Source organism: Lygodium microphyllum, chromosome 14 (assembly GCF_053477565.2).
Source record: "Lygodium microphyllum isolate KBCC chromosome 14, Lygodium_microphyllum_v1.1.10, whole genome shotgun sequence".
Taxonomy (NCBI): domain Eukaryota; kingdom Viridiplantae; phylum Streptophyta; class Polypodiopsida; order Schizaeales; family Lygodiaceae; genus Lygodium; species Lygodium microphyllum.
Genome location: NC_141148.1, coordinates 18975507 through 19047595, shown reverse-complemented (window position 1 = coordinate 19047595; position 72089 = coordinate 18975507). Strand labels below are relative to the sequence as shown.

At 41.8% G+C, this 72089-nt stretch overlaps 1 protein-coding gene across 2 annotated transcripts; it reads left to right on the top strand.

Moving 5' to 3' along the window:
* Positions 1–18224: 18224 nt before the first annotated feature.
* Positions 18225–65228, top strand: LOC148025381 (uncharacterized). 2 transcript variants are annotated; one of them, XM_087692485.1, is made up of 11 exons: positions 18225–18468; positions 20024–20102; positions 20198–20277; positions 20377–20443; positions 62619–62669; positions 62839–63366; positions 63482–63672; positions 63792–64207; positions 64418–64540; positions 64749–65012; positions 65134–65228. In XM_087692485.1, the coding sequence occupies exons 1-7, from the start codon at positions 18393–18395 to the stop codon at positions 63657–63659; spliced, it is 1059 nt and encodes a 352-aa protein (XP_087548611.1). In that variant the 5' UTR covers positions 18225–18392; the 3' UTR covers positions 63660–63672; positions 63792–64207; positions 64418–64540; positions 64749–65012; positions 65134–65228. The 2 variants fall into 2 exon arrangements, with proteins under 2 accessions (XP_087548611.1, XP_087548609.1); XM_087692483.1 differs by having other exon boundaries at positions 64749–65228.
* The last annotated feature ends 6861 nt before the right edge of the window (positions 65229–72089 follow it).

Here is a 72089-nt window from a genome sequence, read left to right as displayed (position 1 = left end):
GGATGGAAGATGAAGATTAAGTTCATGATGATATAGACTGAAGACTTGACCAACTGTTACTCAAGTGAATTAGGTTCCAAGATGAAAGCTTGGACTCATGAACACAATCTTGAGTTGAGATTGACAATGACCAAGACACTAAATGAGATGGAAAAGCATCATGATATTGTATTCATCATATATTAAAAAGTGGTAGTCAAGTACAATGCTTTATGGTTGCTGGATGGGTAGCAGTTTTCCCTCTCTGTGCATATGGGATTCCTGCAGCCTGCATATCTTTAGCCCAAACTGCCTCATACAAAGAGGCTACATTAGGTGTGATTGCAAATATCTCACAACTATGGGACTTAGAATGAGACTTCTGCGAGTCTCTACCACAATGGTCGTTCCCACTTTTGCCATCGTGGTGACCCCGAACAGTCAAAGCGTGAGAAGTACGAGAAGCATCCACATTATTCTTATTGATCTCCTCTATCATAGGAGTGCACCCTCTATATCAGAAAATTTCAACCCATTCTCAAGCATATTTGCACAATAGCAATATGGAATGTGTCCCAAGACTCAAACAATGTGACCAATAAGAACAAAGGTGGAAGATTGTCCTTAAAGTTAATACTCTGCGATGTTGACAAGTTGCCAATGATAGCATGAAACTCACTTAATTGCTAAGAAACACCGGTACCTTTTTTAATACGAAAGTCCATAAGCTTCTTTAGCCAATACATCTGAGAAGCAGGGCTCTGCTTATCATAGACATTGTAGATTTTCTTCCAAAGATCCCATGCAGACTGCCCATTTGTGACAACATTATAAGAAACCTGCTTGTTGAGATACAGGATAATCGTGGACCTGCAAAGCTCATCTAAGTCATCCCATACATCTTGATCTTGACCTTTAGGCTTAATTCTTTTACATTTGATTAGCCTAATCTGATATTTTTGCACCAAAACCTATCAAATTTCGGTCTTCCAATAGCCATAATTGCTGCCATTCAACTTTTCAATGTTGAAGATGGCATTGTCATTTGAATGACCAACCATACTTCAAGAAGAAGAGGCATAGTACATACCAAACAGGCTATTGTAATACATGCAAACTGTCCCAAAACCACTGCCAAAATAAGTTGAAAACAAGAGGGATGGACCAAATAATGAGTTGTCTACAAACTATGACCAAAATAGCATCAAATGGAGGAGATTGCTCTCATAAACAATACAATAGTCTCCATTTACAGCATGTTAAAAATGAGGTACAACATACTCAAGCTCACTGCAAATAAAATCCAAGGCTCAATGTAACATCCAAGTGTCAAGTAAGTGGCTTCCACAGAAAAAATGCCCGATGAGAAAACAAAGCTCAAATCCTCATGTGAGTGGCATCCAAGCATCCAGGATACATCAAGTACATAGTTGAGAGCATAAGACCCAATAAAAGCTTCAAGCCCTTAAGGTCATGGATCTCTGAAGCATCCAATGAAGTAACTGACAACTGATGTCAAATGTCCTAAGCTCAAATCAAAGCTCAAATGTATTCAATAGCATAACCAACCATAGAGCTTCAATGTCATGCACCAATACATCTGATAGAATGCCCAAATAGCATGAAAGAGCATTAGGCATAAACTATCCCTGTTAAAAGCTTGTTGTCCATGTATGTACAGTAGTAAAATGACAATCAAGACTATGTAAAACTGAGCTCAATTGAAGCCCAAAAGCATTAGGGGAGCACGTCCAAGCATGTGGCATCAACCATAGACATCAATGTATCATCCCAAGTAGCCAAGAAGCATCAACAAGCAATAGGTATGTGCTTTCACAAATAAAATAACCTTCAACTCTACTTATTACAACAATAAAAATTGGCAATAAAACTAAGCTAAATATGGGCTCAAATCAGTCCAAAAGCATTCCACTACATTGACCAAACATTCCCCAAGTGTCCAACATCAAATTAGCATCCCGGGAGCATCACATAAGCCAAGAGCATGATATTTCCCAAATAATTAGCATTTGGCCGTGTTATGATAGCAATGATTTCTATGAGGGAACTAAGCTAAAAGAGTGCTCAAATCAATCCAATAGCATCTCAAACCAATGATATATGATCCCCCAAGTATCTAGTAACAAAACATAGGTATAAGGGCATTATGAGAAGCATACATAAGCTCCAAATATTGAAGATATGGCTGTCCTTGTTTTATGGCAGCATGCTGCCCTGTTTGCACAATTAATAGCTGAAGCTCAATGACTCAAAACGAATGCTCAATGTTAATTGTCAATGCCGGGAGGAGTGATAAACAATGCCAAAGCCTTTGTCTAATGTCACTAAGTGGTTGAGCAAGCATAAGTTCTTGAAAGTGGCCACAACTATAAAAAAAGTGTTTGTATTCCCATCCCTAATATTGAGTTGAATACTCCTTGAAATAAGCCCAATTTAGACTCAAGATTGCCATGAGATAGCCCCAATTGGTCCTGTCAAATACTTACTTTCCAAGATCATCCGCCCTAAACAATATGGCTTTATATAGAAAGAAGGGTTCAAGATGCAATATTGAACCTTGCAACAACCATAGATTGAACATTAGCCAGTGAGTAGAGTTGCCTACTAAACATGGATTTTGAGAAAGCATATGATTGAGTCTTGTGGGACTTCATCATGTTAACTTTGGAAGCAATGGGCTTTAAGAAGAAGTTATCGAGGATGATAGAGACCCTTTTCTCAAATGCTAAAGCCCAAGTGTACATCAATGGAATGCTCTCTAGGCCCTTTGACTTCAAAAGATCCATGAGACATGGCTACTCGATTGCACCTCTACTATTTGCCATTGTGGCAAATCCTTTGTTAGGAATAATAGGCTAGTCTAGAAGAGCTCCCTAAAAGGATTGGCTATGCCAAGTGGGCAGTAGTTTGGTGGGAAAATCTTTGTCAATGACAACTTGAATTTAATTGAAGCAAAGGGGGAATTGGTTGGGAAACTATTGGAGACATTTCAACTACTCTAAGATCTCTTCAAGTGCGTAATTAGCAATCCAAAAACAAATATATTGTATCCAAGGTTTGATGAACATCCAAAATGGGTGACAATATATGAAATGAATTAATCAATAAAAGGGAAGGGGAGTTATTTAGGTACCTTGGGGTTGGGAATTTCCCAAACCAATGCGTCACTTGGCTTACAAATAAGGTCACTCTTTACATGTAGAGATGGAAGGCAGAGACATCCCATGGGGGGTAAGCTAATCATCTTCAACTCCATGTTATTCACTATTGTTATTTTTGTTGCAAGCATATTTACTTTTAGCAAATTTTATTGGTATGATTTGGAGAAAGCTCTCACAATATTTTTGTGGGAAAAGAAGGAAAGGAAGGGATAGCACTCCATCTGATGGGATGTCATAATGACGGATAAGAAGGAAGGGGTTTTAGGACTATAACCACTAAAGAACAAAGCTAACAAATTGATTCTAAAGCTAATGGAGAGGATGACTTCAAACCAGCCTTGGGCACAAATCAACTAACATAAGATCATTAGTAGTCCGATTCAATGTGGCATATGGGCAAACCTACAATGGGAGGATGTTGTCATCATGTAGATGATTAAGATTCACAACAAGAACTTGAAGGTTATCATCAAAATGGTTGGGGTATGGAAACTATAGTAGGTGAAGCAGATTGGTTCCTCAATAAAGATGACGGAGGTAACCTCTCCCTTATCCAATTTATTTGGCTGTGCGAGAAAGCTTATGAAGATGACTTCACTCCTATCCAAGCCAACCCTAGGCTAAGACATGCAACATTATTACATTGCTAACATTATCATTGATATAGATGATAATCATTTCCTTTACTTAGTTGAATGCTTGATTTCTCTCAATTAGCCTTCTCTGCATTTCTTACTATCAAAAGTATATGCACTTATAACTCTACATTGCTACTTGAATCTTGTAAAGGACTTTTGATCAATACAAGATTGATGTATAAGTCTTTTAGTAGTAAAGTTTGGGAGGCTAAGATAATGGATTGGTACCAAAATTTTCATTCTAAGAATCACCTACATTTTGCATTTTCCACAAGATGATGCCATTTTGTATCAAATTAGCCTTTGCAATGAGAACTGATAAGGCTCAACAACAGACGTTGAGTTCATTGAGATTTTATGTTGCTTCTTTTTTGGGTTAGGTCCTTGCATGCGCTTAATGTTTTACTACAAGACAATGTATGTCATGGAAATTCTACATTATATATATATATATATATATATATATATATAAAAGTATTGCAAAGGGTGTGTACTCGTCTCCTCTTTTGCAATGTGTATTTTGCAACGAACAATTCCAAATGTGTTACTTTGCAAAGGGTAGATAATCATATCTTCTCGTGCAATGTGTATTCTAAAATGACTAATTCCAAACACGTTACTTTGCATATATTTGTATGATTGTTCTTTGTTTTTTTTCCCCGTTGCTAGAATTTTGTATGCAAACGGCAACTCCTACATTTAGTTACTATCATGTGTCAAAGACTAGATGAGATTACAATAGAAGTTGTTGCCTCTAGCTTGAGATCCAAAATGCATAGATATCTTACACACATGGTTGAGCACATTGAGGTTACCCATTCATATGTTTGAAGGCTTGTTCATCAATACTATTTACAAGTGATATGTGCAATAAGATTATGTGCCCCATCATCTACTAGCATGGAGTGTCTTGCTCATAGACTTAAGGAGGATTCCTCTTCCATGGCAATGGTGGAGGTATCAAGACCTATATTGCTTGGTTGTGTTACATCAAGTAAATATGGGCATCCACTCATGAACTATTTATTAGACATCGATTGTTATCTTTTTTCTAAATATTAGCACAAATCACTAGTTCTCTAGTAGGATAATCTAAGTGTACTATTTTCATAAGTGCTCAATGTGTTTAAATGAAAGTTACTTCATGACTATCTACATTGTGTCCTATTCAAAGCTAGATTACAATGCATTGAAAATGTATCAACATCAAAAGATGTTATACACAACTTCCAATGAAGAAAGGATCACGAGGGACTTAGTGATAATAAACCCTACACATAAGTTCAATCATCTTTTCAGTGGCAAAAGACATAGATATCCAAAACTCTAATAGCCACTTAAGGTAGTCTATTAAGTAGTCCACAAATCACCTCAAAGATATCATTATCTCCTTAAAAAATTTCAAGCATGATGCCATCTCTCGTATGGTTGTTAAAAGAGTTAGAGAGACCACTTCATTAAAACCCTTTATGTAGCCATCCAAATAGAGTTCCTTATGCTCCATATCCTCTTTCATGATAATATTCTAATCAAATCCTAGAGGTCCTATGACTCACATTCAAACTTCCTCTATACCTCCCAAAAGAAATTGTCACATCTTCACATGGTAATGAAATCACATTGTTTTTGTCACTTCAGACATCCTATTCCAGAGAGTGTAACATTGAGGTATTCCCAAAAAAGGTGAAGCACATTCTCTTCATTTTACCTAGATAGAAAACATAAGGGAGAAATGGACTTGAATTTCACCAAATTGTCTCTTAAAGGCAACTTTTGGGTTTTTAGGAGGAGCCTCTTGTTATTGTACAACTAGCTAGGCAATCTATAGTTGATGTTCTAGTGGCCCGTGATTATGGTGTCATATAGGATGTACACGTCTCACAACCTATTCTGAGGCAGTCTACTAAAGATAGACATCAACTTGATAGATTTGCACCCTCCATGGACTATGTTATGGTGATAGATTTTAGTGAGCCTCTTACTTATGAGGAGGCCATGCACAGAGGTGATAGTCACTCTTGGAAGAGGGTCATGCAATCAAAGTATGACTCATTGTAGAAAAACCATACATGAGGTTTAGTTCCTTTGCCCAATGAAAAATGTACATTGCTGTGCCAGTGGACAAGTTGACAAGAGTATCCTTGGACACCTCAAACCAGCATATAAGGCCAGATTGATTGGTAAGGGTTTTAAGCAAGAGCATAGTATTGACTTTGATTAGGTCTTTTTTCAAGTAGTCAAGATGACTACCCTATGCTTGGCACTGGCCTTTTTCGCTTAGTTAGATCTAGATCTCTATCAAATGGATGTTAAAATTACTTTCTTACATGGGGACTTGCATGATGGGATTTATATGCAATAACCTAAGGGCTTTTAGGAAAAGGGTAGGGAACACCTAGTGTGTAAGTTGAGAAAGAGCCTTTATGGCCTTAAGCAGACACCTAGGGAATGCTATCATAAGTTTGATGCATTTATGTGGTTGCTATCTTACTCCCTCGTTGATATGGATCTGTGTCTATATATGAAGAAGACTCATGATGGTAGCCTTATTATATTGCTACTTTATGTGGATGATATGTTGATTGCTAGGAGAGATCACGATGAGAAAGAGCCTTTATGTCCTTTAGTAGACACTTAGGGAATGCTATCATAAGTTTGATGCATTTATGTGGTTGCTATCTTACTTGTGCATTGATATGGATCTGTATCTCTGTACAAACAAGGCTCATGATGGTAGCCTTATTATCTTGCTACTTTATGCGGATGCGATGTTGATTGTTGGGAGAGTTCATGATGAGTTGGATGCTTTGAAAACTCAGCTCAATAAGAGCTTTCAGAGAAAGGACATGGGGTATGCCTTGCATATTATTGGGATGCGCATCACATGCTATTGCTCTTAGGGGCTCCTTTACTTACCACAAAAGGAGTACACATAGAAGATACTTGAGCATTTCCATATGCAAGATGTTAAACTTATTCGCTATCCTTTACCTTCCCATGTGAAGGTTAGTCAGGTAGATTGTCCCCAGTCAAATGAGCAAAAGGCCGAGATAGCCAATATCCCTTATGCATCTGCAATGGGGGTAGTTTGATGTATGCCATGATAACCACTCACCATGACATAGCATTTGTAGTGGGAGTTGTGGCATGCTATATGCACCTATAGCGAGTGATATTCGAATGCATTGAAGGGTATCATGAGATACTTGAAAGGCACTATAGATATGTGCATTTGCTATGATGGCCAAAATACTACAGCTGTGAGTTACACCAACTCCGAGTATGCAATACGTGCAAATAGTAGGAAGCCACCTCTAGTTATGTCTTCAAATTTGTTGGAGGGGCTATTTATTGGATGCCCAAAGTGTAGAAATGCATGGCCTTATCTCCTGAGGCAAACTATGTTGTAGCCATTGAGGCTTACAAGGAGGTCCCATGGTTAGGGTGTTTAGTGGCCAACCTTGGAATTCTTGTTACTACATTGCATTCAATTTCTATGAGTGCTATTCAATAGGCCTAGAATTGAGTCTTCCATGCAAAGACAAAGCACATTGAGGTGCTCTATCACTTCATCGAGGAGGCGGTAGAGGACAAGTCTATTGAGCTTGCCAAGATATCAACTAACAAGAATCTTGTAGATTTTCTCACTAAAAGTCTCTTAGTTGAATGTTTTGCCTTTCTTAGGAAGATGATGGATGTAAGTTGTACTTTATGCACATTTGTACTTTGTCACCTTTTTTCTTGTTATCTCCTCACTAGAGGTACATACAGTTTTAAGTGGGAGGTTGTTGGAGGATAAAGGCGGATGTGCCTATGCCACCCTATATTTATTTCAAAAATAGTGATCGTACACATGTGCGCTGAAAGTGGTGGGTGCCCATCACTGTCATTTTATTCTTTATTCTTTTGGTGACTATTGAATAAGGGAAGGCCAATCACACATTGTGATTGGAGCTCCCACGTCCCATCTCTCTCTCTCTCTCTCTCTCTCTCTCTCTCTCTCTCTCTCTCTCTCTCTCTCTCTCTCTCTCTCTCTCTCTCTCTCTCTCTCTCTCTCTCTCGTTCCATCCACCATAGCTCACATCTCTCTTGCTTTTACTTTTTCATGCCTCAACTCGGGCTTCTTCCTTCAATTAATCAGCAACCAACTTGCTTTTGTACCAACGCATTGTCTAGTATAAGAGCCTAGTTTATCATTATGTGTCTTATCTTTCTACCATGAACAAAGGCATACTCATGTTCATGAATAGTATTGATTAACAGTAACTTGATCTTCATGGCATGGCCTTAGAGATGACCTAATCAATTAGATTTAGTAGCATTGTAAGCCAATGCCATTGGTCGGGTTCCACTCTATCTATTGACTTAGGAATCAACTTGACAAGACCCTTATTAAGGAAATGAGAAACTTCACCTATAATTGTCATAGGGTTCAAGATCCAACAAATATGTAGTGCACAAACCTTGGAAAATTTGAAAGAGTTCAATGGGAAGTATGTTTTGGCAAGGGGACTTGCTCCTTTCCATACTCATCACCACCTCCTTGAGCTCTTTCATAGTTAAGGGTTTAGGTAGAAGAAGAGCCTTGTCCACTATTATTATTTCATAAGCACATTGAAAAAAGTAGCAATTCCTAATCAATGACCTCAATGGTTCATTTTCTATAATGGTAGACAATAACTTAGAGAATAATTTACCTATCGATTTGTCATCATGATGTAGCCACTCACTATCATCCATTAAAATAGAGATATTCTCTTTCTAATGCTCATCCTATGAAGCTTTATTATAAAAGGTAGAAAGCATCTTCCCTTGTATCTCCCATCTTGATTTCAATTGCATTTTCACATCTTGAATGTGATATTGCTTAATGTTAGGAAGGAAAGACTCAAATTCTTGCAATACCTTGAGTATAACCATTTCATGGCAATTAACATCGACAACAAATATAAAATGTTTTGTACACCTTGCAATTGAAACAATAGCACTTATCCTGCTATTGCATTCATCCAAAATATATTGGAATCCTAGTTGCAATATCTATTTAATTATCCTAATTGAAAAAGAGATCAAGGAGTGTGTTAGAGGCGGAAAATTTTGAATTTCGATCACTTCTCTAGCAAAGCTATAGTTACAAAGGAAAGAGGAACCTTGCAACTAAAATGATTGCACTTCTCCTAGTACTGCATTCATCCCAAACCTCTTGGCAATCCTAGTGACAATATTTATGTAATTATCCTAATTGAAAAAGGGATCATGGTGTGTGCTAGAGGTGGAATTCTAGGCTTGAGCCGCTTCCCTAACAAAGCTATAGTTACAAAGGAACAAGGAATTAGGTTCAAAGGGAAGAGATCCTTGGTCTCTTTAGCTTGCTACAATAATCTTGTTAGCCAAATCCATCTAAAAATTTATTAGAACTTTGGAACGAATATAAATTACTTATGTTGCTATTAAGTCCAAGTCACCAATTGCCAAGAGACATTTATGATCCAAGCAAGTGCCTATCCCTGTGTTTGATTGTCACAACTCTATAGAAACAGAATTTGTATCCTTTTTCATTAATTTGTATATATAATGATTTATTAAATTTATTTCCTTTGCACTAATTAGATATAAAGAAAATTGCATTGGAGCTGGCCACTGATGAGTGGTCACAGGTTATGGTGGACCCACGCGATGGGTTAGAGAAAAGATAGTTCACACTTCCACCTATATGGCCCGATTGGGCGCCTGTGACTAGAACTCACGCATATTAGGGTTAGACTCGCACACAGAAAGGATTGATGCCTTGAAGTGTGGGCTAGATCCACCAGAACAGACAATTACAATCAACAAGATGGCATGATCATGAAATGCTTGTATAATGTGCATGTGTGGGCTGAAAGCTTGAAATGCATATTTCTTTGCACAGGAAAGTCACATGAAGATTCTGATACCGTTTTTGCGATGTACACGGAAAAAGCTTTCATATGACACCCATATTGGGGGGGGGGGTCCCTAAATTTTAGGAGATCCCTAAATTTTAGGAGGTCCCTAAATTTTAGGAGCCTCGAATTAGCCTAAAAATGCTAGTCCTAAAAAATAGGGATATCATTCTAAAAATAGTAAGTTCTGTACTCTGACTGTGCTTACTAAATTTGGTTGTTTCTATTCTTGACAGTATTCAACCCAAAAAGGAAGGCCATAGAGAAGAGACAAGTGTCAACACACTTGTCACACAAGTTTCCAAGTGTCACATCTCATGACATGTGGCTGGACACTTGTCTTGTGCTACTCCACTTTCCCCTTTTGTACTAGCTCTTCCCTCTCCTATAAATAAGAGCTCGTTTTTCTTCATTCAGCATCATTTTTCTTTGCTGTAAACTCATGTACAGGACCCACAGATAGCCAGAAACTGGCCCCATCCATCCCCATCATCATCCCCCACTTCTCCATTATCAAATTCCTCCATATTCCCTCTTCTATCACTGTTGTTTTACAAAATAGTAAGCCTGTAAATTCATTACCGCACCTCCTTCTCGAGCTCTTTCTTCCATTTTAGCAACAAAAAGCAAGCCCTATCCATGTACTGCTGATCAACGATGGAGAAAGGCTGATTTCCCCTCTTTCTTCTCTCATACTATAAAGAAATCAGTTCTTATCATTGCATAATAGATAATGCATGTGTGTTTGTACATCTTTGCATGATCTTGTGAGAGTGAGAATTACTTCTCCTCACTCTCAGGTTGATTGTAACTGAGCTCTTCCCTAAGGGACTTGGGTTGAGCAGAAATACATTCCTTCCGGGGGGGAGGGTTGCCCATCTTCAACCCTCAATCTTGTCTCCATTACTTTTACATTTTCATGGCTGTAATCTTGTGAGTAATTTTCATTTTCAGCTTTAAGTGTTCATTCTCTTTTATATTAAATCTCGAAAACAAGCGAATATCATAATTGTTAAGCATACTACGTTGTTCGGGGCGTTTACATGGATACATCGTAATCATGCTAAGCATATGTGCCATTGACATTTTCTTGCATGGACGCATCATCAAAAATATTATGAGTTCTGATCCCCAACACTCTTTTTCGTCATTGGTCATGCATGAAGCTAGATATAAATTATGCTATGGAGAGACAATCATGTTCCAATTGGTTAGTAAAATAGTATTCTCACATGTGAAAGAGACTTCATGACATTTCTAATACATTGTCCTCTTTGCTAAAATGCTTGGGCGTACATTGAAATAACGTCAACCACTTCATTATCGACGATTAGTGCCCTTATAGCCTCCATATGTCCATAATAACGAGGGCATGCAACTTGATCAAAAGGGGTGTACCTTCCCTCCCATGCATGGAGTCATCACTAAGGTGCTATATCCCACAAACATTTTAGGTGATACATCCTCGACTCCCAATTCAACTTCTTGCAATGTTAAGATATCATGCATGCATTTATTCTCAGACCACAACATGTAGACTTTTAGGTGTCAAAACATACCCCTCTTACATTCCAAGCGATGATTTTGACTTTTCTAAACATTGCTCCCACCTTATGATATCTCCAATAATTTATCCTCCTAAACCAAAACAACAAATATGATATGATCAACAAGGGGCTTTCTCAACATCTTTTAAGAAATACTTTCCACTCATGTTTTTGTGCACCTTGTTTCCAACCCTTGTTGCCATCAGCGGCTAAATTCTCATTCCCACCAAAAGGCTTCAATACTTGTTGTTGTTGTTGTTGCATATCAACCTCCTTTGGCTCTTTATTCCTTGATGACTTACTTGGAACCACCAAGGTCTCCTTTGATCATACAACCTCTTTGCCTTGGTACCTTTTTTCATTTCTTGTAGAGCACCTTTTGAAAACTCATCCTCCTTGTCAAAGATCCAAATCCTTCCTCCACTCAGCTATATTCTTCTCGGGGCAATTGTAAGAGAAAACCCTCAATTCTATAAAGATATGACACGAGTTAAGAAATGCTAAACTTTACACATAGTGATACCCTCAACCCCTTTGGCATCAAATAACTCAAGGGATTTAGGAGTTTGATTTGTTATATCCCGCATTATGCAAGCCCTGTTCTTAACATGCACGAGGCCATTACCTCTTTTTAGAATATATAAGTCTCTTCCCAAGGTCTCAACGATGTTTGGGACCTCTCCCTTCAACTAGTCTTGTTATGATAATTGCTATAAAAATAAGATAATTTTACTCATTTATTTTTGGATTTTTATGTGAGAGTGCGCAGCGAAAGAAGAACACGAACAGGAGGAGAGGAGAGAGAAAGCAGAGAACGAAGGAAGAAAGTCTGCACTGACCGAGATGAATGCTGAATACACTGAAATGGACAGAGTAGTCCCTGCACGCAGCCCGGAGCGTCAGTGAGGGCACCAGGACAGACTGGAAGTAATGGCAGCACCAATGCCAGAGACAGAGATGTCGGAGGCAGTGCTGAACCTGCAGAGCACAATGCTGGAATGACTAGGGGGCTGCTATATATAGCCCCCAGGCCAGAAAACTGGCCGTCCTGCCAAATCTGGCCGACCTGGCCAGATTTGGCCGACCAGCCAGATCTAGCCGACTTTGGCCAGATTTGGCCGACCTGCCCAGAAAATGGGCCGACTGCAGAAAAACAGGCTAGTTTGGGCTGTATGACACCCACAGGCTGCCGACTGACAAGGACAGCCACAAAATGAACTGACAGAGCTCCTCTGTCTCCTGTCAGACTCTGACAGGAGCTCACAACCAGGAGATGACAGACAAGAATGATAAAGAGCAGGCTAACACCCCCTCTCAGATCCTGGGAGAGTTTAAAGACCCAAGAACCGCATGTGATGAAGCAAAGAAGCCTGAGGCAAAGGCTTCGTAAAGAGATCAACTGCATTGGCCGCCGTAGGACAATAGACCACCACCAGCTTCGAATCCACGATCCGCTCTCGAACATAGTGATACTGAGCCTCAATGTGCTTCGTGCGAGCATGAAACATCGGGTTCTTGGCCAGAGCAAGAGCACTCTGGTTATCCATGCGTAGCTCCGTAGGTCCGATCTGGGAAAAGCCAATCTCCGCCAGTAAGCGACGGAGCCAAACTGCCTCCATAGCGGTCGAACATAGGGCCCGATACTCATCCTTTGTAGAAGAAAGTGCCACAGTAGGCTGCTTCTTGCTGCTCCAAGAGACAGCACCGGATCCAAGGGTGAAAGCATAACCTGTAGTGGATCGTCTCGTATCCACATCACCTGCCCAATCAGAATCACTCCATCCAGAAAGGGTAATCCCATCTCCATACATGATCCCGAAGGATCGAGTCCCCTATAAATAGCGAAGAACCTGCAAAGCCACCTGCCAGTGATCTTGGGTAGGAGTCTACATAAAAGAAGACAATAAAGCCACCACAAAAGAGATATCCAGCCGAGTGTGAAGCAGCTAGATAAGAGAGCCGACAAGGCACCTGTAACGGGTGGGATCTGGAAGGGGAACTCCAGCTGTCAAAAGCTTGGACTCGGGGTCCATGGGGCATGAGATAGGCCGACACTCAGCCATATCAAAATCCAAAAGAAGCTCGGAGATGTACCTGTGCTGCAAGATAAAAATGCCATGTGCCATCTGATAGATCTCCAGGCCTAGAAAGAAGTGAAGGATCCCTAGATTTGTCATGTCAAACTCCTGCTGAAGAATGGACCGTGTATGCTCCACCTGCTGAGTGTCGCTCCCTGTAATGATAAGATCATCCACATACAAGATAAGGAACACTGAAAGAGAATCCACAACCCGTAAGTAGAGGTTGGGATCATAAGCGGAGCACGCAAAGCCACTCTGTAGAAAGAAGCAGTCAATCCGTGCTGGTACCAAGCACGAGGAGCCTGCTTCAAGCCATAAAGAGCCTTTCGCAGCCTGTAGACATGATCCTCCTTCCCCTGCACAAGAAAACCAGGAGGCTGTGAACCATAAATCTGCTCCTCAAGAGCGCCATTCAGGAAAGCAGACTTGACGTCCATCTGATAAACAGGCCAACGGTGGTGAGCAGCAAGAGCCAAAAGAACTCGAATGGTGGACATCCTGGCTGTAGGAGCAAAAGTCTCGAAGTAGTCCAAGCCTGCACGCTGTGCAAAACCCTTGGCAACAAGCCTAGCCTTATGCTTGTCCAAGGAGCCATCAGCAAGATACTTGGTCTTAAAGACCCATTTCACACCTATCACCTTCCGTTTCGTGGGACGCGGAACAAGCTCCCACGTATGGTTTCGCTCGATGGAATCGAGCTCGGCCTGCATAGCTTGTCTCCAAATATCCTGTGCAAGAGCCTCCTCCACAGTGGAAGGCTCGGAATCCTGAAGAATCTGTGACATAAGAGCATAGTTCGCACATAGTGAACTATCCCGCTGGGCCTGTGAACGTGTTGATCGACGTGGACCTTTAGAAGAGGCAGGAAAGTGAGTAACACCTGAATCCTGCATGAACCGGCGATACCATAAAGGAATCCTGAGAGACTCCTGCTACTGCTGTGAGGGAGACCAGGGGTTCTTCGGAACCTGCAAAGCACCCAAATTGGAGAGGGACTCCCCCTCACCGAGTGAAGGTAGATCCTCCGCATCAGAAGAAGGCTGTGTATCCCGTGAAGATCCCGAAGTGGTGGTGGAAGAGCTCGTAGAAGACGGAGTCACATCCACCAAAGGGGAAATGGAAGCCGAAGGAGGAGGAATTAAGGGGGGTGCTAAGGGGTATCCTAGAAGGAAGAGAAGGTGGGGGTGTGGGGGGGGGGGGGGGGTCCGGTCGATGACGAAGAAACATATGTAATGGAACCATCAATCGGATCCTCAGAGGCCGAAGCCTGATCAAAGATCACATCCCTGCTCACCTCAACCTTCCTCGTCGTCAGGTCGTAGAGCCGATATCCCTTCGTGGTCGTGCTATAACCAACGAAGATAAGCTTTCTCGACTTAGAGTCGAACTTCGTCTTCCTCTTCTTCTTGTCCACATGAACAAAAGCATCGCACCCAAAGATGCGAAAATGGGACACGGAAGGCTTATTGCCAAAGAAAGCCTCATAAGGAGTCATGTCCTGTAATGCCGAAGTCGAAGAGCGGTTGCGAATATGCACCGCTGTAGCCACCGCCTCACCCCAGAGGAAATGAGGAAGACTCCTATGTTCCAACATAGATTGGGCCATCTCCAACATGGTCCAATTCGCACGCTCCACCACACCATTCTCTGATGGTGTGTTCGGATGGGAATACTCCACCCGAATACCACAATCCCTGCAAAACTGAGAGAAAAGGTGAGAAGTGAACTCGCCACCGTGATCAGCTCGAACGCCACGAACCTTGGAAGTTGTTTGGGTCTCCACAAACACCTGCCACTCACAGAAACGGGAGTACGCCTTACTCTTGTACTCCAAGAAATAAGGCCACACATAACGACTAAAGTCGTCCACAATCAGCATCAAATACCTAGCCTTCCCGAGGGAGGCCGTGCCCATAGGTCCGCAAAGGTCGGTGTGAACCAACTCAAGCGGAGAAGTCGCCCTCCTGGAGGCAACCTGCGGGTGAGGCTACCGATGCTGCTTGCCCCTCAAGCAGCTAGGGCACAAAGTGTGAAGAGGAGGGAAATCTGGAAGTCCCTCCACCATCTTCCTCCTAGCAGCCTGGCGAAGAGAATCGAGGTTCAAATGACCATACCGAGCATGCCAAAGCAGCCCAAGCTCATGGGAAGTCCGCGCAGCCAAAGCTGTGAGCGTATAAAGCCCACCCTCCAGAGTACCTATCCAAAGAGCATCACCTGTAGAAGCATCCTCCACTGTGACTACATCTTGTGTAAAAATGACTCGGGTACCAAGCTGAGTAAGGCCATGCACAAATAATAGGTTAAAACCCAAATCAGGAACATAGAGAACTTGGGTGGAGGAAGACCACCTGTCAGAAAACATAGGTAAAGTCCCCACGCCTCGAACAGGGACTGTAGAATTGTCACCAATGGTGACGGTACCCCCTCTAGAACGTAGATCCTGAAGCCAATCCTGTCGGAAGGTCATATGTGAAGATGCTCCACTGTCGACGAGCCACGGCTTCTCCTGTGTGGTAGAAGCTAGGGTTGTATCCTCCTCAACAAAGACATGCACAAATGCAGATTCTGTTGTGGCTGGGGCCGCCTTCGAGTCCTTCTCCTTAGGCTTCAAATGGGGATACTTCTGCCAACACTTCTCCTCGGGATGAGTGCCCTTCCCACAGTGGGGACACTTGGGCTTCTTCTCCTTCGCATCCTTCTTGTCCTCCTCCTTCTTGTCCTTGGCCTTCTCCTTCTTTTGTTTCTTCTTCTTGCCACCACCTGTGCCGGCCGTAAATGCCTTGGTGGAGCCACTGGCTCCCACCTCTTTGAGTCGCTCGTCATGCTCCAAGACAAGCGGGGAAAGTTCCTCCCATAGGAGTATCTCACGGGTCCTCGAAGTGATGAGGCTGGTGTAGAAGACATCATAACGGGGTGATGGCAGCTGAGTCAACAGAATCATCGCCATATCCTCAGACGACCAAGAGAGGCTAGCTCGCCTCGCATATCCTCCATCTTCGTGATGTGCTCCTTCATGGAAGGAGAACCATCAAGACTGAGCATCCGCAACTTCTTCTCCAAGGAAATATTGTGGGCAAATGTCTTGTGCTGATACAAAGACGCAAGCTTCTTCCACACTTCCGCCGCGGTCTGTAACCTGTGAACATGTACAAGAACGGAATCATGGAGACTCATAAAAAGAAAGGAATGTGCTCGAGAGTTGAGCCCATCCCATAAGGCTGCACGGTCCATAGAGGTGCCATCGGAGCAATCCACGAGGGGACGGTCGATGGGTGAAGAAACAAGCTCCCAAAGGCCAAATGTATCGAGGATGCAAGCCACCTTGCATGACCAAAGGGAGTAGTTGGAACCATCCAACTTATCTTCCTTCGGAAAGGAAGGGAGAATCGGCACCTGAATAGAGGGAATCAAGGAAGGCATCTGCACATCTGAAGCAGTCTTCACTGAAGAAACCTTCGCGGTAGATGGAACCCTCTGAGATGCATGGACTGAAGAAGGACGAGTGCGAGGAGGTTTTTCCCGACGTCAAACCTCACGATAATCCCGTCTCCGCTCAGAGGAATGATGAGAAAGAAGTTCATCTGCTGACTCTTCAAAGCCTGAAAACTGGTAAGACATATTCCAATCTGCAAAATACCAAAGAAAGTTGTGCCGCTGTCAAAATAGGACCAGCAATGTGGTCACCAACCACCAAAACGCAGGCAGAGAGTGCCTACAAACACCTGGATCTGCAAAACGCAAAGATAACTGATGTCGATCACCAGAAGAGAGACCACCAGCACCAGGAGACAGTCTGGAAAGAAGTCGCCAGCAGGGAATGTGCAAAACGCAGCCTGTAGGGAGGTCGCCCAGCAGAAGGAGGGACATCATGGTGGAAAACACATGGTTTTTGCGTTGTTGGATGACGTGGCAGCCTCTGCAGGCAGCGTGGGCAGCAAAATGCAGGCTGAAAGGCCTCCTGTAGAAGTCGCTTGGCAGTTGTTGATAAGATGGCAGCAGTTGTAAGGTATCTCACTCTTGAGGGTATGTCCTCCATGCTCTCAATCAAGCGATGATACCATTTGAGAGTGCGCAGCGAAAGAAGAATACGAACACGGAGGAGAGGAGAGAGAAAGCAGAGAACGAAGGAAGAAAGTCTGGACTGAGTGACTGAGATGAATGCTAAAATACACTGAAATGGACAGAGCAGTCCCTGCACGCAGCCCGGAGTGTCAGTGAGGGCACCAGGACAGACTGGAAGCAATGGCAGCACCAATGCCGGAGACGGAGATGTCAGAGGCAGTGCTGAACCTGCAGAGCACAATGTGGAATGACTGGGGGGCTGCTATATATAGCCCCCAGGCCAGAAAACTGGCCGACTTTGGCCAGATCTGGCCGACCTGGCCAGATTTGGCCGACCAGCCAGATCTGGCCGACTTTGGCCAGATTTGGCCGACCTACCCAGAAAATGGGCCGACTGCAGAAAAACAGGCTAGTTTGGGCTGTATGACACCCACAGGCTGCCGACTGACAAGGACAGCCACAAAATGAACTGTCAGAGCTCCTCTGTCTCCTGTTAGACTCTGATAGGAGCTCACAACCAGGAGATGACAGACTAAGAATGATAAAGAGCAGGCTAACATTTTATTCGTCTCTATTTATTGCATGATAGTGACTTGCTATGTGTGGGCCCACCCGGTGCACTAGTCGAATTATGCTTGGTGCTTTCACAGCCCCGGTCTCCTAAACTTCACTACTTTTCATCCTTACCAATATTGAGCCTCCAATTTGTAGATCTCAAATTGATTTTCACTTGGAAAATCCCTAGGAAGGTTTTCCAAGATACTAGGGGGTCTTAATTTTCTCGACACTTTGATTTATGGCCTTGGTCACGTTGTTCATTTACAGTAAGGTTCACCGGATTGCTGGTTAATAGAACGACAGGTAGAGCTCCTACAAATTGTGGATGCAATAGCATTCGTTTTCCTTATTACAGACGTTAGTGGACGCGGGCGAACACGAGAGAGAGAGAGAGAGAGAGATCGAGACCTGACAAACTATCATGTCACACTTCGGGCGCTCGGGACCTCCTGACATCAAAGACACCTACTCGCTGCTCGTCCTCAACATCACCTTCCGTGAGTACAATTCTCCACCCCTGAAGCCTTCATGGCGGTCTTAGGTTTTTTCGATCGTGTCAGTCGTTTTGCCGCTGAACCACTATCCCTATTCATGAAGTTGCAGAATTACAGCTGCGATCGGGAATCTCTTTAAGAAACTGTATTTAGTTCTGCGAACGGCTTCATGAACTCAGTTAAACACCGTGTTTTTGAGATATTCTTCACGAACTTGCCTCTAATACAGTGTGATAGAGGATATCTCTATGAACCTAGTTAAGTTAAATTTGTTGAGAATCTCCTTACAGAAATACAGTATGATTGGGAATGTCTCCTACCACACCAGCAGTCCACGTGATCAGGCATGTGTCGTACAGCCTAATGACATGGCGTGTGTCGTACAGGATATTGACTTGGCGTGTGTACCCTATATTTACGTGGCATGTGTGTAGTACAGGATAATGACATGGCGATGCTTAAAGTAAAATACGTGTGAAGCGCAATCAAGTGACATGTTTTGGTTAGAAACACAGCCCTCATTTTGTATATCTGATGGTGGAGTTCAGATCCTTCTTGTAGGTTGAATGTTTGATTCTATACTGTCCCCTAATTACAAAAATCTCTATTGACTAAGCAAAAAGTTTGGTTGTGAGATGAAGGTGTTGGACCTAGACGGGAAACCCCACTCTTGCTTAAATGAAGCTGAGGCAGCTGCTTATGCAGAAGGTATATCAAAGATGATATCCTCACTTTTCTCAATCTGAGGTCTCTTTAACCCAGATATGTGATGACTTGGACTAGGGTCTCAGGGGCAAGCAGGCAACTCAACCTGTACAATCTCATGCAGTTATTGATGGCATGTTCCTGATCTTCCAGGATATCAGCCATTGCAAGTCCATTTCTTCTTCTTTGTCTACTAGGTAAGTCTTGCATCATGTGTGGAAGAGCCACTAAACGGTTGCTTTTAGACAGGTAGCTCTCACATAGGTTACATCATTGCTGGGTCTGAAAGCTTACTGTGTGATGCGCACACGAGGTGACATGTTTTATAGCATCTCCCTTCTAGCAACAGTCTAGTGCTGAGGCAGCTGCTTATGCTGAAGGTGTATTTAGATGATGACCTCAACTCAACTTTTACTCAGTCAGGTCACCTTCTTTGGCTTTCATCATACATGTGGTACACTAACCCCTGAACTTATATGTATGCTGGGACAACCCTCTATTTTGTTCATAAGTTCCATACTAGGGTTACCTGTTAAAGTTGAAAAATTCTTAAAACTTACAATCAATCTTAGAACAGTCCTTTGTTTCCAAGTCCTGCCTGAAAGAATTATAAATGCACCCTCAATTATAAAACAGATTGCTTTTTGAGAAATGCAAAAACAAAAATTCAGAATGCACATGTAATTGAAGTTCACTTTGGAGTTGAAAATTTAAAAGTATTGGTAGGAAAATTTTCAATAAATCAAGAGAGTTACAGTGAAGATATCCTTACTGTTAGAGTGCAGAGAGTGTCTAGTTCTTGAGGGTGGGTGGATAAATGGCTGTTATGTCTAATTCTAAGTTGTTTTACCAGGAACCAGTGCTGACGATTTGTTCCCTTTATTTGATCGGTATGGAGAGGTTGTAGATATTTTCATACCCAGGGATAGGAGGTGAGCTTTCTACCAAGATGGTTGACCTTATTTATCATTGCAAGAATGTTCTATCATGTGTTAAAGGTATATTCTGTCATGTTTTTCATTTTCAGAACTGGTGAATCTCGTGGTTTTGCCTTTGTTCGCTACAAGCATGTGGATGAAGCCCAGAAAGCAATTGACCGATTAGATGGTGGGTTGATTGGTTTAGCTGGACTTTGCTTTAATGACTACTTTTGCATTTATTTGTGGCCTCTGAGTTAACCACTTACTTTCATATTGATGCTAACAGGAAAAGTGGTCGATGGGAGGGAAATAATGGTAAAGTTTGCCAAATATGGTCCGAATGCTGAGTCAATGTGAGTACCTGTTTTACTATATCTGTTTCAACATGTTAAAGCTGGGGCCTGAAAGCACTTAGGTCAGAGTCTGAACAATTGAAAGTGCAAGCAGCAGCGTAGCACAATAACTTAGGTTTGTTTAAATTTGTTTAACTGACTTGAAATATCTGAACCACCCTTTGTTCAAGCAAATAATCTAGCTGCTGTTAACATGTGTATAACCAGCTGGTAGCAGCCAATGATGATGATGTGGCAGCCCTGCCACATGACACTGCGGTGGGAGTGCAGGTCGGACCCAAGATAGGGCAGTCGACCGGCTTTACCTCATTCAGCCAGGTTGGCCAAACCTGCTGCCCAGGGACTATAAAAGTCCAAGTTTCATAAATTTCTCACTGCCATCCAAGCTTAAATTGTACTCTCTGCTGTGGTGATTGTACCCAGCCTTTAGTAGTCATAGATTTGTGAAGGAATGAATCATTCTGCATTATGTCTTCCTCATCCTTGAGCATATAGGTGTGCTTGGGCTCTTAACTCGCCTTAGTTTCGGAGGTCAGTTTTGAGCATGCAATCTGCAGTTTTGAGTTTGACAGTCCAACTGTATTAGGAGAGGCATATGTTTGGTGCCAAAGAAGTTATTGTTGAAATGCATAAGCGAGTTATAGAATATGTGTTAGCAATGTTGGGACTGTGAGAGTCATCTTGTCTTCTCAGGTGACTCGCTGGCCGCTTTTGGTGATTGTGGTTTAGGTAGGAAAAGAAGATCATGGGCTGTGTGGGTGTGGACCTTGCAGGGAGGTATGGCGAGTTAAAATAGTAAGTTTCATGGCTACAAGCAATTTTCTCTAACATGACAGAATCGCGAAATGATGGAAAACAGTAACATTGGTGAGCTATGGCACAGCTACGATGGGATGCAAATGATGTGCTATTAGACATGTGCTTGTTGGGGAGAGAGAGAGAGGGGGGGGGGGGGGAAGAGGGGGGGAGGGAGGGAATAGTAAGTGACTTTACACAATTAAGTATTAGAACTGGACAAGGTAAAGTGAATTGAGCATTTGATGAAGTGGAAAGTGACAATCTTTGAATTGAGAGTGTGTTTTCAACTATGCGCATCAGTAATACATAAAAATGCATCAAAAGAATGCATAAAGGCACAGATGTTATAAATTCTTTCAAGTGCCAGGGCTCAAACGGCTGAACAAAGACATAGGCTGCTAGAAATGGTTGATAGGAGCAAGGTCCTTGGGGTATGTGCATAGGGCTTCACAATCTTTAATTATGAATAAAGATACTCTGGTGTATCAGGTTTGTATGGCAGGAAGCAAGGATGGAACTTGCCCTAGTTGAAAGACCTTGGTGTATTAGATTTGTACAACTGGGTACTAGAGAGAATTGAAAGGAATCGGTTCATGTGTTTGATGCTTGAAATGACGAGTAACTGAAAGAAGCAAAGTAAGGTCAAATTTTACATTTCCTTTGAAGAAACTTCCATTTTTCTATTTTGATGCTTCACACTTTTTGGGAGAGTTCTAAAAGGGACAACTGTCACTTTGTTATGATCACCCATAATCGGTGTAGGATTATCATTTCATCTTGAAATTTTACACTTCATTTGAAGAAATTTCATTTTTAAAAATTTTGATGCTTTACACACTTTAGGAGAGTTCTAGAAGGGACAATTGTCACCTTGCTCTGGCCACCCATGAATGATGATTGGCGTAGGATTATCATTCCATCTTATTCAGAGTGGATTATTTTGGATAAAACTTGGGCATAGTTCTAGAAGGGATAATTGTTACTTGCTATTGCCATCCTACATGATTGAGTCCATGGTTCTTAATTCTTGTTATTAAGGGTGGGCTACCATGGAATGTCTTTGTGAGAGATGGGATGGAATTTTGGATGGCCATTTTCCAACTATGGGAAATGGGAGACTTTGTGTCTTTGAAGTTGGTATGGAAGCAATATGTTAGCTCTTGAAATAGGAATTAACGATATGAACTTGCTAGAGTGGGGATTGATTTTTTGATGACCTAGGAGATCAAGATAGAATGCAAAGAATGGTTGTACAAGGTCGTTAGGGAAATAGGGCCTTGTCCAAAAGTAATTTTAATTTCTAGATAGTAGGGTAGTAATTTTTTGGATCTAAGCTATGTGATGCCATATGGGTGTTATGGTAAAATTCTTGAACCTATGCATATCTATATGTATACATGAGATATGCTTAAGACCCTTCTTTTTGTGTTGTCTTTGAGATATGGATTGTTGAACGTTTCTTGTGTGTGTAAGTTTAGGAATTTTAATGATGACTAGGCTAAATTCCTAATTGTTGGTTATTAATAAACTTGGACTGTCACTAATTTGATCTATTTTGGTACTATTGTTTCAAATTCTTAATCTTGCAAGCTAGATATAAGTCCCAATTCCAAAGAAGTGCATTTTAGATAAATTTACAAAATTGAAGATTACAATCTTTCAAGAAGACCTCATTTATGGCATCCCAAATATATGCTCTTGAATTTGCTAGCATAAGTGCCTCTCTTTACTAAACTTAAATGTAAAAATCATTTTAATCTAAGCTTTGTGGAAAGCCAAAAGGAAGATTGTTAGGAGAGGAAAGCAAGTCTGCTTATCATTGCTAGCATGAAAGTTGAACCGAGGAATTGTAGGCTAGTGAAATTGATTGATTAAGGGTTTGAATTTCTCTTTCCATGGAGGTGGAAACATGATCAGAGAGTCTTGAGTCTAAATAATGAGTGATGATATCAAAGCAAAATAGTTGTCTTGAGTTGTTTCTTTCTTAGAAGAAGAAAGAGTCTCTGCTTTGTCATCTGCATGGAAATCAATAACATATAGGAATGTGTGAGGGAGTGAGAGGATCGAGGTACAGCTTAGAGTGCAGTAGACAGTGTGAGAGACAGAGTGAAGCACGACACCCAATGCAATAGACTGAAAGAGTGTGTGAATGAAAGTATAAAGTACAACCCTTAAACCTTAGGGTTGTAGGGGGTGTTCACACTCGAACACAGTAAGTGCCCATAAGTGTGTAACATAAGCACATAAGCACATACGAAAATAAGACTATAAGTGTGGGGGAAAAACCTCTCCTACCGAGAGTAAAAAGTGTCCCAGTGTCCTACTGATCACCGACACTCCCATACGAGCATAGGCGTAAGTGAGACGTGAGTCAAATACCCAACAAACCCCCCTGGAGTGAAGAGTGATCAAGAATACAAGGATCATCCGCCAGTAAAGGATATCAAATTTAAAGCATCGCAAAATGCTTCAAATTTGTCACGAGGAAGAGCTTTGGTGAAGATGTCTGCCACATTACTGGTGGTAGGACAATAGACAAGGCTGATATCACCTGCATGTAGCCTCTCTCTGACAAAGTGATAATGGATCTCAATGTGTTTCGTGCGGGCATGAAACACTGGGTTCCGTGCCACTGCAATGGCACTCTGACTGTCAGTGAACAAAGGAGTAGGCTCCGTAACAGATATATCCAGATCAGCTAGCAAGTGTCTAAGCCATACGCATTCAACTGTGGTAGTGAAAGCTGCCTTGTATTCAGCTTCACCTGACGATGTGGCAACAGTGGATTGTTTCTTGCTAAGCCAAGAAATGCAAGAAGAGCCAAGAAAGAAACAATTGCCACTAGTGGAGTGACGTGTATCATAATCACCAACCCAATCAGAATCATTGTAAGCATGTAACTGCAGTGGTCCCCCCTTGGCATAAAGCAACCCAAGAGATCGAGTACCCTGCAAGTAGTGAAAAACACGCTTGACAGCTTGCCAATGTGACATACGTGGCTGATGCATATACCTGCCCAAAGCTGAAACTGCAAATTGTATGTCCGGCCTAGTGTTGCATAGGTAGATAAGACATCCAACTGCAGGAGCATATGTATGTATATTAAACAAATCACTGTCATCATGTAATGGCAGTTTCAATCCAGGTTCCATGGGGGTACAAATTGGCTTGCAATCTTGTAAGCCAAACTTCTCAAGAAGCTGCCCAATATACCTTGACTGTGATAGCCCAATACCTGGAGCGTCATGTATGAACTGGATGCCCAAGTAGTAATGCAAAACTCCCAAGTCAGACATGTCAAAAGTTTGCTGCAAATTTTGTTTGAATGCTGAAATCTGATCAGCATGTGTTCCAGTGAGCAAAAGGTCATCAACATAAAGACATATAATCAGCATAGATCCCCCTTCTTTACATATGTAAAGGGTAGACTCAGATGAGCTGTTTAGAAACCCTTGACCAAGCAAGAAAGCATCTATTTTTGCATACCAAGCTCTAGGAGCTTGTTTCAAACCATATAGTGCCTTTTGAGCTTGCATACCAAATGTTCTGAGCCTTCAACTGCAAAACCAATGGGCTGCTGTACATAAACTTCCTTCTGAAGTTCCCCATGTAAAAATGCAGTCTTGATATCCAGCTGATGCACTGTCCAACCATAATGTGCAGCCAAAGCAATCATAGACCTGATGGTCGTCATACGGGAAGTAGGAGCAAATGTCTCCTCATAGTCAATGCCCTTTTTCTGTGTGTAGCCTTTAGCTACAAGCCGTGCCTTGTATTTATCAATGGATCCATCTGCTTTTCTTTTCAGTTTGTAGACCCATTTCGTTCCAATGGCTTTCTTCCCAAATGGCAAAGACACCAAATCCCAAGTTTGATTCTTAGTGATTGAATTTAATTCAGCTTGCATTGCTGCCATCCAATGCACACTGTGTTGTGCATCCTTAAAACATTCAGGCTCTTCATTATCAAAAGTACTTGCTGCCATAACAAACTCCATGGTATGTGCTGAATCATGCAAATGAGTTTGCCTTCTAGTACGACCAGCCATGGGTGCATCCAAAGGACTATCTTGCATAGTCTGCAAATACCATCTAGGTAATTGTCTAGCTTCCTGACTGTGTGCAAGCTCTTGCTGAATTTCAGTTTCAGCATTATGCTGAATATTCCGATCAGCCAATGGCTGAATTTGTGCACTTTCCATAGGAGCAGCTGGCTGAACATTAGGTTCATTTTTTGAAGCTCCAGCTGAATCACCAAAAGTAATGGGCAGCAGCCCTTCAAAAACATCACGGGCAGCCTGATATGTGTCAAAACCAGCCAAGGATAATTCTGATTTTTCATCAAAAACAACATCCCTGCTGACAAAAACCTTCTTTGTAATGGGATCATAGAGTCTGTAGCCTTTGCTCTCACTGCTATATCCCATAAAAATGCACTTAACAGCCTTGTTGTCCAACTTTTTTCTAAGTACCTGTGGAATATGGGCATAGGCAAGACACCCAAAGGTACGGAAGTGGCCAACAGAAGGTTTACGGCTGTTCCAAGCCTCAAAAGGTGTGATGGTCTTCAAGGCCTTGGTAGGGCATCTGTTCAAAATATGGCAAGCACACAGGACTGCTTCCATCCAAAAACTATGAGGCAAGCTCTTTGCCTTCAGCATACATCTGGCCATCTCCATGAGTGACCGATTCTTCCTCTCTGCTATCCCATTCTGCTGTGGAGTATAGGCAGTAGTGTACTGATGGACTATGCCTTTCTGCTTCAAAAAGGAATTCAGCATAGAGGACATGTATTCTCCCCCTCGGTCCGAACGGAGAGTCTTAATTTTGCATCCAGATTGATTTTCAACAAGTGCATTGAAAGCCAAAAATGCATCATACACTTCTGACTTCTTTTTCAAACAGTAGACCCAGCAAAAATGTGTAAAGTCATCAATGAATGTCATAAAATAGTAGCAACCGCCCAATGACATTGTTTGCATAGGCCCACAAACATCTGAATGCACCAACTGCAATTTGGTTGTTGCTCTGAAAGCAACATCACGGGGAAATGAGAAACGATGCATTTTTCCCAAAATGCATCCCTCGCATAAGTGTTCAGGAGGTCTCTCCAAGAGAGGTAAGCCATCCAGCATCTGAGTATGCTGCAAAAGCATCAAGCTGCCAAAGTTTACATGCCCCAAACGAGCATGCCATAACTCCGCCTGTATCATAGCAGGAGTAAGAGTGGATGTCAAGTATGCCGACTGATCTACTGAGAGAGCATCCAACTCATATAAACCATGACACAAAGATCCTGTCAAGACCAAAGTCATGCGTTCTTTATCTCTAACCATGCAACGGTCATCATCAAATGTGACCTGCAAACCACAACGTGTCAAAGAAGAAATAGAAAGCAAATTCTTCTTGATTCCAGGCACAAACAAAGCATCCTGCAGGCGGAGAATAGAGCCATCAATGGCTGTGAGCTGAATCTCCTCAATACCACGAACAGGGTATGATGCATTATTGGCACACTGTACAGATTTCCCAATGGGAGGTGCACTAACTGAAGCAAACAAATCTCTGCGAGATGTAATATGCCTAGAAGCACCACTGTCAAAGAACCAAGTGTTAGCATCCTCTGTAGAGCTAAGTACTCTAATCAGCCGAAGAGATGTCATAACTGCAAGTGTAAAAACAATAGTCCCTGTCTACAACAAAGGGCGCGTACTCACTAGCAGTGGAAGGAGTAGTAGAAATAGACATTCCTGACTCCTTCTCTTTGGCAATGTGCTTCCTGCACTCAGTGATATAGTGGCCTGGCTTCTTACAATAATGACATTTTCCCTTTTTAGCTTGCGTTCCCCCTTGTGTTTGATTCTGTGATGTGCCAGAAGTACCAGAACTTTGTGGAGCATTTTTCACCTTACTGTTTTTGCCTTTTTGTCTTGCCACAAAAGCCTGCTCAGAGACTATAGCATCCACACCACTATTTTTCCTTGTTTGCTCCTCCTCTAGAAGCAAACTAACTAGCTGAATAAAAGTGAGTGGGTGCTCGGCAATCCTCATGGTGAGGTTCAATGCAGTATGAAAAGACAAGTACGAAGGAGGTAAGGAATTCATGGTGGTGGATATCAACTGTGCATCCGAAAAGTACTCATCTACATTCATGAGCTGCTCCCGCAAGTCTTGAATCTTATTCAAGTGATCCTGCATAGAATCACCCTCATTCATCTTCAAAGTCTCTAACTTTTTCTTCAAGAAAGAGATTCGAGCCTCATTCTTTCCTCCAAACATATGCTCCAAAGTCAACCATGAATCTTATGAAGAAGATGCTGAACGAATGTGAGGGATGATGGACCGCTGAACTGCCAAAGCAATCAGCGACAAAGCCTGTGCATCATGTGTATCCCAAGCTTTTTGAGCTGCAGTTCGTGGAGGAAGTGGCTGAGGTGGAGCGGGCTGAGGTCCCCGTTGTCCACGTGCCCCTTGAGGAGGAGGAGTAACGGGAGCTACAATTCCAGGTTGAGTTTCCTCTCCACTGACATAATCCCATAAATTCTTAGCCACTAATACATTCTTCATCATGAATGACCATAACGAATAATTGTTTCCGTCCAATCTGTCTTCTTTGGATACATACGTAAATACATCACCTCCTTGATTTGCCATGATGACAAATTTCCAAAGACAAATGAGCAATGTCAAAGCAGTAAGGACTGGAAATCTGCAAATTTCCAAAAATTGCAGCAAGCACACTTCTGCAATCAATGTGCAAGGGTGTACTCTGTCAAAAAACTGTCTCTAATGCACGCTTCCCAAGGTGCAAACAGTGCTCAGCAACACTGTAATATCAAAATCCCCAAAATTTCTACCAAAAATGTGTTCAAAACAGTCTTTCTGTGACTGTAACTGCAGTTCATATGCAAATGTCCTCAAAAAACATAAAAGCCCCAAAATGTCTGTCAAAAAACTGTCTCTAATGCACGCTTCCCAAGGTGCAAACAGTGCTTAGCAACACTGTAATATCAAAATCCCCAAAATTTCTACCAAAAATGTGTTCAAAACAGTCTTTCTGTGACTGTAACTGCAGTTCATATGCAAATGTCCTCAAAAAACATAAAAGCCCCAAAATGTCTGATAAATTTGGCCAGAAATTTGCATTCAATGTGTCCCAGACACGTTATTGAACACTGTGCCTGCTGCATAGGAATCCTCTCTTCCAGAAATTTATCTGGAATGAAAGGATAAAGAAAAAAATAAAAATAAAAAAATACCTGACATACTGACAGGCAGTTGTGACCACTCAGCATGGTGCTGATGGGTGACACGCGGTGCAGCAGTAGACGTGGCAGGAGCCGGAGTCGCTGACGATGCCTGAATAGAGGCGTCGCAGGCAGGTGACGCAGCACAGGAGGCGAGCACTGGTCTAGACGGGGTCTGCAGGTGGCGCGCTGGCGGAGTAGGCGGCGCCTCCAGCGGACAGGTGGCGGCGTCTCCTTTATGAGCCAAGGATGCTGGCGGTGTGACAGGCGGTGGCGAGCTGCGCGCTGGCGGGTACAGGCGGTGCTGAGGGCGTCTGCAGGTGGCGTGCAGGGCTGAGACAGCGACGTGTGTAGATGGTCCTCTGGGCAGAGGAGGCGGCTGGAGCTGGCGACCTGGGGCTGAACTGGCGGGGGCTGCAGAACTGGCATGGGCTGCAGAAGGACACGCTGGTGCACAGGCAGTTGGGGGCGGACCTGCAGGCGGTGCAGGTGGCTGCACTAATGGTGGAGATTGCAGGTCTGAATGGCCAGCGGTTGGGGCAGCAGCTGACAAACCTGGAGCTGACCAAGAGCTCATCGAATTTGGGTGCTGCTGGTACAGGAGTGAACAGGGCGAGAGGCTGAGCGGAACCTGAGCTGAATCCCTGCTCTGATACCAAATTTGAGGGAGTGAGAGGATCGAGGTACAGCTTAGAGTGCAGTAGACAGTGTGAGAGGGTGAAAGACAGAGTGAAGTACGACACCCAATGCAATAGATTGAAAGAGTGTGTGAATGAAAGTACAAAGTACAACCCTTAAACCTCAGGGTTGTAGGGGGTGTTCACACCCGAACACAGTAAGTGCCCATAAGTGTGTAACATAAGCACATAAGCACACACGAAAATAAGACTATAAGTTTGGGGGAAAAACCTCTCCTACCGAGAGTAAAAAGTGCCCCAGTGTCCTACTGATCACCGACACTCCCGTATGAGTGTAGGCGTAAGTGAGGCATGAGTCAAATACCCAACAGAATGAAAGGACAAGATGTAGATATTAAAGACTCAGAAACAAGACACTAAGGTATAGAAAAGAGGCAACTTTCTTTCTTCCTCTCTTTGATTCCTCAAGTATGATGTGTTGTCGAATTCTAAACAATGTAATCATAAACACAAAAAGAGTTTGGCTAAAAAGAAGGTTATTTATTGATTGGATGATTTTTCCAGTCGTAGAATAAACTCCTGGCGATAAGACTCATGAGATTCTATGATATTAAGACACTTGTCAAAACTTCTTTAAGGAATGCTTTTGGAGAACAACTATCTTGACAAAGATTACCGAATTTCTAAAGAAAAAGATCTCAAAATTTGTTATACAAATCCTAGAACTACTTCCATCAATCTCAGGAGGATAACTTGTAAGCTATTTCCCTTTGCAATGGAATTGTGGGCCTTTCTTTTTGAGAGATAAAGGAGATTTGAGTGGACATATATTCGATTTCTATTTACACTTAGTCTTTAAGGGTGTGGCAAAGCATGTAGCAGAAGGATTGAGGACATGAACATAGGAGCCAATGTATTCCATAGATGGCAAGTAAAAGACACTATTGGGAGATGTGAGGACCCCGTATGATGATGGCAAGCATACCTTGTCTATGTATAGGAAAGCTCGACTTCTAATTGTAATTAGAAATGGTTGGTGGATGAGAATTGTTTGTTTGCAACATAATAGATTGCAACACAATGGACCCAACTTGCTAAAATGACTAAACGGGCCATAAATGGATTAAAAACCTAGAGCTTCATCTCATCCCTCACAAACTTAGTGTGATAGGGCTTGCAACCAAGAGATGATATATACATGTACTACTAATATTAAATACCCTCTACAGACTTCAAGAGGGGCATTGAATATGCTAGATCTAGAGTAGAAGCCAAGAGCACCATCTCTAAGAGATCCACCAAAGCTCAATACTCCACTTGCGAAGAGTAAGTAACTCAACCTCGAAGGGCTCCAATAAACATTGCTGATCCAAGTAGTAGTTGTGGAGAATTCCCAATAAATACATTTGAATGTAGATCCGTGTAGTATGGCTTGTAAATGTGTGGCCACAACTTTTGCATTGTGATGGCGGGTAAGTTTTTCTGGCCACCAACTCTTCCACATATTCCCTCTTCAGTCCACAAAACCATGATTTCAATCTTGGGCATATCAAACAAAATTAGTAATACTAGGGACTATATATTTTTTTCTTAGAGAGATGCTAACTGGTGAGATACTAGGCATGGAACAATATGAAATGAGTCAAGGAATGAGAACAACTATTTTGGGGGTAGGTCTATTTATGCATTCGAGTTGTTCCTTGTGGGGATGTGCAATGATTTGCATTGAGAAAACATAGAATGTATGAACAACTAAAAGGCGATACATACAAAAATGCAAATTGCAATGCACCAAAACACTAAAGACACAAAAGTAGAGAATTTGATGAACGAACTAATGAATGCTGAATATAAATAAGTGAATGTACATGATGCTCAAGGGCAAAGCAGTTCAATAGTCGATCTCGTGGGAGTGGGTTGAGGGAGATGTTGATGTGTGTGGTCCATTGAAGATGGATCCCAAGTGCAATAACCACTAGTTGGAGTACATGATGATGCCAAAAAGCGTTGAAACTTGAAATCTCAAGAATGACTTGCTGCTGACAATGACCAGCACCTAGTTGTCAGCTGGAATAGCAAAAACAGAGGCTGGTGTTGATGGTGATAGGGGTTGGAGGAGTTGACGACACCAAGGCAAGTTGGGCAACAACTATTGGAGGAGATGATGCAAAAAAACCCTAGGTACATCAGCACAAAAAATCCTCTAGATCATTGGATGGATGCCATTTTTCCAACTTCATGCAGAGAAAGAACCTTGAAGCTACAAGCAGCAAACCATCTGTCTTCAAGTCATCTTTCCTAAGAGAACCTTTTGCTCCAAGAAGAGAGATTTGAAGGGAACATTGCACTTAATGAGAAACTTTCTAAAGCTCTCTTTTTCCTTGAGATGCCAACACTTGAAAAGGCTTACAAGTAGAGATGATGTACACATGTAGTACCAATAGGAAGAACTTTGGCACATTTCTCATTTGTGTAGAGGTTTCTCTAGTTGTTCGTGCAATCTCTTCTATTTGAGCACTTTGTATTTTGTGCACTTTAAGATTTTAGTCATTTCAAGTTGATGCTGATTGAAGTGTGAGATGGAAAATGGCAGTAACAATAGCCAAAACAATCGAAGTTCGGTGATGAGACCTTGAGCTTATATGCCAGGGCTTTGATGCCTTGTCAAAAGATAGCAGAAGACGAGATGAAGGCATAAATCTTGAAGTGATGACATTAGAGACTAGACATTGATTAATTAACTAATGCTAGTCTAAGGGTCAATAATTGCTTAGGGATACTTGGAAGACAAATTGGCCTAGCCAATTTAATTATTGGTTGGTGGAATTAATTTTTTGGAGCACTAGAATAATTATTAAATTAAATTTAAAACTAAATAATGTTGAAAAATGGGTTTAGAAGGTTGACACTTGGCAAAACTTGCCCATGCAAGTGGAAAAAATGGTTTTAAGGGTTGAAGGAAGTCTATTTCAACCATTGGAGAGAGAAAAAGGCTATTAGAGAGCAAGGAGAGGCTACTGATGTGATTTGCAGCCACCAAGGATCAGTCCTACAACAGCCCAAGGTCCTTCTGGTGTAGATGATTGCACATAGGACGGGATCGTAGTGTTTCTAGTGGTCCTAAGTTACTGTAGGTGACAGCTTCAATGGCTGTTTGAGCAGGGCAGCAGCAATTTTTTAGTGTTTCATGCGATGAAACTTTGAAATTTCTCTTTCTACAACATTCTCTCTCATCCCCTAGCCGACTGTCAAGTTATCTCAATATTTTTTAGCAATTTGAGCCATTAGAGGAAGAGATCTTAGTCAATCTCTACTGTAAACCCTAATCTACAGAAAAAATTAGGGTTTTGACAATCACCTTAGGATGGGTGCTTAGAATTAAGGGCCTAGGACTTGAATTCTGGTAGTTGAAATTGAGGAATTTCAAGGAGATTTAAGAGGCTAGCTAGTTAGTGTCAGATCTAGGGCTGAATTTGTCTTTCAAGGAGTAGGGTGAAAGCCAATCCCTAAGAAAACCAAGGGGCAAATTGGTGTGGAGGCTTGTTGGTCAATTTTGATCTAAGAGGCACTTGGATTAGCGAAGGAGGTTAGGGGATCTTAGTTGTGCTCCATTCATTTGCAATAATAGTTGAAGAAATACCGCAAGGGGTGTTAGTTTTGGGGCAATCAGGTTGTCCAATGTCCAAGATTGTATGGTAAAGTGTGCATTTCAGTTTTGTGAATTTGTTAATTTTTATAATTAAGCGCTTAGTTAGGTTATTTACCACCCTATTTGAGAAGGAAGGCTAGTTTCAAGGTTCCATTGCGGGGATACCACTCAATCTCTTGACTCGGTGGGCTTGAGGTACTTGACTTAAAGTCAGAAGCTTTGCTCTAGTGCTGGAATTGTATGTAGTTGAGCATTACAACAAGAATGTCTTCAGATAGTGAGATGGGATCAAGCAAGGATGATGCCTCTCAATTTGAAAATTCACAAAGTGTTGGGAAAAATGTAATGCTTGAGCTTAGACAAGGCATGCAGCATGGGCAGCAAGTTGAGAATGTTGGTTTAGATGGACATGTGGGTCCTTGAAAGCGTTTTGAAGTTGATGAATCGGAAGAGGAAGAGAAATTTGATGACCAGTCTAAAGATCAGCTAAGGATAGCAGCTGAAATGTTTATGCAATTGACATATGGTCCTTAGTTCATGCACTTTTTGAACCCATGAAAGGAGGGCAATAAAGGCAAGAAGAGGAAAACCTTCAAGAGCATTGGGACAACAATATGCACCAAAGGAAGAGTCAATACAATAAAATGATGTTCTAAATGTGGGTAGTGAGCATAAGCAAATGATGCATATGCAAGGCCAACTTGGAAGTGCCGATCCAATGCTTTTTGGATAGTAGGGCATTCATGCAATTATGGGGCAGTGAGGTTACTTTAGTCATGGCACTAGTTTCCATACTTGGTGGATCAGGGACCAGATACGGGGATGTATGATACAACTCCTTATCATATGCAGCAACCAATGCACGGTGAGCAAGGTCCAATGTATCCAAATAGACTGGTAATATGTGTAACCCTATGTATAACAATGCTGGCATGATGTTGGGACACTAAGTGGTAAGTTTGGCAATGCATATATGTAATTCATTGTGTTTGGGACTCATGGTATTAATGTTGGTCTTGAGGAAAAATGTTGCTAATAATGCATGCAATGTATGGGAAAATGTATCTTGGTATGGTTAGTAGTATGCAAATTCCCATGCACAATCACATTGCAATGGTTCAAAGTATACAAACAAGAATGTTTCGTAATGCATTTAGTGCTCCTAGCATGTCAGGTACACATGAGGGGTTAGTCAACTTGATGCAATGTTGCATATTAGTTAAGTTGGAATTGGAGCAATGTGAAAGTATAAAGCATCACAATGCTTAAGGGGAAGAAAGGCCTAGAATCTAGTGGAGGTTTGAGGCAAGTACAATTAGAGGTAAAGTTGCCCTATGCTTCTTGGTGAAGCTTTAGTATTGTTTCATCGGTAGATGCAAAGTGGATGGAAGAGAATGACTTGGTAGACCATTGTCAGTTGCAGCTTTATCTAGATGCCTTTCAGTTATAGCTGACTTCAATTCGGGCTCGATCAGGTTCAACAGAGCGAGGGTCCGGAGTATTGCTTGATACTCAAGGGGGAGGTAGCACTTCCACTCTGCTAGTTGTGGATAGCTCTCATATGTTGTGGAACTCAGATGCATTTAGTAAACATCCAAGGTACTATGCTCATAGTATGTCTACCATGAGGTCACTACTCAGTGTACTAGTCATTGTGAGATGTATGCATATGAGTATGAGTTTTACCTGGGCATTGGAACTATACTTTTGGATCAGTTTATGTTTCGTTTGGCATGAGTTTTTGCCTCAGTTTTGAGACAAAAATTCTGATTAGTTTTAGCTTAGTTTGAGAACATTTATGGTCACTTTTGAGATCAGTTTTGCATTAGTTACTGATCATTCTTTACAATCAGTTTTCAGATTAGAAAATGATTAGTTCATGATCATTTTATACTTAGTTGGTGCTGGGAATAAAGGGCCACCGTGCCTTTTATACGTGCTTGGGTGTGATCAGACCCTTAGCACTTGTACTTCAGTCCTTCACGTACAACTATCAAAAAACCTAAAGAGTGGTACAACTCTTTTGTACCCACATATTGTGCATCTCACTCACACACACTCTCTCTCTCTCCCCCCTTGCCATTGCCATTGCCATTGCCAAACAGTGAATCTTCATTGTGTGTAGACCACCACAAATTGGTATCAGAGCCCAAGGCCATCCCGACCGAGCTTTTGGAGCTTGTCCGAACCCTGATACAGCAGGTTGTCAGCCCTGGTCAGGTGTCACTCACACAGGCAGTGTGCTTGTAATAGGTCTTGTGCAGCTGAGCAGTGCGGGCGGCAGCCAACAGGCCCTCAACAGGCAGGCGACAGGTCGCACAGGTCAGTGCGGGGCAGATAGACCTTTGACACGCAGGTATCAGGTCATCCAGGTCAGCACGGGGCAGTTCAGCATGCCATCCAGGTCAGCGCAGGGAAGTTCGGTGGCAGTGCAAGCTGATGCAGGTCAGCATGGGTGTTACGGGAGAGTCAACCGTGTCATCTGTTATTTTTTTTTCCCTTGAAGTAATCAATTTTTTTTTTCAAAGGCCTACCCTTGTTAAAAATCTGTGGGCTGTCACACATGCGCAAGCACAATTTAACAAATCCCAGAGATTGGGCATGTTTCTACTGCTAGAATTTGGGGATTTTGGCATATGCATGTGGATTTCACTCAGCAAAGTAAAATTTGTGGATTCTTGCACACTCTCAGGTCTCAGAAATTGGGGCTTTTCACAACGTGCAGAAATTACAGTGGGATAGGTGCAATTCTTGGAATTTTGACACATTGGACCCTATACAATCTGGGGCTTTTGCAGAATTTGGGTCAAATTTGGTCTTGGTATGTACTTGCAATGCCATTTCTATGCAAATTGAACACATAGGACCTTGGAAAAATTTGGGGCTTTCGCAATTTGTGAAATTCTGGCAATATTGGCTTGTGCAATCCATTTGGAGTTATGTTTGATGTCATTTGAGTAGTTTAAGTAGAGAATTTTTGGGGCTTTTGCTCGTGAGAGCCAAATTGGTGCTTGTGGATGCATTTAGAGCAGAAATTGCAGCTAAAAATTGGGGCTTTCTCATGCAATTGGTGTATTAGCCCATGATACGGCTGTAATTGCTTGTGGTGTGTTGTAGTACACATTTTATATCTCTGAAAATTATTTGTAGATCTGAAATTTTTGCAATTACTTAAATTTTCATTGTTGGTTGGTACTTTGTACCTTGGTTATTTGTATGATAGTTGGGCTTACATTTGTTGACCTTTGAGTTGCAAATCATGGTTGGCAGCAGTGATGGCAGCAATCTTTTGCACATTAAGAAGGTTGAGGTTGCACACAACTTTGCTATATGGCAGAAGTAGTGCTATAATGCCTTGGTGTAGAAGAAATAGGCGAAGCCTATAAAGACAAAAGGGGTAAAACCAACAACCATGGATCTATATGAGTGGAAAGAGTTAGATGAACTTGTATACTCTATCATAGAGCTTTTAGTGTCAGACACTTTGCTTTTCAACATTGAGAAATTGAAATATTCCTATGATATGTGGCAAAGACTTGAGGAGTTACATGCTAAAAAAAGTGCAGCTAGCAAGGTTTATTGGTTGAAAAAACTGATGGACCTTCGTATGAAGGAAGGCAACCATGTTTGTACATTTGAATGAGTTTAACTCTATTTTCACCTAGTTGATTGCTTGGGAATTTCGCATTGATGAGGAGTTCAAGGCAACCTTTTTGCTATGCACTTTGCCTGAAAGTTGGGACACTTTGAGGACAACAATGAGTAATTCTAATGCTATGTTGTTATATTCAGATGCGGAGAGCTCAATAGGCAAAATATTTCAGCAGAAGGGCAACTTTTACAACAAAGTACGCAACAAGTCTCGTGGAAAAAATGTGGAGTGCCATCATTGTGGCAAGAAAGGGCACTTTAAGTGGGATTGCTTTAAGTGGAAGAAAGAAAAGGGTAAAGGCTAAAACAATAATGATAACAAAAATGAGAAGACAACCAACATGCAAAGAAAAGGAGAGTGAAGATAGAGGAAGTCAATGTTGTCAGTCACGAGAGTGATAGAGGCAGTGATGTACTCTCTACTTCTTCTTTTAGTGCACAATCATTGATTACAGATTTTGATGATGACATGCACATCTAGATTCTTGATTCAGGTGTCTCATTCCATATAACACCATACTGTGAGTGGCTCTCTAACTACAGTGGTAGTAGATATGGTGTTGTTCACTTGGGGGACAATTATGCATGTGATATTGTAGGGATTGGTAGTGCGTAGCTAGCATTTCAGTATGGTTTAGTATTCACTTTTTGCATAATGTGAGGCATGTATCCCAGCTCAAGAAGAGCTCGATAAGCACAAGACAACTAGATGATGAAGGCTATCATACCACTTTTGGAGACAGAAAATGGAAGATATGTAAGTGTAAAAAATAATCGGTATGAAATGATACCAATAAGCGACGGTGCGAAGAGACAGTAGGGTTTGCGGTGAGTAACACAGAGTGTGTATGGCAAACACTGAGAGAGAAGAGAAACTCAGCAATACAAGAACAGGTGATGATGCACTGAATCATGCTATGAGAAGAAAAGTTGATACAATATAGTCGAAGCTCAAAAGATAATTGCACTATCCTATTTGAAACAAGTGGCAACACCTTTGGGAAAAGTGCACAGTGAAGGTAGCGAAATGTAGTCCTTTGGGCAGCGGGCTATCAAAGTAATCACTCGAAGGTGAAGGACAATTGTTGAGGGAGTGAAATTGTAGTTCTCTGATGCTGTTGGAGATGTGAAAGATGATCACTAGTCGTTGAGGGAGTGAACCACAATACTCTGATGTCGAGGAGTGACCCAGGAGGCAAAATGCAAATCCTAGAATGTTGTTGCCAAACGTAGGGAGAGTAGTTCATATGTTGATACTAGGTGGCTAATGATGACGCCAGATGAAGGAACATGAACCAGGCTGCAAAAACGCAGGTCCCAACAGCCTTTGTGACAAATGAGTGATGCCAGGTGATGGAGGAGAAGGCATGTTGCAAAAATGTAGGTCCCAGCAGCCCCTGTGAGTTGTGATAGACGACTGATGCAAGGTAATGGAGGAGAAGCCATGTTGCAAAAGCGTAGGTCCTAGTAGCCCCCATGATAGATGAGTGATGAAGTTACTAATGCTCGGTGATGAAGACTATTGCTAGAGGCTAGGATGTTGACGCCAAGCTGGAGTGTGACAAATGTGTGATGCCAGGTGATGGAGAAGAAGCTAGGTTGCAAAAACGCAAGTCCTACCAACCCCTATGATAGATGAGTGATAAAGTCACCGACACTCCGTAATGTAGACTGTTGCTAGAGGCTAGGATGTTGACACTAAGTCGGAGATGACGACACTAGGAAAGGAGAAAACCTACACACTAAAAAACGTAGGTGAAGGTGAGCTTGATGGAAAAGGGTGTTGATGCCAAGCAGATGATGGTGACTCTAGGTGGAAGATGTTCCAAATGCAAAGCCTGATGCTGGAACAACACGCTTGAAGCAGAAGAAGGATAAAAGCAGCCATGAGCCATCAACCGCAATGCCCTCCTGAAGGGGTGTGAGGACAGTGGAAGGGATGTTGGGAATAAAGGCTTACCATGCCTTTTACGATGTTCGGGTGTGCATGCACCCTTACCCTTACACTCGTACTTTATATGTATTATCAAAACCTAAAGTGGTACATTTTGTCATTGTACTAAAAACTTTGAGTGTCAAGCTCTCACTCTTTCTGCTCACTCTTTCCACTCTGAACTCTACACTAAACTTGATATGTACTCTGTCTTGACCCTTTTATATTTGCCATCAATTTGGTATCTGAGTGGGCAAGAGATAGCTCAAGTGTGCACGCATCTCAAGACAATCGATAGGCGTGCACATGCTCAACAGGTGCAGGTTAGAGTCAGCAGTCAACTGCTGGACCAAGGCAATTGGACCAGTAGGTAGGGATTCTTCAGGTGACCGGAGTAGGCGATAGATGATAAGACTTGCAACAGCTGCGACTAGTCAACATTGCGGTAGTTAGGCGGACAGGCATAGCAAGTGGGGACTAGGTGTTAGCAGATATTAGTCAGCTCATGGTGTGAGTCTGTGTGCAGAGGCTGGGCATTTTATGTAGCATTTTATGCAGTATTTTATGGCGCATTTTTGTGGCCATTTATGATGTACTTTTAGCATTTATTGCTGGCCGACCAGCATTAAATGCTGGCCGACTTGCATTTTATGCTCCCCACTTTTGTGGCTATTTATAGGGCTCCTCCTCCACAGTCTTTGGTGCTTCAGCCATCAGTGGAGATCCTTCTGGGAGAGAGGAGCCGGTGCTGAGGAGCCCACGCAGCCAGTGACTCACCGTTGTATGCTGCTGTCTCGTGTTCGATATGGATTCCATTTCCCGAGCATACATCTGAGTTCTCATCTGTCTACTGTGTTCATTCTTTCTTTCTTCTGTCTTGTGTTTCAGCATTTATTTCAGCATATTCTTTACGCTTCCATTGCTACACCACTTCTGACATGGTATCAGATTTCAGGCTGCAACCTATTTGTGCTGTGTTTTCTTGCTGATTTCAGGATTTACACCCTTCTTGCTGATCAGGCAGCTGTCCTTCCTGCTGGCGACTGCTGATTTGCTGCTGGCGACAGAGTTTCAGCATTTGCGTTTTGCGTTTTTCTGGACAGATTTGCGTTTACTGCTGTTCCACTCTTTGCTGCCCGTGTTTTCTTCATCAAACTACTGGCAACAGTCTTTAGCCCCTGTTTATTCAGTTTGCAGCCTGCGTTTTGCTGTTTACAGCATTATTTTTGCCTGTTTTTCTGATTATTCAGGCCGTTTTTGCTGTTTTTGGCAGTTTTTGACTGATTTTTTCACTTTGTGCAGCAGCTTTTGGCTTATTTTGGTCAGCCTTTGGGTTATATTGTATGTGAACTCACTATTTTTGGTGTTTTTGGTTGCATTTTGGCTGTGCTCACTCTCCAAACGACCTTCTTTTCTTCTACTTCTCTTTTCTACCTCCTCCAGATGGCCCCTCTGTGCACCTCAAGTGAAGATAAGTTACATGGACCTGATTATCTCACATGGAGTGCTGTCATGAAAGCTTGGTTTGTGCAGAAGCGGCTATGGTACATCGTCTGTGGAGCTCTTGCTCGACCTCTCCGTCCTTTTCCTCTTCCTAAAGACTTTGATGAGGACAACCATGAGGAAGCGGTGCTCACATGGGACTCGGACGATGCCCGTGCTTACTCGGCGTTGCTTCGGTGTATTTCTAAAGCGGTCTTACCGGCGGTTACCTCCTGTAGGACGTCTCCTGAAGTATGGCAGAAGTTGCAGCAGATGTACGAGGCACCTTCCACCATGCGGGCCGTCACACTTTATGGCCAGCTCCAGCAGATGAAGTTTGAGCCGAAAGATACTATTCAGTCTTTTCTTCTTTGTGTTACGCAGGTACAGGACCAGCTTCGGCACATGCAATCTGCTCTTCCTGAGGTGCATCTTGTCGGGACGGTCCTCTACAAGCTCCCCCCGGAGTTTGATGGAGTGGCCACTGCTTTGCGAGCGCAGACATCATCGACTCCTGTCAGTTTTACACATATGACCTCAATGCTTCTTGAGCATGAGGCATCCTTGACATTACAGGGGCGGCTTCCGGCACATTATGGAGGTGAGGGTTATGTAGCTTCAGAGAGGGGTGACGGGAAGAAGAAGTCAAAGGCCCAGTGTTACCACTATGGCAAGAAGGGACATTTGCGGAAGGACTGCAAGAAGTTAGCGGCTTCCAGGAAGAAGGAGCAGAAGACGAAGCTGGATGCTGACTCTACCGATGAGTCCTCTTCTTCATCAGACTCCGACTCCGATCCTCCGACCAAGGGGAAGTCCAAGGCGCGGAAGGGATCCTCTTCTTCGGATCGCGGGAAGGGCTTGGTTGCCCCTTCCTCGGCTGCTTTCTAGTGGTGGTGATGAGGTCATCCCTCACGACTCTCTTATGCCAGAGAGGGAGTGTGAGTGGGTGTTGGTGGGGCTGCAGTGCCTCATCTATATTTTGATATAGATGCACAGGATCCAGAGAGGGATGTTCCTGACGCATCGACGATATCTGGCAGTGAAATCCTAGAGACTGGAGTTGATTTCTGGGTTCATGATGAGCTGTTCTTCTTGACAGAGAGCGAGAGGCTTTCGTCTGGAGCTCACATGAGGGGACACTTTGGTGGTTTGGCCAAAGGCGGGGAATCCATGGTCACATGTTCAGAGACATGTTTGGCAGATTGACTTTGTATGTTCTGTGTGACATAGGTGACATTACACAGAGAGCTGTTATGAGTCTTCTCTATTTTCAGGTGTTGTTGGTATGATCGACATCGACATCAGATACTCTCTGAGGCATCTTGGTGGTGGGCTGGCCACTCACCGCTTGGACATCCATGGTCCTTCTGGTGTTTCTTTGTTGTGTAGTTTATGATTCTCCATCAGTGTACTATTTTATTGTATCAGATCACACATGATCTGAGAGAGGGTGTTAGCAGATATTAGTCAGCTCATGGTGTGAGTCTGTGTGCAGAGGTTGGGCATTTTATGTAGCATTTTATGCAGTATTTTATGGCGCATTTTTGTGGCCATTTATGATGTACTTTTAGCATTTATTGCTGGCCGACCAGCATTAAATGCTGGCCGACTTGCATTTTATGCTCCCCACTTTTGTGGCTATTTATAGGGCTCCTCCTCCACAGTCTTTGGTGCTTCAGCCATCAGTGGAGATCCTTCTGGGAGAGAGGAGCCGGTGCTGAGGAGCCCACGCAGCCAGTGACTCACCGTTGTATGCTGCTGTCTCGTGTTCGATATGGATTCCATTTCCCGAGCATACATCTGAGTTCTCATCTGTCTACTGTGTTCATTCTTTCTTTCTTCTGTCTTGTGTTTCAGCATTTATTTCAGCATATTCTTTACGCTTCCATTGCTGCACCACTTCTGACACCAGGCAGCATGTGATGAGGCAGGCGAAAGGCCGCGGCGGGCTCATAAGGTGGTACATTGCAGGTCAACGGTGCGCCACGATTCAACATATTTGTTATCATTTTTTTTCTCTAATTTCTCGCAATTTTTCCTCTCCCACTACCATGTATTCATGTGCATAAGCACAATGTGCAATCTTGGCCCGAAAAATTGGGGCTTTTCTTAGATTTGAGGAGTGTGATGCAGAATAGGACAATTTGACTCACAAATTGCAAAATCGATGCACATTTTTGCAGAATTTCATCAATTTGTGCAATAATTGTTTGGTATATGCACTTGGGTACATGTATCGATGTAATTTGGACAGATTTCCTTTTGAAACTTTGGGGCCTTTGATGGAAATTGTCAAATTTTGCCCATGAATGCTTTTGGAGCAGAAATTGCAGTAAAATTTTAGGGATTTCTCATTCAATTGGTACCTTGGCCTCTAAATGTGGCTGTAATTGCTTGTGGAGTGCAGTATCAGATACTCAGATTCTGAAAATCAATTTTGCAGATCTGAAATTTCTGCAATTTTTTGATTTTCACTGCTGGTTGGTACTTGCAATGTACGATGGTCACTTGTGTGACATTTGGTGACTTTTGAGTCAATTGAGTGCTGCAAATTTAGTGACAGTAGCAATCTTTTGCACATCAAGAAGCTTGAGGGTGCACATAATTTTGCAATATGGCAAAAACAGTGCTACAATGTCTTGGTGCAGAAGAAACAGGTGAAGCCCACCAAAGCGAAGGGAATTAAACTAGCAGGTATGGAAGAAGAAGAGTGGGATGATTTGGATGAATTTGTATGCTCTATCATTGAGCTCTTAGTGTCAGACAACTTACTCTTCAACATTGAGGAGATGAATTCAGCATATGCAATGTGGCAAAGACTTGAAGAATTGTATGCTCTAAAAAGTGTAGCCAGCAAGGTTTATTGGTTGAAAAAGTTAATGGACTTCTGCATGAAGGTACAACCATGTCTGTACATTTGAATGAGTTCAACTCCATTTTTGGTCAGCTAATTGCTTTTGATTTCTATATTGATGACGAGTTCAAAGCTACTTTCTTGCTATGCACCGTGTGTGAAAGTTGGGATACTTTCAGGACAGCCTTGAGTAACTCAAATGCTCAGTTGTTATATTCTAATGTGGAGAGTTCTTTGCTGATGGAAAAACTCAACAGGCAAAATAATTCAGCAAACAAGTCTTCTAATGCATTGTACACTAGGGGCAGATTTCAACAAAAGGGCAATTTTGAAAATAGAGCACGCAGCAAGTCTTGTGGCAAAAATGTGGAGTGTCATCATTGTGGCAAGAAAGGGTACTACAAACATGACTGTTTTCAATTGAGGCAAGAGAAATGCAAAAATAAAAACACTGAAGACAACAAGGCTAAGAAAAAGGACAACTAGCTTGCAAAGAAGAGCATTATGAAGATAGAGAGGTCAATGTAGTTACTCGTGAGAATGATAGTGACGGTGATGTACTTTTTACTTCTTTTTTGTGTGCATATGCATTGATTGCAGATTCTAAGGATGACATGCACACTTGGATACTTAATTTAGGTGTGTCATTTCATGTTACACCACATCATGAGTGGTTTTTTGACTACAATGGTGGTGCACGTGGTGTTGTTCACTTGGGTATAATTATGTGTGTAAAATTACAGGCATTGGCAGTGTGAAATTTGAATGTTAGCATGGTTCCGTGTTTGTTTTACATAATGTAAGGCATGTATCTCAGCTCAAGAAGAGCTTGATAAGCACAAGACAACTAGATGATGAAGGCTATCACACCACCTTTGGGGATAGCAAATGGAAAATTTGTAAGGGTTCTCGCATTGTTGCAAAGGGCTCCAAAAGTGATACTTTGTATTCTTTGCATGTATCTAGTGTGTGTGTCCATGTCTAAAGTCTTCACCCTTAGAGTCAGTACATTCAGATATATGCCAAATGCCAGGGTTATCTCTAGGGGGAAAGAAGTATTTCATTACTTTTGTTGATGATGTCACACGCAAAGTATGGGTTTATCCAATCCATCGTAAAGATGAGGCCTCCGACAAATTTAAAAAATTCTTGATTCTTTGTTGAAAGCCAGACCGACAAGACATTAAAGTGGCTTTACTCTGACAATGGTGGAGAATATGTGTCCAAAGCCTTTCAGGACTTCTGTGATAGCTAAGGGATTAAAAGGGAGCTTACTACTTCTCACAATTCACCCCAAAATCGTATTGTAGAGTGTATGAACAAGACCATTTAAGACAAGCTCGTACAATGTTGTCACATGTTGCTTTATCTCATGGATTTTGGGCAGAGGTTGTTATGACAGCCCTACACTTGATTGGTCGATTACCAAATATGTCATTTGGGGAGGGAGTTCCTCGAGAAGCATGGTCAGGCAAGCCACCTTGGTATACTCATTTGAGAGTGTTTGGCTATGAGGCATTTGTGTACATTCTCAAGGAAGAACGTAATAAATTTGAGCCAAAGTCTTGTAAATGTATTTTCCTAGGATATGGTGATGAAGGTGAAATGGGGTATCAATTATGGGATCTCGAGAAAATAAAAGTAGTATGCATCAATGATGTCATCTTTTGAGAAGATCACATGCACAAACAACCCAAAAAAACAGAGGAGGTCAGAGGGGTTGTTTTCTAGGAGGATGTACCGGTTGGATAGCAAAAGATGCCCACTAGACAATAGCAAATACCTGCTGTAAATGTCCTTGAAAACGCAGGCAATGATGTTGAAAATAATTAACAAGACATTGTCCATGATGTACCACAAATTCAGCAAGAAAAGATGCCTTTGCATGCTGAACTTGTAGAACAACAAGTTGTTAGTGCAGATTTGGAGGATAAACACCCAACAAATCTTGACCATTGGATCCATAGGTCGACCAAAGTGTAAAGATAGCCATACAGGTTTGTTCGTGGTGTCAATTATGTGGTTGATTGTGTCATGTTGACAGATTGTGGTGAGCCGTCATATTTTCAAGAAGCAATGGATAGAAAAACAGCAAGAAATGGCATAAAGGTATGGTATCAGAGATAGAATCTCTCATGAACAATGGCACTTGGGATTCAATGCGTTTGTCTAAAGGTCAAAAAGTTCTACCATGCAAATGGATTTACAAAATGAAAGTCACTTTTGGTTCTTTGCCGAAGTACAAGGCATGATTGGTTGCTAAAGGGGTATAAGCAAGAACATGGAATTAACTTTGATGAAATCTTTTTTCCTGTAGTTAAAATGACTACTTTGCGAACCATCTTGGGCTTGGTTGCATTTGAAGATATGGAACTCGTACATATAGATGTCAAGACAACCTTCTTACATGGTGATCTGTATGAGGAGATCTATATGTAGCAGTTTGAGAGTATTGTTACAAAGGTGAAAGAGCACATGGTATGTAAACTCAATAAGAATTTGTATGGATTGAAACAGGCACCATGTGAATGGTATCATAAATTTGATATATTTATGTAATCTTAGGGATTTCATTGCTCTCAAGTTGATCACTACTGATACACTAAGAAGGTAGTAGATGACAGCCTTATTCTCTTGGTTTTATATGTGGATGACATGTTGATTGCAGGCAAAGATGTTTATGCCTTGGACTCCTTGAAGCAAAGCTTACACAGTAGCTTTGATATGAAGGATCTTGGTGAGACCAATCATATTCTTGGGATGCGTATACTCAAGGAGAGATCGAAGGGTCGTCTCTGTCTATCACAGTAGGAGTATATTACTAAGATTTTGTAGTGTTTTAATATGGAAGGGGAAAAAGCCATTGGTGTACCATTACCTCTATATGTGAAACTTTGTGCAGATGATAGCTCTACATTTGATAATGGAAAGGTTGAGATGGCCAAGATTCCTTATGCTTCAGCTGTTGGTAGCTTGATGTATGCTATGGTTGCTACACGTCCTGACATTGCATTTGTGGTGGGAGTGGTTAGTAGGTAAATGGCATGTCTTGGTAAAAAGCATTGGGAAGCAGTGAAGGGCATCATGAGATACCTTAAGGGCACAAAGGATTTGTGTATTTGCTTTGTTAAGGTGAAGTGATCTGTTGTTGGCTTCACGGATGTAGACTATGCTAGTCATCTTGATTGTAGAAAGTCTACTTCAAGATATGTATTTACGTTCACAAGGGGAGCAGTCTCTTTGATATCTAGGTTGCAAAAGTGTGTTGCATTGTCTACTACTGAGGCAAAGTATGTGGCTGCCATCGAGGCATGCAAAGAGACTTTATGGTTTTCACATGTGGTGAGAGAGCTTTGTATTATAGAGGTTTCAATTCTCCATTGTGACAATCAGAGTGCTATCATGCTAGCAAGGAATCTTGCCTTTTATGCAAAGACAAAGCATATATAGGTAGAGTATCATTTTATCAAGGATGTACTTGGTAGCAAGAGCATTGAGCTTGTCAAGGTACTTACAGATGATAATCTTGTAGACCTTACGAAAGGTCTTTTAGCAGAGCGGTTTGCTCATTGCCGCTAGATGATGGGGGTTGGATAGTATATGTGTATTTCAGCTTTGTATATATATAGACTTAGCTGATTGATGGTGGAGGTGGAGGGGTAAAGAATGACTAAAGAGAGGTGGGGTGGTAAAGAATGACTAAAGAGGGAGAGGTAGTAGGCGTGAAGAATGAATGAAGTGATTGCCTATTTATAGGCATGAGTTGTCTAGGGTGGTGCTCCACTGTGTAGTTAGTTGCCCACTGAAAAAGTGGCCAAAATGTGGATATAAGCCCTTTTTGGGACTATCAGTGGAAAACCCTAAATGACATGTGTGAACTGAAGAAGTGGTTTCTCAATACTCTCTCTTAGATAAAAAAAAAGAGAGAGAAAAAGAAGCGAGGAAAGATATGATAAAGATGTAGAGGATCTTGGAGATCCAAGATTGCTGCTTGAAAGGTAACCTGTAATAAGAAACAATAGACGTGATGAATTGTAGAACTTGACTTTACCTTGGAAGAGAAGCCATTAGCTCTGTAACTCCATGTTGGAAGGAATTTGAAGGTCTTGTCACCAAGTCATGACTGAATCTCCAAGGCCCCAACCTAGGCAGTCTTTGAAGATCATGGGTATCATGAGGAGAAATGATTGCTCGAAGACGGCCATCCTAAGAGAGTAAATGGTGGGTGACGAACTTCATGATGAGTAGGTGCCCTTGCTCCCTTAAGGGTGGAGGGGAGCGCCCCCTTTGAAGCCAAAGAAGAAGTAGGAGTCTTCTCAGAGGGGCAAAAAACGTACATTCCCCTTTGAATTCCTCTTTGCGAGAGAGAAAATCTAAAAACTCATGGATCATGGATTCCGAATTATCTGATGATGAAGGAAGTGTTGTCGGTCTTGTCAAAGAAGGTATTTGGGGTATCAAAGATATCAAAGAACTCCTAGAGGTGGCCTCTCGAATTTGAGTAGTCAAGGATGGGAAAAAGGGAGGCGACTCCGGTGGGGTAGGGAGCAAAGGTCCATGGCGGCAAGCAATAGTGGGGGTTTTGGTGATTCCGAAAGAGGAGAAGGGTGGGTGGGTGGGAGAGAAAGAGAAGGGTATCTCTATCTACTAATGATACAATGGAAATAAAGGAGGGAATCAGTAGATGGTGCTAAACTTGCAACCTGTCTTTGCCTTCTTTCGATGAACAGGGTCTTTAGCTCTCTGAGCTCTTGTGCTCTGATACCATGTCAAAAATAAGTGACAGTGCAAAGAGACAGTAGGGTTTGTGGGGAGTAAAATAGTATGTGTACGGCAAACACTAGAGAGAAGAGAAACTTAGAAATAGAAGAACACAGTGATGATGCACTCAATCATGCTATGACAAGAAAAAGTGATATAGTGGAGCCGAAGCTCAAAAGATAACTCTACTGTCTTGTGTGAATTAGATGGTAGCACCTATGGGAAATTTGCACAGTGAAGGGAGCGAAATGTAGTCCTTTGGGTAGTGGGATATCGAAGCAATCACTGGAAGGTGAAGGACTGTTAAGGGAGGGAAATTGTAGCCCTTCTATGTTATCGAAGATGTGGAAGATGGTTACTAGTTGTCGAGGGAGTGAATTGTAGTACTCTAATGTTGGGGAGTGACTTGGCAGCAAAACACAAATCCAAGAATGTTGGAGTTGTTAAACGCAAGGAGAGCAGCCCATATGCTAACACTAGGTGGATAATGACGATGCTAGATGATGGGAGGTGAGTTGGGTTGCAAAAACGCAGGTCCTAGCATCCTCTGTGATAGACAAGTGACGCCAGGTAATGGAGGAGAAGCCATGCTACAAAAACATAGGTTCCAGCAGCCCGTGTAAGTCATGATAGACAACTAAGACTAGGTGATGGAGGAGAAGCCAAGTTACAGAAATGCAAGTCCTAGCAATCCCTATGATAAACGAGTAATGAAATCATAGACACTCGGTGATGTAGACTGTTGCCAAAGGCTAGGATGCTGACGCCAAGTTGAAGATGATGACGCCATGCAAGGAGAAGATCTCCACATTGAAAGATGTAGGTGAAGGTGGAGCTCGATGGAAAAGGGCAGATGTGTCAGAAGTGGAGCAGCGGTGGAAGCATAAACATGTGCTGAAATAAACTACTGAAACACAAGACAAAAAGAGAAAAGAAAAGAACATGATACAGATGAGAACTCAGATGTATGCACGGGAAATGGAATCCATATATCTGAACATGAGACAGTCGCATACAACAGTGAGTCACTGGCTGCGTGGGCACTGGCACTGGCTCCTCTCTCCACAGAGTCTACAGATGGTGAAGATGAAGTGACTGACTGAGGAGGAGCCACTGAGTATAAATAGGCTGAAAAAGTGGGGAGCAATAATGCTGGTCGGACAGCATTTAATGTTGGCCGACTGGTGCATAAAATGCTCCACTGGCATAAAATGCCACACCAGAAAAATACCTAAAATACCTAATAAAAATGCCCAGCCCAGATCAAGCTCAGACTCACACATGAGCTGACAAATACTCTGCTAACACCCTCTCTCAGATCATGAGTGATCTGATACAATACAATAGTACAATGAAAAGGGATAAAAAACTATACAACATAGAACCACCAAGTAGAACCATGGATACCCAAGCAGTGGGTGATCAAGCCACCACCAAGGTGCCTCGGAGAGAACCTGATGTCGATCGTACCAAACACCTGAAAATAGAGAAGATCATAGCATGTCTCTGTGTCCATCATCAATGTCTCTCAGTAGCATACAAGACCATCCTGTTAAAAATGCCTCTGAACATAGGTGACCATGGATTCCCCGCCTTTGGCCAGACCACCAAAGTGTCCCCTCATGTGAGCTCCAGACGAAAGCCTCCCGCTCTCTGTCAGATGACCAGCTCATCATGAACCTGGATGTCAATCCCAGCTCCAGGATTTGATTCCACCAGACTGAAGTCGATGCGTCAGGGACGTCCCTCTCTGGAACCTGTGCACCTGTGTAAAAGTATAGATGAGGCGTGGCTGCCCCATCTAAATACCCGCTCACACTCCCTCTCTGGCACAAGAGAGTCGTGAGGGATGACCTCATCACCACCACTAGAAAGCAGCCGAGGAAGGGGCCACCAAGCCCTTCCCATGATCCGAAGAAGAGGATCCCTTCCGCGCCTTGGACTTTACCTTGGTCGGAGGATCGGAGTCGGAGTCTGATGAAGGAGAGGACTCATCGGTAGAGTCAGCATCCCGCTTCGTCGTCTGCTCCTTCTTCCTGGAAGCCGCTAACTTCTTGCAGTCTTTCCGCAAATGTCCCTTCTTGCCACAGTGGTAACACTGGGCCTTCGACTTCTTCTTCCCGTCACCCCTCTCTGAAGCTACATAAGCCTCACCTCCATAGTGTGCCGGAAGCCGCCCCTGTAATCTCAAGGATGTCTCATGCTCAAGAAGCATCGAGGTCATATGTAACTTATCATCAGTGGAAGTGCACGGAGGAGCCATATGGAGAGGATAAGAAGAGAAGTAGAGAAGAGATGGAATTAAGAGAGGAAACACAGCCAAAACACAAGCACAGACTACAAAAAATGAGAGTTCACATGCAAGATAACCCAAAATCTGATCAATAGAAGACAAAATCTGCTGCAGAAAGTCAAAAAATCAGTCAAAAACTGCCAAAAACAGCAAAAACGGCCTGAATTAACAGTCACCCAGCCACGAGAGACGCTGAATCAGCAAAACGCAGGCTGTAAACTAGAGAAAAACAGGTAGAAAACTGTCGCCAGCAGCTGCAGATGAAAAACGCAGGCAGCAGAGGGTGCGTAGGCAGCAGAGGGTGCGGAGGCAGCAGGCGATGGCAAAACTGCAAAAAACGCAGGCTGAAAACAGCCCCAAAACAGGTCGCCTGGCTGCGACAGCAGTCGTCTGATCAGCAGGGGTACAAAACAGTCCTGAAATCAGCAAGAAAACACAGCAGAAACACAAATCCTGAAAACTGATACCATGTCAGAAGTGGAGCAGCGGTGGAAGCATAAACATGTGCTGAAATAAACTACTGAAACACAAGACAAAAAGAGAAAAGAAAAGAACACGATACAGATGAGAACTCAGATGTATGCACGGGAAATGGAATCCATATATCTGAACATGAGACAGTCGCATACAACAGTGAGTCACTGGCTGCGTGGGCACTGGCACTGGCTCCTCTCTCCACAGAGTCTACAGATGGTGAAGATGAAGTGACTGTCTGAGGAGGAGCCACTGAGTATAAATAGGCTGAAAAAGTGGGGAGCAATAATGCTGGTCGGACAGCATTTAATGCTGGCCGACTGGTGCATAAAATGCTCCACTGGCATAAAATGCCACACCAGAAAAATACCTAAAATACCTAATAAAAATGCCCAGCCCAGATCAAGCTCAGACTCACACATGAGCTGACAAATACTCTGCTAACAAGATGACGGTGACGCCAGGTAGAAGATGCTCCAAACGCAAGGCTTGATGTTGGAACAACACGCTTGACACAGAAGGAGGATGAAAGAAGGCACGAGCCACAAATCACAATGTCCTCCTAAAGGGGTGTGAGGGTAGTGGAAGGGGCTGGTGAGAGAAGGGAAGGGTGTCTGAGGACAGAGGAAGAGGGATGAAGAATGATTGAAGAGTGGTGGGGTAGTGAAGAATGACTAAAGAGAGATGTGGTATGAGTGAAGAATGAATGGAGTGCGTGTCTACTTATAGGCATAAGTTGTGAAGAATGATTGAAGAGTGGTGGGGTAGTGAAGAATGACTAAAGAGAGATGTGGTACGAGTGAAGAATGAATGGAGTGCGTGTCTACTTATAGGCATAAGTTGTGTAGGGTGGCGCACCACTATGCGATTGCCTACTAAAAAAAAAGGCCAAAATGTGGACACTTGTCCTTTTTGGGACCATCAGTGGGAAACCCTAAATGAAGTTGTGAATTGAAGAACTAATTTCTCAATAGTAAAGACTCTAGAATTGTTACTAAAGGCTTTAAAAGTGATACTTTGTATCCATTACATGTATCTAGTGTGCATGATCATATTTTCGCCATACTGGAGCAACCAAGTGTGTCTTTGTGGCATAGCTAGTTGGGGCACATGAGTCAAACTGGAATGAGAGCACTTTTTCATTTGGGTTATTTGGCGCTTTTGAGGGATACTGATTTTGACCATTGTGATCATTGTATTTATGGAAAGCATGCTCAAACATCACATAAAAGTCTCTTTCACTAAAATCGTTACCCTTAGAGTTGGTATATTCAGATATATGTGAGATGCCAGGGTCGTCTCTAAGGGGAAAGAAATATTTTATCACATTTGTTGATGATGCTACACACAAAATATGGGTTTATCCGATTTGTTGTAAAGATGAGCCTTTGGATAAGTTTAAAAAATTATTAGCACTTGTTGAAAATATAACCAGCAAGACATTAAAGTGTCTTTGCTTTGACAATGGTAGGGAATATTGTCCAAAGTCTTTTAGGCCTTTTGTGACAGCAAAGGGATAAAAAGGGAGCTCACTGCTCTCTATAATTTGTCCCAAAATGGTGTTGTAGAGCATATAAATAGGACTATATAGGAGAAGCTCCGTACCATGCTGTCTCATGTTGCATTACCTCTTAGATTTTGGGTAGAGGTTGTTATGATAGCCGTACACTTGAGAATGTTTGGCTGCAAGGCATTTGTGTACATATGCAAAGAACAACGCAGCAAATTGGAGCCAAAGTCTTGTTAATGCATTTTCCTAGGATATGGTAACGAGGGAGAAATGGGGTATAAGTTGTGGGATCTCGAAAAAGGGGAAATTGTATGCAGCAATGATGTAATCCCTCATATGAGAATGGGAGATCGATGGTCGCTAGGATGTGCACCCAATCTCACTCATCCTCAGGACAAGGGATGTATTTGGTTAAAGGTCTGTGAGACCTCCTTATTGGTGCATCACCCTTGAGCATGGTAGAGATGGCATCTAGGTTGATAGGGGTCGTCTTCCAAGTGTCCATCTCTACCTTTACCGCATCTATTAGGTTCCCTAGGAACATTAGACCGTTTCCCCAGTCTTCAATGACTCGAGTGTTCCTCATTCAGGGTCATCCTAGCAGAATGTCCTAGTCCTCTCCCTTCATGACAATGAAGTTCACAGAGAATTGGACACTTGTGATCTTTAATGGCCAATTCTTTAAGACTCCAAAGTTACTTTTGTTCCATTAGTTAGAGTGATGTTGAACCTAGCGGTTTCGACAGGCAAGTTTCCCCAAAGCCTGGAGCACATTATGGCCCAACACACTCACTCCCGCCCTGATATCTACCATTCCCTTTCGTGTTACGTCTCCTAGGGCTAGGATAGGAAAGATTGTGTGTGTCTCAGTGCCTTCCCAAAAGGCATTGACTTGTAAAATCTTCCCGGAAGTTTGCATGCATAAACAATCCGAAAAGAGAGAAGAAGTGAAAAGGATTGTGTTCCTGGTGTGAATTATGTTGCTGATTTATGTCATGTTGATAGATTGTGGTGTGAAGGAAAGTGATAGGGTTTGCACTAAGGACACATAGAGTGTACGACCATGACAGAAACACAAAGAGACTGACACAGATGCAAAATTCAAACCCTAAACGCAAAACTCAAAACTCAAGCCCTAAATGCAAAACTCAAAACTCAAACACAAACAGAAGAAGGAAGAGAGAGAACCCAACTTTGAAGTGAATGGATGTTGTAAATGAATGTAAGGGCAGAGCAATGTTGGAGTGTGACGTCCACCGAAGACAGATCCCAAGTTTGTGACCATCGGTTGGAGTGTAGGAGTGCTGAATAGTGAATGGCAGCAGGCTGGTCACCAAAACGCAGCAGTTTGGAGGCTGGAAATTGGTAAACGCAGCAGTGTACCACAGTTCGGAGACTGGAAATTGTGCACAGTCTGCTGTAAACAACAGGCTGAAACAGTGTCTGAGGGTGTTAGGGCCTGTAGTGCTGAAAACGCAGGTTGACTGACCCTGGAGATGATGGATAGCAAATTGAATAGCAGTCTAGGACAGTCTGGAGCAGTTGCCAGCAGCTGAGAGCTGTCGCCTACAGCAATGAATAGGTTGAAGATAATGTGGCTGGTGGAGGCGGACTGCAGGTTGGAAACTGGGCGCCAACAGCAGCAGAGGGTGTGTGGGCTGGTGTAACTTGCAAACAAGGATGATGGTTGAATGGGGGCAGCTTGTCTATTTATAGATGTGGAAGGGCGCTCCAAAAATTAGGGTTTCCACTAAACTCTCTCGAACCGCTCCCCGTTTCAGGGTTTCCACTGAACTCTCTCAAACCGCTCCGCGTTTCAGGGTTTTACTCTAAAAGAGCATTTTTAGTGTGTTTTGGGGCTGTTTAAGAGGCTAATCAGCAAGTAATGCATATTTTAGCTCAACATGTGGTTAACCGTCATGCGTCAAAGAAGCAAAATGGACAAACAAGACAACTAGAAATGGCATAAGACTATGCTGTCAGAGATGGAATCTAAAAAAAAAAAGATACTGGGAATTTGATGCATTTTGCCTAAGGGGTAGAAAATCCTACCATACAAATGGGTTTACAATATGGTCACCTTTGGTTCCTCACTAGAGTACAAAGCACGGCTAGTTGCCAAAGGGTACAAGTAGGAACATGGGATTGACTTTGGTGGGATCTTTTCATCTGTAGTTAAAATGAATACTTTACGAATCATATTGGATTTGGTTGCATGTGACGATAGGGAACTCATACAGATGGATGTAAAGATTGCTTTCTTACATGGTGATTTGCATGAGGACATGTATATGCAATAGCTAGAAGGTTTTGTGGCTAGGGGTAAGAAAAGATGGTATATAAACTCAACAAAAGCTTGTATGGGTTGAAGTAAGCACCACATGAATGGTATCATAAGTTTGATACATTTATACAATCTCAAGGATTTAAGAGAAGTCAAGTGGATCATTGCATGTATACCAAGAAGGCGGCAAATGGTAGCCTTATTATATTGATTCTATGTGTGGATGACATGCTAGTTGGTGGTAGGGATATTCATGTGTTGAACACCTTGAAACAAAACCTACATAGTAGCTTTGATATGAAAGATCTTGGTGAAGTAAATCATTTTCTTGGCATGCATATACTTAGGGTCATATCGAAAGGTCTTCTTTATTTGTCATAGCAAGAGTATAGTGCAAAGGATAGTCCTACATCACATGATGAAAAGGATGAAATGGTGAAGATCTTGTATGCTCTTGTTGTGGGTAGCTTGATGTATGCCATGGTTGCTATACGTCCTAACATAGCATTTGCAGTGGAAGTGGTTAGCAGGTACGTGGCACATCCTAGTAGAAAGCATTAAAAAGCAGGGAAAAGTATCATGGGATATCACAAGGGCTCCACTTTGGAAAGTAGAAGGCATTTGTCGTTGGCTTTATGGATATAGACCATGTTGGTCATACTGATTGTAGGAAGTCTAGTCAAGGGTATATACTCGCCTTCACGGGGAGAGCAATTTCTTGGATCTCTAGGATACAAAAGTGTGTTGCATTGTCTACTATGGAGACAGAGTATGTGGCTGCCATCAAGGCGTGCAAATAGACTTTATGGCTTTTATGCCTGGTGGGAAAGCTTGGCATTATTGAGACTTATGTTTTTCATTGTAATAGTCAAAGTGCTATCATACTAGCACAAAATCCGATCTTTCATGCAAAGAGGAAGCATATACATGTGAAATATTACTTTATCAAGGATATACTTGACAACAAAAGCATTGAGCTTATCAAGGTATCTACATATGATAATCTTGCAAATCTTCTCATGAAGGGTTTTCTAGCAGAGCGGTTTGCTCATTGTTGATGGATTATAGGGGTTGGATAGTTATGTATTTCAGTTTTGTATATACTTAGACTTAGCTGATTTTTTTTCTGAATCTTCAGGCATGTTGCCGTTAGGTGGGAGGTTGTTGGGAATAAAGGGCCACTGTGTCTTTTATATATGCTTGGGTGCGAACACACCCTTAGCACTCGTACTTTAGTCCTTTACATATAACTATCAAAAAACCTAAAGAGTGGTATAACTCTTTTGTATCCAAATATTGTGCATCTCGCCCTCTATTGTTGTTGCTCACACACACACACACACACACACACACACTCTCTCTCTCTCTCTCTCTCTCTCTCTCTCTCTCTCTCTCTCCGTATTGTTGCCATTGCTAAACATTGAATCTTCACTGTGCGTAGACCACCACAAGGAATCCCAACAGAGTATGCTTTTCCTTTGGCATAATATAGTGCAATCAAGGACGATTGCAGGGATTTCAAGGAGGAGGTCTGTTATGGGGATGTGAAATCTTGAGATGCTCTAATCTTGCTGATAACCTTTGATTAAGGTATTAAGCAAATGTGCAAGGTTGTCCAGCTTGTTTTGCACATGGTAGTTATTTCATGGTAACCGGCCAAGGATCCCAAGGATGTAGTGGGTGTCAAAGGCAAAAGTTGTAATAAGTTATGCTTGATAGGTACTAGGTGGTATCAAGTATGAAATTTGGGCTTGGACCAATTTATTGGTCATTAATGTCAGTTTAAGGATTAGTAACTGCGCAAGGATACTTGGAAGACAAATTAGACTAGCCAATTTAATTATTGGTTGGTGGAATTAAAATTTTTGAGTACTAGAATAATTATTAAAATAACTTTCAGAACTAGTATTCTGAAAATTAATTTAATAATCTGGATAATGTTGAAAAATGAGATTAGAAGGCTTTCAACATTGCAAAACTTGCTCGTGAAAGTGAGAGAAACGTTTTTAGGGGTTGGTGGAAGTCTATTCCAGCCATTGGAGAGAGAAGAAGGTTGACGAGTAAGGAGAGATTATTGATGCGATTTGCAGCCACCAAGGATCAGTCCTATAGTATGTGAGAACAGTTTGGAGCCCTCTAGGAGCAGGTGACAACCACCCAATGTCCTTTTGGTACAGATGATAGCATATAGGATGTGATAGTAGTGTTTCTGGTGGTCATAAGCTGTAGTTGATAGCTTCCATGGCTGTTTGAGTTGGATAATAGTTTTTCAGTGTTTCTTGCAATTGAACTTTAAAAATTTTCTCTCTTATCCCCCAACTATCTCTCAAGTTGTCTTAGCATTTTCCACTAGTTTGAGCCATTAAAGAAAGAGATTTTAGTCAATCTCTGATGTAAACCCTAATTGACAGTATAAATTAGGGTTTTGACAGTCGTCTCAGGATGTGTGCTTAGAAAAGAGGGCTTAGGACTTGAATTCCAGTAGTTAAAATTGAGGAATTTAGGGAGATTTAGGAGGCCATTCAGCCAATATGAGAGGGCTTAGGACTTGAATTCCAGTAGTTGAAATTGAGGAATTTAGGGAGATTTAAGAGGCCATTCAGCCAATATGAGATTTGGGGCTGAATTTGTTTTTCAAGGAGCAGGGTGAACTTAGTTAAGGTATTAATCAAATGCGCAAGGTTGTTTATCACATGTTGCATATGAAAGTTATTTCATGGTAAAGGCCAGGGACCTAGAGGATGTAGTGGGTGTCAAAGGAAAAAGTTGTAATAAGTTATGCTTGACAAGTACTAGGTGGTATGTGATGTCAGATCTAGGCCTAGACCAATTTATTGGCCACTAATATTAGTGATGACATTAGAGACTAGATATGGATTAATTAACTAATGCCAGTCTAAGGGTCAATAATTGATTAGGGATACTTGGAAGACAAATTGGCCTAGCCAATTTAATTATTGGTTGGTGGAATTAGTTTTTTGGAGTACTAGAATAATCATTAAATTAATTTTAAAAAGCTAGATAATGTTGAAAATGGGATTAGAAAGTTGGCACTTGGCAAAACTTGCTTATGGAAGTGGAAAAAATGGTTTTAAGGGCTAGTGGAAGTCTATTTCAGCCATTGGAGAGAGAAGAAGACTGTTAGAGAGCAAGGAGAAGCTGTTGATGTGATTTACAGCCACCAAGGATCAGTTCTATAGCAACCCAAGGTCCTTCTGGTGCAGATGACAGCACATAGGATGGGGCAGTAGTGTGTCTAGTGGTCCTAAGCTGTAGATGACAGCTTCAATGGCTGTTTGAGCAGGGAAACATCAGGTTTTCAATGTTTCATGTGATGAAACTCTGAAATTTCTCTTTCTACAATGTTCTCTTTCATTCCCTAGCCGTCTGTGAAGTTATCTCAGCATTTTTTAGCAGTTTGAGCTATTCGAGGAAGAGATCTTCATCAATCTTTGTTAAACCCTAATCTACAACATAAATTAGGGTTTTGACAATTGCCTTAGGGTGGGTGCTTAGAATTGAGGGCCTAGGGCTTGAATTTTGGTAGATGAACTTGAGGAATTTCAAGGAGATTTAAAAGGCTAGCTAGTTAGTGTCAGATCCAGGGCTGAATTTTTCTTTTAAGTAGGGTGAAGGTCGGTCCTCAAGCAAACCAAGGGGCAAATTGGTTTGGCGGCTTGCTGGCTAGTCTCGACAACAAGAGGCACTTGGATTAGCGAAGGAGGTCGGAGGATCTTAGTTGTACTCCATCCATTTGCAATAAAAGTTGAAGAAATACTGCAAGAGGCGTCAATTTTGAGGCGAATAGGCTATCCAATGTCCAAGATTGTATGGCAAAGTGTGCATCTCAGTTTTATAAATTTGTTAATTGTTGTAATTAAGAGCTTAATTGGGTTATTTACCACTCTATCTGAGAAGGAAGGTTGGTTTCACACAACTTACCAAAATGACCAATCCGACCATAAAGAAGAGCTTCATGTGTGTCGGATTGAATCATTAGTAGAGCTTACAAGCAGTGTTGATGTACACATGTACTATTAATTGGAAGATTATTGGATGCTTATCATTTTCCGACTCCATGTAAAGGGAGAAAACCTTGAAGTTACAAGCAGCAAACCATATGTCTTGACTCTTAAAAAGAGCTTTCTCAAGAGGAGCTTTTTGCTCCAAGAAGAGAAATCCAAGGAAACCTTTTGTTTCATGAAGAGTTTCTTATAGAACTCTCTCTTTCCCTTAACTACCAATAGGTAATAGGGTTCACAAGTAGAGTTGGTGCTTGGACAAAGAAAGAACGTAGGAGAGAGAAGGAACAATGTGATTGTAATGGTTGAAGGTACAGGGTTGTATCCCAACATGTAGTTCTATGCATTAGTGTGGGCGCCAAACGATAATAGGGGGATGAGAGAATAAGAAGGGCTTGCTGATCATGAAGGATCAATGATGGATAATGAGTGTGGGAGGCCATGCCACTTATATATAGGCAAACAAAGGCCAAAAGTAACAAAAAAAAAAGAGAGGTCAAAATTGCTAAAAAAGAAATGCACTAATGTGTCCTCCATCTGAAGTGTCTAAAGCACATAAAATGATAGACAAATACAATGTTAGAGTTGCTAATGTCCTTGTCTAGCTCAGACTGAAGCTTGCAAGCAGGAGATGACCATGCAAGGCATAGGATTGCTAACATCCCCTCTTAGATCCTAGATGTGGCAAAAGGCCAACGGAGATGCAGATTCGAGTGTGGCAGGAAGAGTGCCAATGTTGATGAAGTTTGTCGATGAAGAATGCCAGCCAAGGAGCAAGACCCCTCTTCATATAGAAATTTGATCAAACAGAAAGCCACTAAAGGGCAAAGGAAATGGAGAGACCTCAAATGGATCACTTCAGAAAACTTCTATTGGGAACGGGTGAGCCAAGCCTTTGATCTAACTATGAGACGATAGCAAGTTTTTATCAAAGGTGCCATAGGTTGCATAGAAACAATAGGGACCAATGGCCAAGCAACTCAAGACAATGGCTCGATGATGAAGAAAAGAGGTTGTGTATGAAGGAAAGGCCCAAAGTGGTGTAAACCTTAAAGAAACTTCTTAAGATCCTAGAAAGCCCCCTTTGAAACACAGAGGCCAGGAAATCCACAGCCGCATTACCGAGATCGTCCCCTTCTAAAAGGGATGGGAGGTACGAGAAAACTTGGCAGGCTCGCACAATGGAAGGGGAATGGAGCACAGATAGCCCCTCTCTTACCAAGATGTCACAAAAGTGGCTCCTGTAGAAGAATCCTCAACAAAAACAATTGGCTTGGTGAAGAAGACATGGGTTGTGAGGCTAGGAAGGCCATAAACGGAGAGGAGAGAGAAGCCCAAGTCTGGAACATGTAGGGCTTCAGTAATAGAGCTCGATGGATGGTTAGACAATAGAGGCAAGGTGTCAACACCACTATTAGGCACCCAAGAGATGTCACCAATAGTGACGATACTTCATGATGGATGGAGATCCTACAACAAATCACCTCAGGGAGTTATAGGACTTTTTATAGGACTTGATAAATGTGTAGAAACATAGACTCGGTGGGAATAGTGGGTGACAAAGAAGAGGTAGACGAAGGCTTTGATGTAGATCCACTCTTTGCTCTCGGACGATGAGGGTATTTCCTCAAGCGCTTCTCCTCGGGCTGTGAGGTCTTTCCACAATGAGGACATATGGGATATCCTCTACGCTTCCCCACAATATCTGTATCAGAGTCGGAAGATGACTTCAACTTCTTCCTCTTCCTTAGCTTTTACTTGGTATGTCTTGTACCTAGAGATAAGGTCACATAAGCACAGCCATGTGCATAGGCTCTGTAAGAATGTGGCTCACTATGGTGCGCATCTTGCTCAAGCACCAATGGGATTGGCTCTTCCCAAGTGAGAGTCTCCTAGCTATGAGAAGTGAGAAGATTGGTGTAGAACAAATCATGTCGGTGATGGAAGATGTGAGAGAAGTGTCATAGCTAGGTCCTATGAAGAAATGTCGGAACCAAGGGATGCAAGCTTATCTCGAAGCTCCTCCATCTTGTGGATGTGATCCCTCATTCTAGGATCTTTGTGATGATAGAAAATTGTCGTAGCCTCAACTCAAGAGATAATCGATGCCCAAATGTTTGGATTTGGAAGGGAGATGCCAATCCCCCCCAAACCTCTATAGTGGTGCAAATATGTCTAACATGCACAAGCACATAATTTGTACAACTCAAAAGGAGAAAAGAGCAGGCTTTGATGTTTAATTGATCCCATAAAGTTGTCGAATCTGTGGTCACACCATTATGAGGATCCATGGTAGGTCGAGGTATAGGGACAATAACAAAATCCCAAAGATCATAGTCATTAGAGACACTCCCATATGTTATGACCATAGAGGGTAGTTCGTCCTATTGTGGTTGTCGATAGGGGAAGAGAGGGTAGGATTGACACCTGCTCAGGAGATGCCATCAATGCCAATTGGGGATTGATTGCCCTAGAAGATTATAGTGGGAAAGAGAGATAGGATGTTGGTCGGTCTGAATCGTCTTGAACCACATGATCCCCCATAGCATACACGTAGGGCATATCTATCCTTCAAGAAATACATGCAAAAAAACAAAGAAGATGTTGCCATTGGATGGAAAACAACCAATAAGAGGTGTTCTTGGGATAATCAGGGTTTGTCGGGCCAATGTATAGAAAAAGTTGGATGACAGCATGGTAGATGGGGAGTATCTGATGTCGAAAGGAACACACAATGCTAGATGAAGAGGGCTGGTGCAGTAAATACGAATGAAAAACTGGGCTTCACCTTGTAAATGCAAACAACCAGGGGCTGGTGGAGGACCAGGAGTACCCATGCTGTAAGGACCTGCTGTAAATGCAGAGAATCAAGACGTAGCCACCTACAAATGGCCGCCCAGATGGTCATGATGCTTTCCAGGTCTGAAAACAGGCCACCCATGTTAGTAGTCGGATGGTCCCAGCAGTGAAACACAGCAGAAAAGAGTCTGTCCACCCAAAACACAGGCCGCCCAGCCTGCTAAGGTGCTGTCTAGCAGAGATACTGCTGGCCAGCTGAGAGGCGGCGGCCCTGTTGTAAAATGCAGATGCAGGGGGGTTGCCTGCAGGGAATGTAGGTCTGAACCTGCAGCAAGTGTGCTGGGGGACCCTGGAGACAATTGGAGGTCTGTATGGTGTTGCTTAGCCAATAGAATGGCCACCCAGCCTATCTGGCATCACCAGGGTCAAAAACGCAAATCTGCCATGGTAAACGCAGCAGTAAAGGGCTGGAAACAGGCCACCTTGCTTTGTTCAACTCCAAACGCAAGGTTTGCAGCACATGGGGATGACACTTGTCACGTTTTGTCAGGGACAGCACACTCCTCTTCAAGATCTTGAGCTCCCACGTTTGGCTGTGATACCATGTGAGAGTGTGCAACAGAAAGAGGAGAGTGAACACGGAGAAGGGGAGACAGGGAGAATGCAAGAGAGAGAAGGAACAATGGGACTACAGTGGCTGAAGGTACAAGGCTGCAACAGTCACCCCCCACGTGTAGCTCTACACGCCAGTGTGGGTGTTAGATAGTAGTAGGGGGATGAGAGAATGAGGAGGGCTGGCCAATCATGAAGGACCAATGATGGATCATGAGAGTGGGAAGGCAGGCTGCCTATATATAGGCAAAATGTGGCCAAAGGTGGCAAAACCCTAAAAATGGCCAAAAGTGCCCAAAAAGAAATGCACTAATGTGCCAGCCATCTAAATTCTAAAGAGTGTAAAACACATAAAATGATAGACAAATACAATGTTAGAGCTCCTAATGTTCTCATCTGACTCAGATTGAGGCTCACAGGCAAGAGATAACCACACAAGACACACATGATTGCTAATAGGGAGAACATTGTATGCTACGTTTTTCCAATTCCATGCAAAGAAAGAGTGCTTTGAACTACAAGCAGCACGCCATTAGTCTTTAAAAGAGCTTTCTCAAGAGAATGGTCTGTTCCAAGAAGGGAAAGCTCATAGGAACCTTCTGCTTGAAGAAGAGGAATCTCTCTCTCTCTCACAGACACAGAAGTGCCAACACTTTCAGTGATTTGGCAAATGTGAGAGAGAACCCAAGAAAACAAGTATTGACTATTTTTTCATGACAAAGCAAATGAGAACAGCAAAGTTGGCCAGATATCTTGTGGAGGAAGTTGTTTAATGTTCTCCACCATGGAAGATTGCAGGATGTCCTTGTTGGCATGAAAGAGGAATTTAAGAGAGATGGATCCTTGAGTCCTACAAACTCTACTAAATGGGGAAAGAAAATAACAGGGGATATGAAGCCTTCTTCACAAAGCAGACTAGCTTGGCAGCACCAAAGTTGTATTTGCTTCCTGTTTTTTAGCTTTCTGAAAGTAGAAAACTTGCTCCAAATTTTGCAAATAAAAGTTTTCTACAAGGTGGCTTTTTGAGTTTAGAGACTTTAGAGAGGATAAGAAGAATGTTTTGTTTTAGTTTATGGATTTGTGATACTCTTGAACCCAAATGATAAATTGTACTGTTTCAAGTATTTTAGATGCAAAAAAGTGATTTTTACTCTATATATGTACCACAGAGAGCATGGAAGAATAACAACCTCAGCCAGTCGAAGCCCCAGGCGATCTCGGTAAGTGCTTAGTTCACACTTGTTTTCTGCATTTCCTCTCTTGCAAGACTCAGTCCGTTTCATATCTTTTCTGAGGGCTTTTGTGTAACTTGATAAAAAGTGAAGCTTAAGCTTACTGTTTTGAGCCAATGTTTATATTCCTTTTTTCATTGGATGCTGGTCTCTGCAGTTATCGGGACAGTTATTACTATCGGGATTATCGAGATTACCGTAGCCTTAGCCGCAGCGACAGCCCCAGCGGGAGCCAGAGCCGGAGCCGAAGCCGAAGCCGAAGCCATAGCCGGAGCCAAAGCCGAAGCCATAGCCGTTATAGATATGACAGAAGTGACCGATATCGTGACTATTATAGAAATTATCGCGACTTTGATAGAGACTATCGTGATTATGACAGAGGTGACCGCCATGGTGATTACAATAAAGGCAGTCGCTATCATGATTACAGATATGGTGACCATCATCGTGGCTACAGCAGCCATCGTGCATACGACAGTCGTGATGATTATCGTGACTATCGTAGAGATAGATACAATAGCCGTAGTCGTAGTCGTAGCCCTCGCGCTAGCAGTTACAGTCTCACTTCAAGTCCAAGCCCAAGCCCAAGCCGTAGCTACAGTTCTGGTTACAGAGGCCGCAGCAGAAGCAATGAGCATCGAACATCCAAATCCAATGGGAGAAAAGTATCTCCATATCTCAGAAGGTTAAGTTTTCAGTGTGTGGTCTTGCTAGGCCTGTTGCAGTTTTTGGGAGCTTCTTCATCTGATGAACAATTTCTGGTTTGGTTGTACAATACTCATTCTTCATCTGATGAACAGGGTTCGGGGCTCCTCAAGTGTTTCTCCAGTGCGTAGTCCATCTCCAAGGACTGCTTGCAGTATATCTCCAGTGCGTAGTCCATCTCCAAGAAGTGCTCGCAGTATCTCCCCAGAAGAAAAGCAGTCACGTCGTCATCGGTCTTTCTCGGATGATTACCGCAGCTCATCAGATTCTTAAGTGAATTACCATGGTTAGTGAACTAATTGAACTTTCTCAGCTGCAACACGTCTTTTCTGCTTGATGTGGTAGCACAAATCTTCCTTGCCTGAGGCCTGGTTGTTAACTTCTTTTCTGGATGTACTTCTGCAGGAAGCGTTATTTTGCATGTTTCAGCTGGGTTCGAGTCTGTAGTTAAGCTGCTGGTTACCAGATTGACAAAAAGCAGACTTTGGGTGGTTACATTACATGTTTGTTATTGCACATGTGGAGTTAGAGTTAGCTTTATTGATACTGACGATTTCTATCATTTGAAGCTGAATATCACCATATCAGTTTGACTTGGTTTATGATAATCGGGAACATTGTTTAAAATGTACTTACTAAACTACGATGTATGTTAATACTATTCTGACTCTTGATGATACCATGCACGGTAATGTGAATAGCCTTGAGTGGGGTCGTGGATGTTCTGCTGGTAGCTGTGGTGGCCATGATATTCAGCCACGAAGGAGATGAGGCTGATTATGGGGAAAAAGGTGGAGCTGTTCATGCTGTTTTTTGTGAAGGTGTGTTATTTCTTGGTAGTAGGGATCCAACTGCAGCTGTTGTTATGATTAGTCATTTCTTTCTGTGTTGTGTGTTTCCATACGATTCTGTCTACAATTAGATGCCCCTGCTTGGCTTGCTGCTCATGATGTGGAATTTATTGCATGGGATGTCCTGTATTCTTGGAGGTCTTCTTTTAATTGTTTGCTCACAAAATTTGGGGTCTTCAGTCGTTGAACAGCATTGCAGTGGTGGGAAACGTGATCCCTGAAAACAAGAGTTCTCTGCTTAGTTTCTCTGCAACACACTTTTGCCAGCTTCATATGTGATGATTTAAAGACTTATTCAGATCGGTATATTCTACACAAGCCATGTTTTTGTTTTTGTGTCTCAGAAATTTTTGGAATTAGCATCATGTCACATTTTTGGTAGCAAAGAAGTGTCCTCAAACAAAGCCATAGCTATGAATGGCTGTAGTCACTGGCTGATTCTTCAGCTTTGTTTATGAGAAAATGTGGAACAGAGCTCTCACTCACTCTTTGTACTCTTGCCTGGGAACAGAAGTGCAGCTTCAAAGCCACCATCACACTAAAGTGAACCTTTCAAACTTGGGAGTGGTTAGATTAATAAGTCCAGCTACGCGAACTCCTCCTCCATCTTGGTTGGATTTAACCTTAGATGCCCAATAAAGTTATTTCTCATGAAGAAGAAAAGAAGGGGTGGTAAATTTCTTATATTGCAGATAACTGTGCCTCTAGAGGATTTGTATTAGGTGGATCTGCATAAATAACCATTCCCAACTGTATGCCTTTGGTTGGAGAGGAGGTAATTGTAGTCAATTTCTCTAAATAAGAGATTGCTTGCCATAAAGGAATTGTCGAGCTAAAGAGGTGTATGGAATTGTTCCCAACCCTATACACTGAGGAATGTGTGTGTGTGTGTGTAGGTGGCATTGGTTTTAGCACAGGTATTGGTGAGTGAAGGCAACTGTGCTAGTCAAGGTGCTGAATAATCAGTCCAATCTTTCAGTTGTCACTATACTGACCCCATCTTCTGGTTTGTACTCATTGTCTGGAGTGCACACTGTTGGATGTAAGCAGTAGGATAAGGAACATCTTATGAGCTTGCTGTATATGTTATTACTGGTGTTGTGATGAGTTATTTACTGCAACTCTGTTCTTAAATGAGTTGAATATTATACAAGAGACGTGCTTTGAGCAGAAACTCTTTTGTGTGTAATGTCCACAGTAGAAGGGAGGTGCTATTCCTCTCAAACAGTTAATGACCTACAAAGTTAGTGGAATAATTCAGTCAATCACTTTTTTCAATGTTAGGCATATACTTTGTTTTGAGATCATGGCATGTGACATTGCCTGTGGAAGTGTTGTCTGACAAGTAGGCACTAAAGAGAAGACACGTGCTTATTAGGAGGAAGACTTCTGGGTCTGACTCTGAACCAAGAAGAGTTCTAAACATCTAATGGATCTGATATGGATTCTACTAATGCATTTTCTGGGGAAGTAGACAGTAATAAGTGTTTATTATCATTTGATTGTGGAAGTTGCTAGTATGTTCTCTGTTCGTGTCAAATAAATGAGTTATTTTAGTTGCAAAGCTGCTGAAAGAGTTTTATGTGCGTCTTATGGAATTTTGAAGGGGATTTCCAAGGACTAGGAACTAAACACTAGTTGCTCCTAAAGATCATACTATTATGGAGCTAACATTTATTGCTCTAATCAAGGATGGACAGAGTCAATAATTATCTCTACAGGTAAAAGTCCTTTGTGCATTTGGATCACGGTCTACTAGTAAGCTCATTGCATCCCAAAATGTCTCTTTAACTTGCTGCCCTTGGCTACAATACCAGTAGTAGATCAGGGTATAGTAAGAGTCAGACAGGCAGTGTCTCTGGGCCTGTATGGGAACAATTTAATGAAAATTATTTTGGAACCTAGTTTGTTATAAAGACACATGCCTGTGAAAGTAATTCTGCCCATGAAACCCCCACTGGTGCAGATAATGGCGCTATTTCATTTAACTGTGCAGTCTCTGCAGCAAATTGGATATCATAATAGTAGATAAATCAAATGTGTGCACTTTTTGTTCAGGGTTGTCTTTTATGGATTTTAGCCTGTGGTGCAACTTAATTGGAATGGTATGATTGGGAATGTAGTATTAACTATTGCCAATTGTTGTGTGACCCTTTCAAGTGGAGAATCAATGTTTGTGTAATTGATAAGATGTGTTTGTAAGTGTATGCTATACATTGGATATCACAATAGGATTTTGTATTTTTTGGTCTAGGTTCACTTTATGTGGTTTCGAATTTGATGATTGTGGTGCAACTCGTTTGGAATGTTGAGATAAGAATGAGTGTTTCTCAACTCTTATTCATTTGGGTTGAAGATCGCAGTTGAGAGGCCAATAAAACTGGTGAATCACATGTAGCAGCACTGTGAGAGTGAAGTGGACAAAAACTATGCAAGCCTTGTAGTCCTTAGATACTAGGACAACATTGCAACTGTAGTCTAGATGTTTGGACAGGAGTACGTACGTTTAGATTGATTCTCCCTTATTGGGACAATGTAACCTCTAAGTTAATAAATTTTGGAATATACAAACCATTTTAAAATAAGAACAATGGAAGTTGTAAGCCACAAAAGTAGTGGTTGTTTATAACACTATTCATGATCCCTTGTAAGGTAACAATTGTTAGACTATATATTTATGATGCAAACTTGAGCCAATCATGTGCAAATACATGTCTTTTGTGTGATTTCCATTGAGGAGGATTTAGAAGCTTAGGTGCTGTGCATTCTTTAGAATTTTGTCAAAGTGATCCCTTGGATTGGATGATTTGCATGACATGAATCTTGTGTAGGTTGGATTGTTCATAATAAATAGAGCTAGTTAAGTGAAACTTACATGGTGTACCTCTACATTTTAGATATGTTGGTGTTCAAGATTCCATTGCCATATGATAAGTTAATTGCCACATGTTGGTTGTGGATTTAGTCTAATTATTAATCTTGGTAGATAGTTGATAGTACAAGTTGTTGTTAGGTATTAAATATGGGTAATCTTACTAATATGTCGTACTATAGATGTGTGAAGTTTCGTTGAAATTGGTCTTTATATGCTTTTGGTACCATGTGCTCAATCCGATTTCCCCATGTTTATTAATTGTTAATTGTTTATAATGCAGAGTTTTTCTAGTCAGTACACATGTTACTACTCTTTTATTTAATCTAACGTTTTGTAGATTTTATATAATCTTTTTTAATGGTACTTGCAACAATTGATGTAGTGCTAACTATAATTTGATGCATTGTTAGTTGCAATTTTACTTTACATAGTTTGCTTTAACCCGTCTGGTTTCTAGGAATCCTTTCTTAATTATTGTTATAGTAGTGAAACTATTATGCTTTAATTTAATTTTACGAAATGTTTATCATGGCATGGATTCTAACTATTCCTTTGTTTAGTAGTACTTGTGGCATTTTAGGCTCCGTTTGGGAACTACATTTAGCTTAGTTGTTGACCAAGAGCTTATAAATACGAAAGCCTCCTTTGCTTGAGTCATATTCTTGTCTTTATACTATTATAGTGTTTTTCATCTCTTATAGTTATTGTAGTGTTACACTTTTCAAGCTTTGGAAAAATAGTCTTGGAATAGCTTCATTGGAGCCCCAAGAGGAACACCAAGGAAAATGAAATTCTCTTGCAAGAAAATCTATCTTGTAACATCAACAAGCTTGTTTATTATGTTTCATATAATCACAATGAAGAAAAGAACACCAGACACAACAAATCTTTATGCAGCATCATGTAGATCTCCCACGGATTTGATAGAATCAATCATATTTTTCAATATCTTCATAAAATCCATCAATAGAACAAAGAAAGCAAAGAAATACACCATCTTTGAATGGAAACACATCACATAGTATTCATATTTAATATCTTCATAGTCTTCTTTCTCAATCTCTCATATACAATTACTTTGTTTTAGTAAAATTGGCTATCTTTGACTCTCTCTCTCTCTCTATCAATAATACATCATATCCTCACTATAATCTCTCAAAATCACTCTCAATAATCTTTCTTAGGTCGTGGATATCCCTCCCAAGAGGTATGTCTAATATGAAGAGTCACCAGAGCCACTACAGTATCCTTTCATAGCTCACTACTGTCACTTCACTCTAGTCTTTACTTGAGTCTTTAATAGCTAATTCTTTCACTTCTTTTAGCTCTTTTGTACTTGTATTCACCTCTTTTTAAGGTTAGAAAACTTTTCCAAGCTACACTCTCATCCATCAGAATACATACAGAAGCATACAGAACAGTATTAGAACAGTTACAGTACAGAACAAAACAGAACAGATATAGAGGCTCTACAGAAGACCTACAGAAGGTTACAGAAGGTCATCAAAACTATATAACTCATACTCAAACCATTTCATACTCTCACAAACCATTCAATAAGCTTTCACAATATCTCAATCTTCATCAATCAATACTCCATCCCTCCTTGTAGAAAACAATCAGAACAAAACAGATCAAAACAGAAGATATATAGAACCAATCAGAACATTACAGAACCACTAATCTTTACTGATAAACATCATGAACTTTCAAAACACAATCAATATCATCCAAAATACTCTCAAACCATTTCTAAATCAATCAATCATCTCATAAAATCAACCATTCAGCTCTCAAAAACAATAAAAATCAGCCAAAAAATAAGTCATTTTAACACTCAACATATCCCCACACTTAATAAGGAAGCGTCCTCGCGACCCAAGAAAAAGGGAATACAAGTTCAAGGAAAAGCTCAACTTTGATCTTCAATATCTTTTCAAAAAGAATTCAGCTACCATGACTTCAACTTATAACCTGTTTTTGATATAAAAATACAAAGAAAGGAAAACCCGTTATACATTAACACTTCCTATCAAACTGAAAATTATAACAAATTTGTAAAGGATATAAGAGTTTTTTTCTTCTTCATCAACATCAACTTCAACTCTGCAACCACGATTCCATCACCACAATTCTCGAAAATGTAGCTCGCACACGAAATCCAATCCAATAGGAAACCACCACGCTCGTTTTACATAAATGAACTCACAACACAAATACTAATACAATACAACCATCTGAATGACTCTTTCAAAAAGAGAGATTTTCATTAAAAAACTTCCACCGTACATTGGAAAGGGTATCAATGAAGATGATCCCTCGTAAAAGATTGATGTTGTCGGAAACGATCCATAGATAATGATTCATCTACAAAGGTTTTGGGAGGATTTTGAAAAAACTGAAGATAGCACATCCTTTCCAACATGACTAGGTATTTGTTAGGCAGACAAAGGCATGAAAATACAATATATCCAACTGCTGGGAATCAGTGCTCACATTGACATTCATGCATAACTTTGAAATAGGCTTGGAATCATTATGAGAGTGCCTATGCATATACGCCAAGTACCAAGCAAAGTGAGCAGTTAATCTCACTAAGGGATCTGCAGACTGTGAATACTGCTGAGCAAAATGAACATAGTTCTGATAAGCTTGATTGACAGCTGTCCATTCTCCTAGAATTATTGGCCAATTGATCTGAGGTCCTGTAAGGGAATCATTCGAACTCTATCCCCTTCTTTTGGAAATCTGATTATCAAACCCGTCACAGTCACTAACCAACTGAGGTGGTTGAGATATAGAAGTGTGAGGAGAGGGTAGTGAAATAAGAAAAAGTGGATAAAGTGAGGGATAGACAAAATCATAAAAGGAAGAAAAGTTTAAAGGAGTGGCAGAAATTTGGAGGGAATCACTAAGGAAGGGTGTTAACTGATAAATAGAAAATGTGGAGGGTACATGAATGGATGGAGAAGGACAGGGTGGAGAAGGGGAAAATACCCTATCCTCAATAAAGAAGCAGTATGTAAAAATGGGAATTTGAGGGAAAGATGAAGGGTGGAAAAGAAGGGGTAAAATAGTGATGGAATTAGATTGACAAAGGGAAAGATATAGATCATATCGGTGAGCCATTTGTTGGTAAGACAGAAGGATAGGAACATAAGGTCATAAGAGAGATTGTCTATGATGGGCATCAAATAAGGTAGCATCAAACGGATTATGTTTTGAAAGATAGGCTAAGAGATCCATCCTCAGTTGATTAGTACTCTGAGAATAAGTAGGGGTTGTGTTTTGTCGTTGATTCAGAACCACAGAATCAATCATGGGATGCCACGAATTATCATGACAATCAGCCACTTTGGAGGAGTAACTCTGGAACATGTCAGCTATGCGCAACTCCAAATGGTTGACATACAAAACAGCTTGTAGAATCACATCCCTCACATACCATGCCATATCCACCTCATCTGGAATTAACAAGTCTCCTCGTAGATACATGTATGACATCAACATAGTATCTTGCGTGATAGAATCTTCAAACACCATCCTTGCTACCTCTGTCAACAACTCAACAGACCAAGTCCCACTCCATCCATCCTCTGGAAGAGGTAAATCCATCGTGGAAAGCTTCATGTAGAAGACCAACTTCTGTAAGTGGTAGTGGACAAAGAAAGAATGGACTGGTGGAACATATTCGTGAAACTGCTCAAATGTAGACCATAACAAGTCCATTCTGGATTGCAATCTTTCCACTTTATCTTGGAATAGAGGACACAAAATATCATGTCTTTGAAGAGCAGCCAAGTCCTGTTGTGAAAAAAAAGGAATCAATGGAACATTAGGGCTTGGAGGAACAGACCGGGACTTTGCAAGTTGATCTTGCAACTGCTTAATTTGGGAGGCTTGGGATGCCACTGTGTCATTAGCAGTCTGTAAAGCTGAAAGTTTGTCAGCTAAGAGAGTTTGGAACTCATACGCTTCTCTGGACATTCTCTCATTCTCCTCTGAAAGACTAGTAACCTCAGATTGAGCCTCTAGTAACTGGAGCTTCAAAGAAAATATCTCATCGCTTTGGGTGGCAATCAATTGGCTTTGGTATTCCATTTGCTTACACAAATCTGCTAGGGTATCCTTAGCAGAAGCTAACTCGGATGTTGCCTGATGCAACTGGTCCTTAGACTGCATGAGTTCTTCATAAAAGGATGCGTACAACTGTTGAACACAGACTGCCACGGACAACTCAATGGAGCTCTGAATATCTTTACAAAGGAAAGGAATTGCATCTCTTGAGACGAGACTGTTCAGTGAGGGAACTAATATGTCCAATGATCATTCTCGATGTGCTCTGAACAGGTTATTACAAGTGAGATACCCAGGGAGTTCATTGCCAGAGGTAGCAGAAATGGGCACTGAAGGAAGTACTGAAGGAGCTTTATCCGCTACCCGCTTTAAGCGTTTGCGCTGTATGACCAGGGGAGGTGGAGAATCATCATCCTCTATGTCAATAGGTTCTGACTCATCTGAAGATGGAGGAGGTGGAGGCACAGTCTTTTGTAAACCTGAATAGGTCAAGAAGGCAGACAAATATGATCCATATGTGACATTGGTAACATTACCCCTGGTGACTTTGATGAAATGTTGATCCATTTTAGTGAGGAGGTAAGTGCTCCAATCAATAGCAACTCCTTTCAACACCATCCTTGAAGTTGTGAAAAGCTCTTTGGATAAATATTGGGATGGCGTTTTGGCAGGCATAAACATGTCCTGGAGAAATTGACAGACCATCTTCCATACGGAATAAGTGATCATGGAAAAGGAAACTCCTGAAGAGTTGATCACCTTCTTAATATCCAGCATTTTCCTTGTCTGCTTTTGCAACAGCTTCAGAATCTCTACATTAGAGAAAAGCTGACGAGTGGTCACAAAGGGTTCACCTTTGGAGGGAAGAGACAGAGCCTTCACTAAGCCTCGAGGTGTCAA

What these genes read in the sequence shown, in the direction of transcription:
- LOC148025381 (XM_087692485.1), top strand. Translation starts at nt 18,393, where the DNA reads ATGTCACACTTCGGGCGCTCGGGACCTCCTGACATCAAAGACACCTAC. An exon ending in TTCATACCCAGGGATAGGAG is followed by an intron (nt 20,103 to 20,197) that starts GTGAGCTTTCTA and finishes TTTCATTTTCAG; the next exon opens with AACTGGTGAATCTCGTGGTT. An exon ending in AGCAATTGACCGATTAGATG is followed by an intron (nt 20,278 to 20,376) that starts GTGGGTTGATTG and finishes TGATGCTAACAG; the next exon opens with GAAAAGTGGTCGATGGGAGG.